General features: G+C 51.6%; 1 protein-coding gene across 1 annotated transcript; it reads left to right on the top strand.

Annotated features, from left to right (window-relative positions):
* The first annotated feature begins 4573 nt into the window (after positions 1-4573).
* Positions 4574-38767, top strand: LOC144603194 (zinc-binding protein A33-like). Its single transcript, XM_078416374.1, has 5 exons — positions 4574-4668; positions 24105-24335; positions 29011-29033; positions 31664-31779; positions 35374-38767. The coding sequence occupies exons 1-5, from the start codon at positions 4612-4614 to the stop codon at positions 35916-35918; spliced, it is 972 nt and encodes a 323-aa protein (XP_078272500.1). The 5' UTR covers positions 4574-4611; the 3' UTR covers positions 35919-38767.
* The last annotated feature ends 22528 nt before the right edge of the window (positions 38768-61295 follow it).

Below are 61295 nucleotides of genomic sequence, written 5' to 3'. Positions count from 1 at the left end.
ATTCATGGAACAGTCCACCACAAAAACGGCCCACAATGTCTCTGCCGAACACGATGTCAAGACCTTCAGGTTCGATCCTGACCACGGGCGCCGTCCCTGCAGAGTTTGTACCCCGTGGCCTGCGTGGTTTTCTCCGGGTGCTCCGGTTTCCTCCCACAGTCCAAAGACGCGCGTGTTTGTAGGCGAATCGGCATCTGTAAGTTGCCCTCAGTGGGCAGGGTAGGACTAGTAGATGGATGATTGCTGCACTCGGTGGCCGAAGGGCCCTGTTTACACGCTGTACCTCTAAACTAAGCTGAACTACACCCAACATTTGTGTGTCCACGGGAACAGCACGTACACCAAAGAGGTCGGACTTTACTGAACTCCATCATGCACTAAACGTTATTCTCTTAACTGAACCATCCTGCCGTAACCAGAGAGCAGTTCTGAACTACTATCTACCTCATTTACCGAAAGAGGAGTTGAGTATAGGAGCAAAGAGGTCCTTCTGCAGTTGTACAGGGCCCTAGTGAGACCGCACCTGGAGTACTGTGTGCAGTTTTGGTCTCCAAATTTGAGGAAGGATATTCTTGCTATTGAGGGCGTGCAGCGTGGGTTCACCAGGTTAATTCCCGGAATGGCGGGACTGTCATATGTTGAAAGACTGGAGCGACTAGGCTTGTATACACTGGAATTTAGAAGGATGAGAGGGGATCTTATCGAAACGTATAAGATTATTAAGGGGTTGGACATGTTAGAGGCAGGAAACATGTTCCCAATGTTGGGGGAGTCCAGAACCAGGTGCCACAGTTTAAGAATAAGGGGTAGGCCATTTAGAACAGAGATCAGGAAAAACTTTTTCAGTCAGAGAGTTGTGAATCTGTGGAATTCTCTGCCTCAGAAGGCAGTGGAGGCCAATTCTCTGAATGCATTCAAGAGAGAGCGAGATAGAGCTCTTAAGGATAGCAGAGTCAGGGGGTATGGGGAGAAGGCAGGAACGGGGTACTGATTGAGAATGATCAGCCATGATCACATTGAATGGCGGTGCTGGCTCGATGGGCCGAATGGCCTCCTCCTGCACCTATTGTCACTGGAGAGCCATGGACGATCTTAGATCGGACTTTACTGGGTTTATCTTGCACTAAACGTTATTTCCGTTATCCTGAAGCTGTGCACTGTGCATGAGTTGATTGCAATCATGTACAGCCTTTCCACTGACCTTTAACCGTACCTCTGTGTACGTGACAATAAACTAAACTAATAATGAATGAAATATTGGAAGGAGCTGGACTCAGCTTGTGTCCTGCATGCCATGGTATATTGGACAGGGCTGTGTCGAGACACAGGCCCGATCTTTCAGCTGCAGTTTGTGCTTATTGTCACGAGTCCCGAGGGGTAACTTTTTCACACAAAGGGTGGTGGGTGTGTGGAACGAGCTGCCGGAGGAGGTAGTTGAGGCTGGGACTATCCCAACATTTAAGAAGCAGTTAGACAGGTGCATGGATAGGACAGGTTTGGAGGGATATGGACCAAACGCGGGCAGGTGGGACTAGTATAGCTGGGACATGTTGGCCGGTGTGGGCAAGTTGGGCCGAAGGGCCTGTTTCCACACTGTATGTCCCACGCTATGACTCTATTTGTGGGTTGTGCAAGAGAATTTCACTGTGCTGTGCGTACGTAACAATACTGAACAATTGATCTATTGAATCCTTGCGGGCGAGCACAGATCAAGTAGCCTCTATCGATTTCATTGTAATCTGCCTGCATGAAAGCATTGGGTTATTGTGAGCTGGATTATTATTACTTTCTTCCGCCGTTGATGAGTGGGCAAAATTAGGGCACATGGTATTGGGGGTAGGGTACTGACATGGATAGAAAATTGGTTGACAGACAGAAAGCAAAGAGTGGGGATAAATGGGTCCCTTTCGGAATGGCAGGCAGTGACCAGTGGGGTACCGCAAGGTTCGGTGCTGGGACCCCAGCTATTTACGATATACATTAATGACTTAGATGAAGGGATTAAAAGTACCATTAGCAAATTTGCAGATGATACTAAGTTGGGGGGTAGTGTGAATTGTGAGGAAGATGCAATAAGGCTGCAGAGTGACTTGGACAGGTTGTGTGAGTGGGCGGATACATGGCAGATGCAGTTTAATGTAGATAAGTGTGAGGTTATTCACTTTGGAAGTAAGAATAGAAAGGCAGATTATTATCTGAATGGTGTCAAGTTAGGAGGAGGGGGAGTTCAACGAGATCTGGGTGTCCTAGTGCATCAGTCAATGAAAGGAAGCATGCAGGTACAGCAGGCAGTGAAGAAAGCCAATGGAATGTTGGCCTTCATAACAAGAGGAGTTGAGTATAGGAGCAAAGAGGTCCTTCTACAGTTGTACCGGGCCCTGGTGAGACCGCACCTGGAGTACTGTGTGCAGTTTTGGTCTCCAAATTTGAGGAAGGATATTCTTGCTATGGAAGGCGTGCAGCGTAGGTTCACTAGGTTAATTCCCGGAATGGCGGGACTGTCGTATGTTGAAAGGCTGGAGCGATTGGGCTTGTATACACTGGAATTTAGATTGATGAGGGGGGATCTTATTGAAACATATAAGATAATTAGGGGATTGGACACATTAGAGGCAGATAACATGTTCCCAATGTTGGGGGAGTCCAGAACAAGGGGCCACAGTTTAAGAATAAGGGGTCGGCCATTTAGAACTGAGATGAGGAAGAACTTTTTCAGTCAGAGGGTGGTGAAGGTGTGGAATTCTCTGCCTCAGAAGGCAGTGGAGGCCAGTTCGTTGGATGCTTTCAAGAGAGAGCTGGATAGAGGGTATGGGGAGAAGGCAGGAACGGGGTACTGATTGAGAGTGATCAGCCATGATCACATTGAATGGCGGTGCTGGCTCGAAGGGCTGAATGGCCTCCTCCTGCACCTGTTGTCTATTGTCTATTGTCTATTGATGGCGCAGCGGTAGAGTTTCTACCTCACAGCGCCAGAGACCCGGGTTCAATCCTGAGTACGGGCGCTGTTCTCCCGTGACCTGCGTGGGTTTTCTCCGGGTGCTCTGGTTTCATCCCACAGTCCAAAGACGTGCGAATTTGTAGGTTAGTTGGCTTGGTAAAATTGTAAATGATCCCTCGTGTGCAGGGTAGAGCCAGTGTCAGGGGATCGCTGGTCGTCGCGGACTTTGTGGGCCGAAGGGCCTGTTGCCGTGCTATATCTCTAAACTAAATCATACATCAATGACTTGGATGAAGAGATTAAAAGTACCATTAGCAAATTTGCCGATGATACAAAGCTGGGTGGCAGTGTGAACTGTGAGGAAGATGCTATGAGGTTGCAGGGTGACTTGGACAGGTTGTGTGAGTGGGCGGATGCATGGCAGATGCAGTTTAATGTAGATAAGTGTGAGGTTATCCACTTTGGTGGTAAGAATAGGAAGGCAGATTATTATCTGAATGGTGTCAAGTTACTGGGGTGGTAGGGGTCCTCCATAATGTTGCTGGCTCTGGATCTGCACCTCCTGATGTATAGGTCCTGCAGGGGGACGAGTGTAGTTCCCATGGTGCGTTCTGCCGAACGCACTACTCTCTGCAGGGCCTTCCTGTCCTGGGCAGAGCTGTTCCCAAACCAGACTGTCATGTTGCCGGACAGGATGCTCTCTACAGCCCCAGAGTAGAAGCAATGAAGGATCCTCAGAGAGACTCTGAATATTCATACCGCTGGGTTGTAAGCTGCCCAAGCGAAATATGAAAGATAAGGTCAATTGTCCTTTGTGTGTGTAGGATAGCGCTGTTGTGCCGTGCTAGTCGGCACGGACGCTGTGGGTCGGTTTCCGCGCTGTATCTCCAAGCTAAACTAAAAGTGGTCCCAATATTTGCATGTGCAAACATTTGACATTTTTGGCGGTGCATTTCAATTGGTTGCATATCTAAAGTTGCACAAAGTGTGAAAACGCACACCTCCAGATTCAGGGACAGTTGCTTCACAGCTGTTATCGGGCAACTGGCGGCACGGTGGCGCAGCGGTAGAGTTGCTGCCTTACAGCGAATGCAGCGCCGGAGACTCAGGTTCGATCCTGACCACGGGCGCCGTCTGTACGGAGTTTGTACGTTCTCCCCGTGACCTGCGTGGGTTTTCTCCGAGATCTTCGGTTTCCTCCCACACTCCAAAGACGTGCAGGTTTGTAGGTTAATTGGCTGGGCAAATGTAAAAATTGTCCCTAGTGGGTGTAGGATAGTTTTAGTGTGCGGGGATCGCTGGGCGGCGCGGACCCGGTGGGCCGAAGGGCCTGTTTCCGCGCTGTATCTCTAAATCTAGAACTGAACTGAAGCATCCTACCACAACCAGAGAGCAGTGCTGAACTACTATCCACCTCTTTGGTGGCCCTCGGACTATCGTTGATCGGACTTTGCTGGCTTTACCTTGCGCTAAACGTTATTCCCTTGGCATGTATCTGTACACTGTGGACGGCTCGATTGTAATCGTGCGTTGTCTTTCCGCTGACTGTTTAGCGCGCAACTAAAAGCTTTTCACTGTACCTCGGTACAGGTGACAATAAACTAAACTAAACTAAACTAAACATCTCGTTTCAGGATAAGCTTGAAAAGTCACTGAGCTTCCTGCAGCAACAGATGGATGAGGTCTTCAGGAGTCAGAGTGAGGAGGAAACAAACATGCTGAAACTCAAGGCAAGTTTTTGTCAACACGCTCCCTTGAGTATTAATAAGGTCACAGAGGCGGCACGGTGGCGCAGCGGTAGAGTTGCTGCTTTACAGCGAATGCAGCGCCGGAGACTCAGGTTCGATCCTGACTACGGGTGCTGCACTGTAAGGAGTTTGTACGTTCTCCCCGTGACCTGCGTGGGTTTTCTCCGAGATCTTCGGTTTCCTCCCACACTCCAAAGACGTACAGGTACGTAGGTTAATTGGCTGGGTAAATGTAAAAATTGGCCCTAGTGGGTGTAGGATAGTGTTAATGTGCGGGGATCGCTGGGCGGCACGGACTTGGAGGGCCGAAAAGGCCTGTTTCCGGCTGTATATATATGATATGATATGATATGATAATAGGATTAGAATTAGGCCATTCGGCCCATCACGTCTACTCCGGCACACAATCACGGCCGATCTATCTCTCCCTCCCAACCCCATTCTCCTGCCTTCTCCCCATAACCCCTGACACCCGTACTAATCAACAATCTATCTATCTCTGCCTTAAATATATCCACTGACTTGTGGCCTCCACAGCCTTCTGTGACAAAGAATCCCACAGATTCACCGCCCTCTGACTAAAGAGAGCCAAATCCAGCGACCGCTGGAAGCAATCGTGGACATTGCTCAATGAACAGAGGATGAACACCTCCGCTCAGTCCGCCTGGACCTACCTGATCTCCCGGTTGCCAAACACTTTAATTCCCCCTCCCACTCCCGCACTGACCTTCCTGTCCTGGGCCTCCTCCACTGTCAGTGTGAGGCCCAGCGCAAATTGGAGGAACAGCACCTCATATTTCGCTCGGGCAGCTCACACCCCAGCGTTACGTACATTGACTTCTCCAACTTCAAGTAACCCTTGCTTTCCCTCTCTCTCCATCCCCTCCCCCTTTCCCAGTTCTCTGACTAGTCTGACTGTCCACGTTCACATTTTATCTCTGTTTGCTTTGTTGTCACCTTCTCCCAGCTAACAATGATCCATTCTACATTTTCCTTGATCTCCATCCCCTTTGTCTCGCGTTCACACCTCACACTTCCTTATCCATGTACCTCCCCCTCCCCTGACTCAGTCTGAAGGAGGGTCTCGACCCGAAACGTCGCCCGTTCCTTCTCTCCAGAGATGTTGCCTGCCCCGCTGAGTTACTCCGGCATTTTGTGTCTGTCTTCGGCTTAAACCGGCAACTGCAGTTCCTTCCTACAAAGATTCATCCGTTCCTCACCTACAGAATTTTCCTTTGATGTGTTGTTTTGCCTTAGCAGGCACTTTAGCATTTTTCCTTCTTCGGTACGGTCTTGTTACAATTATAATTCATGCCCCCCCCCCCCCCTCCAAAAGACACAGCAAAGTAAACACAGCCCAAATCCTCCCCATTGCAGATAAACAAATGTCTTGTTACCCTTTCGACCTTATTTTATTGTTCTACGATTGCCATTTGTCCTTTGACAACAGAGAACAGAATCTGACTAAACTAGATGGCAGTGTCTACTGTAGCAGCACCACAAGCTCAGTTTCAAACTTCTGTAAAGCACAGAGTTATTACGACAGGTGAAGAGGGCTTTGAGCATCTCCTGGCACGCGACCCGTTCCTGCCGCCTGCTGGCTTCGTGAAGCTTTGCCATTTATTTCTGACAACACAGAGCCAACGTTCAATGCAGATTTAATCACCCAGCGACATAGCTTCCGTGTGTCTACACGTGCACACATATGATTCCATGTCTCTGTGGAATGCACACGCACACGTGTGTGGACACGGGGAGAAGCAGCAGTACATGTGTGCGACCGAGCTGCCCCTGTGCGCGTACACATGCAGGTTGCAAGCATGTAGGCTGTCTTGTGTATCTGCACTGTGTGTACCTGCACTGTGTGTACCTGCACTGTGTGTATCTGCACTGTGTGTGTACCTGCACTGTGTGTATTTGCACTTTGTGTGTACCTGCATTGTGTGTACCTGCACTGTGTGTACCTGCACTGTGTGTACCTGCACTGTGTGTATCTGCACTGTGTGTACCTGTACTGTGTATACCTGCACCGTGTGTATCTGCACTGTGTGTACCTGCACTGTGTGTATCTGCACTGTGTGTACCTGTACTGTGTATACCTGCACCGTGTATATCTGCACTGTGTGTACCTGCACTGTGTGTATCTGCAATGTGTGTGTATCTGCACTGTGTGTGTACCTGCACTGTGTGTACCTGCACTATGTGTATCTGCACTGTGTGTATCTTCACTGTGTGTACCTGCACTGTGTGTGTATCTGCACTGTGTGTATTTGCACTTTGTGTGTACCTGCATTGTGTGTATCTGCACTGTGTGTACCTGCACTGTGTATACCTGCACCGTGTGTATCTGCACTGTGTGTACCTGCACTGTGTGTATCTGCAATGTGTGTGTATCTGCACTGTGTGTGTACCTGCACTGTGTGTACCTGCACTATGTGTATCTGCACTGTGTGTATCTTCACTGTGTGTACCTGCACTGTGTGTATTTGCACTGTGTGTATCAGCAATGTGTGTATCTGCACTGTGTGTACCTGCACTGTGTGTATCTGCACTGTGTGTGTATCTGCACTGTGTGTATCTGCACTGTGTGTATCTGCACTGTGTGTACCTGCACTGTGTGTATCTGCACTGTGTGTACCTGCACTGTGTGTATCTGCACTGTGTGTATCTGCACTGTGTGTATCTGCACTGTGTGTATCTGCACTGTGTGTATCTGCACTTTGTGTATCAGCACCGTGTGTACCTGCACTATGTGTACCTGCACTGTGTGTACCTGCACTGTGTGTATTTGCACTGTGTGTATCAGCAATGTGTGTATCTGCACTGTGTGTACCTGCACTGTGTGTATCTGCACTGTGTGTATCTGCACTGTGTGTATCTGCACTGTGTATACCTGCACTGTGTGTATCTGCACTGTGTGTACCTGCACCGTGTGTACCTGCACTATGTGTACCTGCACTATGTGTATCTGCACTTTGTGTATCTGCACTGTGTGTACCTGCACTGTGTGTATCTGCACTGTGTGTACCTGCACTGTGTGTATCTGCACTGTGTGTATCTGCACTGTGTGTACCTGCACTGTGTATACCTGCACTGTGTGTACCTGCACTGTGTGTACCTGCACTGCGTGTATCTGCACTGTGTGTACCTGCACTGTGTGTATCTGCACTGTGTATACCTGCACTGTGTGTATCTGCACTGTGTGTATCTGCGCTGTGTGTATCTGCACTGTGTGTATCTGCACTGTGTGTATCTGCACTGTGTGTATCTGCACTGTGTGTGTATCTACACTGTGTGTATCTGCGCTGTGTGTATCTGCACTGTGTATACCTGCACTGTGTGTATCTGCACTGTGTGTACCTGCACTGTGTGTATTTGCACTGTGTGTATCTGCACTGTGTGTATCTGCACTGTGTATACCTGCACTGTGTGTACCTGCACTGTGTGTATCTGCACTGTGTGTATCTCCACTGTGTGTACCTGCACTGTGTGTATCTGCAGTGTGTGTACCTGCACTGTGTGTACCTGCACTGTGTGTATCTGCAGTGTGTGTACCTGCACTGTGTGTACCTGCACTATGTGTATCTGCAATGTGTGTACCAGCACTGTAAATATCTGCACTGTGTGTATCTGCACTGTGTATACCTGCACTGTGTGTACCTGCACTGTGTGTATCTGCACTGTGTGTATCTGCACTGTGTGTATCTGCACTGTGTGTACCTGCACTGTGTGTATCTGCACTGTGTGTATCTGCACTGTGTGTATCTGCACTGTGTGTACCTGCACTGTGTGTATCTGCACTGTGTGTATCTCCACTGTGTGTACCTGCACTGTGTGTACCTGCACTATGTGTATCTGCAATGTGTGTACCAGCACTGTAAATATCTGCACTGTGTGTATCTGCACTGTGTGTATCTTTATTATGTGCACCTGCACTGTGTGGAATTGCACTGTGTGTATCTGCAGTGTGTGTACCTGCACTGTGTGTACCTGCACTATGTGTATCTGCAGTGTGTGTACCAGCACTGTAAGTATTTGCACTGTGTGTACCTGCACTGTGTGTATCTGCACTGTGTGTATCTTCACTGTGTGTACCTGCACTGTGTGTATCTGCACTGTGTGTATCTGCACTTTGTGTATCTGCACTGTGTGTATCTGCGCTGTGTGTATCTGCACTGTGTGTATCTGCACTGTGTATACCTGCACTGTGTGTATCTGCACTGTGTGTATCTGCGCTGTGTGTATCTGCACTGTGTGTATCTGCACTGTGTGTATCTGCACTGTGTGTATCTGCACTGTGTGTATCTACACTGTGTGTATCTGCGCTGTGTGTATCTGCACTGTGTATACCTGCACTGTGTGTATCTGCACTGTGTGTACCTGCACTGTGTGTATCTGCGCTGTGTGTATCTGCACTGTGTATACCTGCACTTTGTGTATCTGCACTGTGTGTACCTGCACTGTGTGTATTTGCACTGTGTGTATCTGCACTGTGTGTATCTGCACTGTGTGTACCTGCACTGTGTGTACCTGCACTGTGTGTATCTGCGCTGTGTGTACCTGCACCGTGTGTATCTGCACTGTATCAGTGGTGCACGTCTGCCCAAGGACTTTGGCAAATCACTTCAGTGGGAAATATTTACGTAAATGTGTGTGAGGGTGATCTATGTGTGCACATGCAAAATTAGGTTGTGCCAGATGTGTGTATGTTTGTCTGTTTATATGTGTGCGTGTGTGTGTGTGTGTGCCTGTGCATGTAAACGTATGTGTATGTGTGTATTGGTGTGTGTTTGCGTGAATGTGTGTGCGTACAGTGCATTCAGAAAGTATTCAGACCCTTTCACTTTATCCACATTTTGATCGGAGTCCACCAGTGGTAAATTAAATTGATTGGACATGATTTGGAAAGTCGCACACCTGTCTATATAAGGTCCCACAGTTGATAGTGCACGTCAGAGCAAAAACCAAGCCATGAAGACGAAGGAATTGTCCGTAGACCTCCGAGACAGGATTGTGTCGAGACACAGATCTGGGGAAGGGTATAAAACAATTTCTGCAGCATTGCAGGTCCCGAAGAGCACAGTGGCCTCTGTCGTTCTTAAATGGAAGAACTTTGGAACCACCAGGACTCTTCATAGAGCTGGCCACCCGGCCAAACTGAGCAAGCGGGGGAGAAGGGCCTTGGTCAGGGAGGTGACCAAGAACCCGATGGTCACTCTGACAGAGCTCCAAAGTTCCTCCGTGAAGAAGGGAGAACCTTCCAGAAGGACAACTATATCTGCAGCCCTCCACCAGTCAGGCCTTTGTGGTGGAGTTGCCAGACGGAAGCCACTCCTCAGTAAAAGGCACATGACAGCCCGCTTGGAGTTTGCCAAAAGGCACCTAAAGGACTCTCAGACCATGAGAAATAAGATTCTCTGGTCTGATGAAACCAAGATTGAACTCTTTGGCCTGAATGCCAAACGTCATGTTTGGGTGAAACCAGGCACCGCTCATCACCTGGTCAATACCATACCTACGGTGAAGCATGGTCAAGTCAAGTCAAGTCAATTTATTTGTATAGCACATTTAAAAACAACCCACGTTGACCAAAGTGCTGCACATCTGACTAGGAAAAAAAAAAGAAACATACAGTGGCAGGCAGCCAAACACAACGGCGCGGCCATCTTGAACAAAATGTTAATTCAATCACCCACAGTCCAACAATGATCACCCACAGTCCAACAATAAAAGCACTAAACAGGCACCCAAATTACCCAACCCCAAAAACCCCCCAAAACACAGTCCAACAATAGAAGCATTAAATAGGCATTCAAATCACACACCCCAAAACCCCCAAAAACACAGTCCAACAATAAAAGCATCAAACAGGCACTCAAACCACCCAACCCCCAAAACACACAAAAAAGAAACATCCATCAAAGAAACATCCATCACAGTGAGTCTCCTCCAGTCCTCTCCTCACTGTGATGGAAGGCCACAATGTCTTTCCCTTCTCCCGCTGTCCTCGCCCGCAGTCAGGTTGTTGTGGTTGCAGGCCGCACCGGACGGTCCACAGCGGGCCAAGCCCAAGGCGCGTCGCAGCCGCTCCCGCAGCCGCTCCCGTGGTGGCAGCATCATGGTGTGGGGATGTTTTTCAGCGGCAGGAACTGGGAGACTAGTCAGGATGGAGGGAAAGATGAACGGAGCAAAGTACACAGAGATCCTTGATGAAAACCTGCTCCAGAGCGTTCTGGACCTCAGACTGGGGCGGAGGTTCACCTTCCAACAGGACAACGACCCTAAGCACACAGCCAAGACAACGCAGGAGTGGCTTTGTGACAAGTCTGTGAATGCCCTTGAGTGGCCCAGCCAGAACCCGGACTTGAACCCGATCGAACATCTCTGGAGGGACCTGAAAATAGCTGTGCATCGACGCTCCCCATCCGACCTGACAGAGCTCGAGAGGATCTGCAGAGAAGAATGGGAGAAATGACCCAAATACAGGTGTGCCAAGCTTGTAGCGTCATACCCAAGAAGACTTGAGGCTGTAATCGCTGCCAAAGGTGCCTCAACAAAGTACTGAGCAAAGGGGCTGAATACTTATGTAAATGTGATATTTCAGTTATTTCTTTTTAATTACTTTAGTTTTGTGCCTGTTTGTGCATATGAATATGTGTGCGTTTGTATGTGTGTATGTACCTGTCTGTTAGTATATGTGTATATGTGTGTATGTTAACATGTGTGTGTATATATGTGTGTCGTCTATGTGTTTGTATGTATGGTCGAGTGTGTGTGTATATGGTTGTCTGTGTGTATGTGTTTCTGTGTATATATATATATATAAACAGCACAAAAAGTAAGGAAATTTGTGTTTGGTAGATTATTTCTTTGTTGTAACAATGCTTCTTGGCAATAAATCTTATACCGTTGGAAAGCCTGTTTATTTCCCTTTTAAATGGTGCCACATTTGTAAGGAACATGCATTTGTGGGATGAGCAGCAGAGCTGAGTATATGGGTTGCGCCCATGAAAAATTTGCCAAATCATCTCTGCCAATGCCAAACAGCTTATTCTGCTGTTGCTATTGACTCTTGTTTTGAGCTTCTGGTACCCCCAGGTGCTGACAAGAATGGGATACCATCCCACAACAGTGTGTGACCAGGCTGGTGACCGGCATGAGGAGGAGGTGCCAGGCTGTTATGGCTGTGTATGGTTCTTCCACACGCTACTGAGGCTCCTGTTTATTAAATGAATAAATTGTTAAATTGCCAATATGTCTTGTTCCTTCAGACTTCAATCATCCAATCCACCAAACAACACCGAACAAGAGTCAATGGCAGAATAAGCTGTTTGGCATTGGCAGAGAAGATTTGGCACATTTTTCATGGGCGCAACCCACATACTCAGCTCTGCTGCTCATCCCACAAATGCATGTTCCTTGCAAATGTGGCACCATTTAAAAGGGAAATAAACAGGCTTTCCAACGGTATAAGATTTATTGCCAAGAAGCATTGTTACAACAAAGAAATAATCTACCAAACACAAATTTCCTTACTTTTTGTGCTATGTTTTATATACATATATGTGTGTGTGTCTGTGTGTATGTGTTTCGGTGTTTGTGTGTATACATACAGGCACGCATACACACATACATACATACAGTGCATTCAGAAAGTATTCACACCCCTTCACTTTTTCCACATTTTGCTGCGTTTCAGCCTTATTGTAAAATGGATTAAATTCATTTTTTTAATCATCAATCGACATACAATACCCCATAATAAAAAAGCGAAAACAGGTGTTTAGAAATGTTTGCAAAGTAAAGTGTGTGTATATGTGTATGGTTGTCGATGTATGTGGCCGTGTGTCTATGTTTGTGTGTATATTTACACATGTTTGTCTGTGTGTATGTATATATGTATGATTGTGTGTGACGGTGTGTGTGTGTATTCATGTACTTATGGTTGTCTGTGTTTATGTGTGTTTCTGTGTCTCTATGTATGTATGTATTTATGGTTGTGTGCGTTTCTATGTATGTGTGTATATGTATGTATGTTAGTCTGTGTGCGTGTCTGTATATATACATATGATTGTGTGTGCTCTGTTTGTGTGTCTGTGTTTCTGTGTGTGTTTCTCTGTATATGTGTGTGTTTCTGTGTATATATGTGTGATTCTTCTGTGTGTGTGCGTGTTTCTGTGTATATGTGTGTGTTTCATCTGCGTGTGTGTGTGTGTGTTTCTGTGTATATATGTGTGTTTCTTCTGCGTGTGTGTGTGTTTCTGTGTATATGTGTGTGTTTCATCTGCGTATGTGTGTGTTTCTGCATATATGTGTGTGTTTGTGTGGGTTTGTGTGTGAGTGTGTGTGTGGGGTGTGTGTGTGTGTGTGTATGTGTGTGCATGTGAGTGTGTGTGTGGGGTGTGTGTGAGTGTGTGGGGTGTGTGTGTGTGTGTGTGTGCGTGTGAGTGTGTGTGTGGGGTGTGTGTGAGTGTGTGTATGTATGCATGTGAGTGTGTGTGTGGGGTGTGTGTGAGTGTGTGTGGGGTGTGTGTGTGTGTGTGTGTGGGGGTGTGTGTGAGTGTGTGTGTGGGGTGTGTGTGTGAGTGTGTGTGTGTGTGTGTGCGCGTCTGTGAGTCTCTACGTAGTTCATTGAGTCTTCCTCTTGTGCATGTTGCGTGTGGAGTTATTGACCTTGAATACAAGTGAACCTTTGCCCTTCCAGCCTGCGCCCAGTGCCCGGACATCTCCAGTGTAAGTGGACCATGTGGCCAGCAGCGTTGGTCTCCACATAGCCCAGTCCACCTGCTTCATCACATCCCATACGCACTGGCATGTGTCTCCCCGCAGGCACATGTCCGAGCCACACACACGTCCTTGCCATGTGTTCAAGTCCTTTCCCCTGATACCAAGATCCCAGAGGGTGTGAGCTACAGGGAGAGGTTGAGCAGGCTGGGACTCCGTTAAAACTGAGAAGAAACTCTTTCACCCAGAGAGTTGTGAATTTGTGGAATTCTCTGCCACAGAGGGCAATGGAGGCCAATTCACTGGATGAATTTAAAAGAGAGTTAAATAGAGCTCCAGGGGCTAGAGGAATCAAGGGGGTATGGGGAGAAGGCAGGCACGGGGTACTGATTGAGAATGATCAGCCATGATCACATTGAATGGCGGTGCTGGCTCGAAGGGCCGAATGGCCTCCTCATGCACCTATTGTCTATTGTCTATTGATATGGGGAGAAGGCAGGCACGGGTTACTGATTGTGGATGATCAGCCATGATCACAATGAATGGCAGTGCTGGCTCGAAGGGCTAAATGGCCTCTTCCTGCACCTATTTTCTATGCTTCTATGTTTCTATTCCCTGGAGCGCAGGAGGATGAGGGGTGATCTTATAGAGGTGTATAAAATCATGAGAGGAATGGATCGTGTAGATGCACAGAGTCTCTTGCCCAGAGTGGGGGAATCGAGGACCGGAGGACATAGGTTTAAGGTGAAGGGGAAAAGATTTCATAGGACTTTAAGGGGTAATATTTTCACACAAAGGGTGGTGGGTGTGTGGAACAAGCTGCCGGAGGAGGTAGTTGAGGCTGGGACTATCCCAATGCATAAGAAACAGTTTGACAGGTACATGGATAGGACAGGTTTGGAGGGATATGGGCCAAATGCAGGCAGGTGGGACTAGTGCAGCTGGGACATGTTGGCCAGTGTGGGCAAGTTGGGCCTGTTTCAACGCTGTATCACTCTGTGACTCTATGATTTTCAGTTTAGTTTATTGTCACGAGTACCGAGGTACAGCGAAAAGCTTTTGTTGCTTTTGTGCTAACCAGTTAGTGGAAAGACAACACACGATTACAATCGAGCCGTCCACAGTGCTACAGATACATGATAAGGGAATAACATGAATAATGTTTAGCGCTGGATAAAGTCAGTAAGGTCCGATCAAAGATATGTGTAGGAAGGAACTGCAGATGCTGGTTTAAACCGAAGATAGACACAAAAAGCTGGAGTAACTCAGCGGGACGGGCAGCATCTCCGGAGAGAAGGAATGGGGGACGTTTCGGGTCGAGAAGAAAAAGGATCTGAGGAAGGGACCTGAAACGTCACCCATTCCTTCTCTCCAGAGATGCTGCCTGACCCGCTGAGTTACTCCAGCTATTTGTGTCTATCTTCCGATCAAAGATAGTCCGAGGGTCTCCAGTGAGGTGGATAGTAGTTCAGCACTGCTCTCTGGTTGTGGTGGGATGGTTCAGTTGCCCGATAACAGCCGGGAAGAAACTGCCCCTGAATCTGGAGGTGTGCGTTTTCACACTTCTGTACCTCTTGCCCGATGGTAGAGGGGAGAAGGGATGAATGGTTTCCTTCAAGATTAGCTTGAGTTGGAGGGCTACCAACTAAAGCAATTCGGGGTGAATGGGTGATCATTGGGAGAGGGCAGGGTTTGGATGTGTATTTGGGAGGTTTAGTTTAGTTTAGTTTAAGAGATAATAGACAATAGGCAATAGACAATAGGCAATAGGTGCAGGAGTAGGCCATTCGGCCCTTCGAGCCTGTACGCACCGCCATTCAATGTGATCATGGCTGATCATTCACAATCAGTACCCCGTTCCTGCCTTCTCCCCATATCCCCTGACTCCGCTATCTTTAAGAGCTCCATCTAGCTCTCTCTTGAAAGCTCCTTTGTGAAACATCAGCAGCATCCCTAACGAAGGAGATTCTGTTTGTGACAAATGCTTGAAAGCTTTTGATTTCATTGTTGATGTACTTAAGCACCTTTGCGCTATCGGTCCAGAAAACTGATTTGACCAGTTGAAGCTGTAATTCTTTCTGCAGCATTGTGTCAACTCTGGATTTTCCCATTATGAAGTCGCGGTTGTATTGCTTGGCCAGAAGCTCCTCTTGGCTTCCAATGGATATTCGATTGACAGCAGCAGCAGCAGGGCAGTCATTTCCATCCTTGCTGTCATGGTCTCTTCTCAGTTCACCATCCAGGGTAGTTTCATTTGTAACAGCGATTTCTGGATGGTCATCTTCAACTTCGCTGGTGATGGATTCATTTGGTTTTCAACCATCGACAACCAAGATACGGCGCTGAAACAGGCCATTCGGCCCACCGAGTCCGCGCCGACCAGCGATCACCCCGCACACTAACAGTATCCTACACACACTAGGGACAACTTACAATTTTACCGAGACAAATTAACCTGCAAACCTGCACGCCTTTGGAGTGCGGGAGGAAACTGGGAGAAGGTGCAAACTCCGTGCAGACAGCACCCGTGGTCAGGATGGAACCCGGGTCTCCGGCGCGGCGAGGCGGCAACTCTACCGCTGCGCCCGTGTGCAGGAAGGAAATGCAGACAGACACAAAAATGCTGGAGTAACTCAGCGGGACGGGCAGCATCTCTGGAGGGAAGGAACGGGTGACGTTTCGGGTCGAGACCCTTCTTCAGACTGAGAGTCGGGGGGAGAGGGAAGATAGAGATATGGAAGGGTGGGGTGAATCACAGAGGGGGTGCAGTGACGGAGGGTGTTGCAGAACTCTCGGAGAGAAGGCGAGAACCTTCTCACACATTTTGTCTGCTCCACTGCCAAACCTCCTCACGGTATGCCGACTTTGACGAAATTCTCTCTCCCAGTCCGAAGAAGGGTCTCGATCCGAAACGTCGCCCATTCCGTCTCCCCAGAGATGCTGCCGGTCCCGCTGACTCACTCCAGCACTTTGTGTCCATCTTTAGGGGCGGCACGGTGGCGCAGCGGTAGAGTTGCTGCCTCACAGCGCCAGAGACCCGGGTTCGATCCTGCCTAGGGGCGCTGTTTGTACGGAGTTTGCACGTTCTCCCCGTGACCTGCGTGGGTTTTCTCCGGGTGCTCTGGTTTCCCCCGACACTCCGAAGACGTACAGGTTTGTAGGTTAATTGGCCTGGTTTAATTGTAAATTATCCCTATTGTGTAGGGTGGTGTTAACGTGCTGGGATCGCAGGCCTGGTGGGCCGAAGGGCCTGTTTCAGCGCTGTATCTCCAAACTAAACCTTCACGGCTCAACGAGTGTTTGTTAAGACTAGTTCTGCTGGACAGGATTCGGGTGATAGTCAATCTCCTGGAGTACTGTGTGCAGTTTTGGTCTCCAAATTTGAGGAAGGATATACTTGCTATGGAGGGCGTGCAGCGTAGGTTCACTAGGTTAATTCCCGGAATGTCGGGATTGTCGTATGTTGAAAGGCTGGAGCGATTGGGCTTGTATACACTGGAATTTAGAAGGATGAGGGGGGATCTTATTGAAACATATAAGATAATTAGGGGATTGGACACATTAGAGGCAGATAACATGTTCCCAATGTTGGGGGAGTCCAGAACAAGGGGCCACAGTTTAAGAATAAGGGGTAGGCCATTTAGAACGGAGATGAGGAAGAACTTTTTCAGTCAGAGAGTGGTGAAGGTGTGGAATTCTCTGCCTCAGAAGGCAGTGGAGGCCAGTTCGTTGGATGCTTTCAAGAGAGAACTGGATAGAGCTCTTAAGGATAGCGGAGTGAGGGGGTACGGGGAGAAGGCAGGAACGGGGTACTGATTGAGAGTGATCAGCCATGATCGCATTGAATGGCGGTGCTGGCTCGAAGGGCTGAATGGCCTACTCCTGCACCTATTGTCCATTGTCTATTGTCTATCTCCAAATGGCTTCAAACATCGATGAGCTTTCCGTAGCGAAGTCAGATTCCATACCAATGGGCCCACCTCTACACATCTCTTGGTATCAGTCCAAAACCAAACATGTGTCAGGTCTTTCACAAGGTACTGGTGGATAATGGTTTAAACAGAGAAGAATTAGGAACAATGGCTTTCTATTCTCCTCGTACTGCAGCGCTGAGTTTAACCATGTTCTCGGTCTAAACAGCAATTCAGCGCTCACTAAAAGCCGATGGCAGCCCTGTTAAAGTGTACAAGTGTGCACCACTGGGGAAGGGGAAGGTTTGAAATGGGCACAGTGGTTTTAATTGCAATTTTGAGATTCATTCATATCAAAATATCCCCGGATATTGAGGGGGAGTCAATGGTTTAAGGGTTGTTAGTGTTTGTGGGGCCGTTGACACTGTGCACTCTGACAAGGGGGCTGTTCATTGCTGTCACAATGTATGGCCGATCCACTGACCTCATACCACCATGCAGGCCAGACCACCAGGATGACACGGACTAGGATAGGCTGCCTTCTCTTTCACTAGGCCTGTGCCTCTCCTGGCTCGTAATCCCGGTTCCAATCGTCTCCCCTCTCTCGCCTTCCCTCATCCCCCTTTCCCCGTTCCATTTCGAGAGGTTTCCGCATTGGTAGGCTGCTCTGGAAGGTTAGATCGCATGGGATCCAAGGAGAGTTAGCTGAATGGATGGCAACTTGGCTCCATGGAAGGAAGCAGAGGGTGATGGCGGAAGGTTGCTTCTGGGACTGGTGGCCTGGGACAATAGACAATAGACAATAGACAATAGACAATAGACAATAGACAATAGACAATAGACAATAGGTGCAGGAGGAGGCCATTCGGCCCTTCGAGCCAGCACCGCCATTCAATGTGATCATGGCTGATCATTCACAATCAGTACCCCGTTCCTGCCTTCTCCCCATACCCCCTGACTCCGCTATCCTTAAGAGCTCTGTCTAGCTCTCTCTTGAATGCATTCAGTGAATTGGCCTCCACTGCCTTCTGAGGCAGAGAATTCCACAGGTTCACAACTCTTTGACTGAAAAAGTTTTTCCTCATCTCAGTTCTAAATGGCATACCCCTTATTCTTAAACTGTGTGGCCCCTTGTTCTGGACTCCCCCAACATTGGGAACATGTTTCCTGCCTCTAACGTGTCCAACCCCTTAATAATCTTATACGTTTCGATAAGATCCCCTCTCATCCTTCTAGTGGTGTGACTAGTGGTGTGCCACAGGGTTCAGTGTTGGGCCCGTTACTGTTTGTCATCCACATCAATGATTTGGATGAGAACAGACAGGACAAGATTAGCAAGTTGGCAGATGATACAAAAGTGGGCGGTTTTGCAGATAGTGAAGATGGCTGTTATAAAATTGCAGCAGGGTCTTGATCGATTGGCCATGTGGGCTGAGGAATGGTTGATGGAATTTAACACAGAGAAGTGTGAGGTGGTGCATTTTGGGAAGTCTAACTTGGCCAGGACCTACACAGTGAATGGTAGGCCTCTGGGGAGTGTTGTAGAGCAGAGGGATCTAGGAGTGCAGGTGCATGGTTCCTTGAAGGTGGAGTCGCAGGTAGATCGGGTGGTCAAAAAGGCTTTTGGCACATTGGCCTTCATTAGTCAGAGTATTGAGTATAGAAGTTGGGAGGTCATGTTGCAGTTGTATAAGACGCTGGTGAGGCCGCATTTAGAATATTGTGTTCAGTTCTGGGCACCATGTTACAGGAAAGATGTCAAGCTTGATAGGGTGCAGAAGATTTACGAGGATGTTGCCAGGACTAGAGGGTGTGAGCTATAGGGAGAGGTTGAGTAGGCTGGGTCTCTATTCCATGGGGTGCAGGAGGATGAGGGGTGATCTTATAGAGGTGTACAAAATCATGAGAGGAACAGATCGGGTAGACGCACAGAGTCTCTTGCCCAGAGTAGGGGAATTGAGGACCAGAGGACATAGGTTTAAGGAGAGGGGGAAAAGATTTAATAGGAATCTGAGGGGTAACTTTTTCACACAAAGGGTGGTGGGTGTGTGGAACGAGCTGCCAGAGGAGGTAGTTGAGGCTGGGACTATCGCAATGTTTAAGAACCATTTAGACATGGTTCGGACAGGTTTAGAGTGATAGGGGCCAAACGCAGGCAGGTGGGACAAGTATAGATGGGACATGTAGGCTATTTGAGCTGAAGGGCCTGTTTCCACACTGTAAGACTGTGACTGTGGTAGAGTGGATGTGGAGAGGAAGTCTCCACTAGTGGAAGAGTCTACGAACAGAGGCCACAGCAGAATAAAAGAACGTTCCTTTAGAAAGGAGATGAGGTGGAATTTCTTGAGTCTGAGGGGGGCGAATCTGCGGGATTCTTTGCCACAGAAGGCCGTGGAGGCCAAGTCAGAGGATATTTTTAAAGCGGAGGTTGATAGATCCTTGATTAGTGCGGGTGTCAGGGGTTACGGGGAGAAGGCAGGAGAATGGGGTTGAGAGGGGGAGATAGATCAGCCATGGTTGAATGGCGGGGTAGACTCGATGGGCCGAATGGCCTAATTCTGCTCCTATGAGCTATGAAACATGTGGCATGCTTGCTTTCATAGGTTGTGGCATTGAGTGGAAGAGTCAGGCAGTCATGTTGCAGCTTTACAGGACGGCACAATTGTTAGTGAGTTCAGTTCAGTTTCGTTTATTGTCCCGTGTACCGAGGTACAGTGAAAAGCTTTAGTTGCGTGCTAACCAGCTAGCGGAAAGACAACACACGATTACAATCGAGCCGTCCACAGTGTACAGATACATGGATCACATTGAATGGCGGTGCTGGCTCGAAGGGCCGAATGGCCTCCTCCTGCACCTATTGTCTGTTGTCTATTGTCACCCCTGACTCTCAGTCTGGCGAAGGGTCTCGACCCGAAACGTCGCCCATTCCTTCCCTCCAGAGATGCTGCCTGACCCGCTGAGTTACTCCAGCATTTTGCGTCTACCTTCGGTGTAAACCAGCATCTGCAGTTGCTTCCTACACACAATACCTCTGTCCCCTCTCTGTTGCCCCCTCTGCTCAATCCCAGCTCCTCCCTCCCCCTCCACCTCTCCCCCACATTCTACCCCAGCCTCCCTTCCCTTCCCTTCCCCCTCCCTTCCTGTCTCCCTCCGGCGAAATAGAAGGCAGCCCGCTCCATGCGTCTGGTGTCCGTCCTTTATTATATATGAGTGGCTCCGTCAAAACGGAACTGGACGGTCAACCCATTGTCCATGTTCCCGATCCCATCTGGCCTAAACCCAGGCTTCCTGGGGGACCATTTTGCCACGCAAATATAATATGTGGAGATATGGTAGATAGTTCTTCATCCTGCAAGATGCATCTCTCTCCAGCACAGGACCCCCCAGCTCCACCCAGAGGCGATGAAGGATCTGAGAATTGGTAATGGGTGCTACTCTTCCAATGGGGCTGTTTCTGCCGTAGTGTTACCCCCCCTCCCCTCCTCACGCCAAGACTACCCTCCACTGAGGTAGGGCGGCACGGTAGCGCAGCGGTAGAGTTGCTGCTTTACAGCGAATGCAGCGCCGGAGACTCAGGTTCGATCCTGACTACAGGTGCTGCACTGTAAGGAGTTTGTACATTCTCCCCGTGACCTGCGTGGGTTTTCTCCGAGATCTTCGGTTTCCTCCCACACTCCAAAGACGTACAGGTATGTAGGTTAATTGGCTGGGTAAATGTAAAAAATTGTCCCTAGTGGGTGTAGGATAGTGTTAATGTACGGGGATCGCTGGGCGGCACGGACTTGGTGGGCCGAAAAGGCCTGTTTCCGGCTGTATATATATGATATATGATGATGATGCCGTTTACTTTAGTCTCATCTAATTTAGTATAGTTTAGTTTCATTTACTTTAGTTTAGTTTCATTTAGTTCAGTTTAGTTTAGTTTAATTTGTTTAGTTTAAGTTAGTTTAGTTTAATTTCAGTTAGTTTAGCTTAGTTTAATTTCAGTTAGTTTAGCTTAGTTTAATTTAGTTTAATTCAGTTTATTTTAATTTAGTTTAGTTTAGTTTTTTCAGTTTAATTTAGTTTATAATTTAGTTTAGTTTAGTTTAATAATAATAATAATAATAATACATTACATTTATATAGCGCTTTTCATATACTCAAAGACGCTTTACAGGGATTTAGAGAACATTTAGTTTCATTTGTTTAATTTAGTTTAGTTTAAGTTAGTTTAGTTTAATTTAAGTTAGTTTAGCTTAGTTTAATTTAGTTTAATTTAGAGTAATTTAGCTTAGTTTATTTTAATTTAGTTTAGTTTAGTTTTTTCAGTTTAATTTAATTTTCACTGGCTGTGGCTGAAAAGAAAAGATGCTGTCTGGGCTGCCACGTGACCATCTAGAGTCTAACCGTAAGACACACACCCAGGGCTGATCACCCTGCGGTGGGCCTGCCTCGACTGAGGGTGTCTTGTGATAAAAGGCCGAAACACCCAGTGACATTGAGGTACACAACTGAAGATGTGTCTGAATGGTAGCAACATCACCTAGTGGTCACCCCCAAGGACAACACCAGTCAATTGTAGTGCAAACCTTAGGGATTGTAACATCTAGTCCTACTAATCAACATGAGTTTATAATTTAGTTTAGTTTAGTTTAGTTTCATTTGTTTAATTTAATTTAGTTTAAGTTAGTTTAGTTTAATTTAAGTTAGTTTAGCTTAGTTTAATTTAGTTTAATTTAGTTTAATTCAGTTTAGTTTAGTTTAATTTCAGTTAGTTTAGCTTAGTTTAACTTAGTTTAATTTAGTTTAATTCAGTTTAGTTTATTTTAATTTAGTTTAGTTTAGTTTAGTTTAGTTTAATTTAATTTAGTTTAAGTTAGTTTAGTTTAATTTAAGTTAGTTTAGCTTAGTTTAATTTAGTTTAGTTTTATATAGTTTAGTTTAGTTTGGTTTAGTTTAGTTTGGTTTTATTTAGTTTAGTTTAATTTAGTTTAGTTTAATTTAGTTTAGTTTTGTTTGGTTTGGTTTAGTTTAGTTTATTTTATTTTCGTTTATTTTAATTTAGTTTAATTTAGTTTAATTTAGTTTAGTTTAGTTTAGTTTTATATAGTTTAGTTTATTTTAATTTAGTTTAGTTTAGTTTCATTTGTTTAATTTAATTTAGTTTAAGTTAGTTTAGTTTAATTTCAGTTAGTTTAGCTTAGTTTAATTTAGTTTAATTTAGTTTAATTCAGTTTAGTTTATTTTAATTTAGTTTAGTTTAGTTTAGTTTAATTTAAGTTAGTTTAGTTTAGTTTAGCTTAGTTTAACTTAGTTTAATTTAGTTTAGTTTAGTTTAGTTTAGTTTAGTTTAGTTTAGTTTGGTTTGATTTAGTTTAGTTTAGTTTAGTTTAGTTTAGTTTGGTTTTATTTAGTTTAGTTTAGTTTAATTTAGTTTAGTTTAGTTTGGTTTTATTTAGTTTAGTTTAGTTTAGTTTAGTTTAATTTAATTTAATTTAGTTTAGTTTAGTTTAGTTTAGTTTAGTTTAGTTTAGTTTAGTTTAGTTTAGTTTAATTTAATTTAATTTAGTTTTGTTTTGTTTTGTTTTGTTTTGTTTGGTTTGGTTTGGTTTGGTTTGGTTTGGTTTGGTTTGGTTTGGTTTGGTTTAGTTTAGTTTTATATAGTTTAGCTTATTTTAGTTTAGTTTATTTTAATTTAGTTTAATTTAGTTTAATTTAGTTTAGTTTAGTTTAGTTTAGTTTAGTTTAGTTTTATATAGTTTAGTTTATTTTAATTTAGTTTAGTTTAGTTTAATTTGTTTAATTTAATTTAGTTTAAGTTAGTTTAGTTTAATTTAAGTTAGTTTAGCTTAGTTTAACTTAGTTTAATTTCATTTAATTTAGTTTAGTTTAATTTAATTTAATTTAGTTTAGTTTAGTTTAGTTTAATTTAGTTCAGTTTAGTTTATTTTAATTTAGTTTAGTTTAGTTTAATTTTGTTTAGTTTATTTTAATTTAGTTCAGTTTAGTTTAGTTTAGTTTAATTTAGTTCAGTTTAGTTTAGTTTTATTGAATTTAGTTTAGTTTAGGTTAGGTTAGGTTAAGTTAGGTTAGGTTAGTTTAGTTTTATTTAGTTTAGTTTAGTGTAGTTTAGTTTAGTTTAGTTTAGTTTAGTTTAGTTTAGTTTAGTTTAGTTTAGTGATACAGGATGAGGGGGACCTCGTTGAAACGTACAGAACAGTGAGCGGCCTGGATAGAGTGGATGTGGAGAGGATGTTTTCACTAGTGGGAGAGTCTAGGACCAGAGGGCACAGCCTCAGCATTAAAGGATGTTCCTTCATGAAGGAGTTGAGGAGGAATTTCTTTAGTCAGAGGGTGGTGAATCTGTGGGATTCTTTGCCACAGACGGCTGTGGAGGCCACAGGTCAGTGGATATTTTTAAGGCAGAGATGGATAGATTCTTGATCAGTGAGGGTGTCAGGGGTTATGGGGTGAAGGCAGGAGAATGGGGCTGAGAGGGAGAGATAGATCAGCCACGATTGAATGGCAGAGTGGACTTGATGGGCCGAATGGCCTGATTCTGCTCCTATCACGTGTGACCTGATGGAAGCGCAGGCCCTCTTTGGTGCTCTTCCCATGACAGTACGGCAGAGAACAGCGAGGGGTGGGGAGGGGTGGCGGCAGTGGGACGCCAGAGGTCCTCGTCTCTCTGGAGACGAGCGGGCTGTGCGGGTGCTTCATGCCTCAGGGAGCTGAGACAGTGCCAGGCCCGTGGCAGGGGGCCTCCCACCCACCACTAACCCGCTCTCTGGGCCCGCACAGAAAATGGCGGAGAGCCTGGTGCAGAACATCGCGGCCGAGTTCAGCTCCATGCACCAGTTCCTCAACGAGGAGGAGCAGCAGATGAAGGGCAAGCTGAGGGATGACGTGGAGCGCATCTCCCACCAGCTGAGGGACAACCTGCAGAAGGTCACCGAGAAGCGCGCCTCCATCGAGCACACCATCCTCGAGATCCAGCAGCGGCTCGACGTGCAGGAGACGGCCTTCCTGGCGGTAAGGTGGCACCGTGAACATTGCGGGCATCGTGGGCAGTGTGGTCAGTGTGGTCAGCCTGGTCACTGTGGTCAGTGTGCTCACTGTGGTCAGTGTGGACACTCTGGGCACTGTGGTCAGTGTGGGCAGCCTGGTCACTGTGGGCACTGTGGACACTGGGCACTGTGGGCACTGTGGTCAGTGTGGACACTCTGGGCACTGTGGTCAGTGTGGGCAGCCTGGTCACTGTGGGCACTGTGGACACTCTGGGCACTGTGAACAGTGTGGATAGTGTGGACACTCTGGGCACTGTGGTCAGTGTGGGCAGCCTGGTCACTGTGGGCACTGTGGACACTCTGGGCACTGTGGGCACTGTGGTCAGTGTGGACACTCTGGGCACTGTGGGCACTGTGGTCAGCATGGGCACTGTGGGCATCGTGGGCACTGTGGTCAGTGTGCTCACTGTGGTCAGTGTAGACACTCTGGGCACTGTGGTCAGTGTGCTCACTGTGGTCAGTGTGGACACTCTGGGCACTGTGGTCAGAGTGGTCACTGTGGTCAGTGTGGACACTCTGGGCACTGTGGACAGTGTGGGCAGCCTGGTCACTGTGGGCACTGTGGACACTCTGGGCACTGTGAACAGTGTGGACAGTGTGGACACTCTGGGCACTGTGGTCAGTGTGCTCACTGTGGTCAGTGTGGACACTCTGGGCACTGTGGTCAGTGTGCTCACTGTGGTCAGTGTGGACACTCTGGGCACTGTGGTCAGAGTGGTCACTGTGGTCAGTGTGGACACTCTGGGCACTGTGGACAGTGTGGGCAGCCTGGTCACTGTGGGCACTGTGGACCCTCTGGGCACTGTGAACAGTGTGGACAGTGTGGACACTCTGGGCACTGTGGTCAGTGTGCTCACTGTGGTCAGTGTGGACACTCTGGGCACTGTGGTCAGTGTGGGCACTGTGGTCAGTGTGGACGCTCTGGGCACTGTGGTCAGTGTGGACACTCTGGGCACTGTAGTCAGTGTGGGCACTGTGGGCACTGTGGTCAGTGTGGGCACCATAGTCACTGTAGGCACTGTGGGCACTGTGTCACCATAGTCACTGTGGGCACTGTGTCACCATAGTCACTGTGGGCACTGTGTCACCATAGTCACTGTGGGCACTGTGTCACCATAGTCACTGTGGGCACTGTGTCACCATAGTCACTGTGGGCACTGTCACCATTGTCACTGTGGGCACTGGTCACTGTGGGCACCATAGTCACTGTAGGCACTGTGTCACCATAGTCACTGTGGGCACTGGTCACCATAGTCACTGTGGGCACTGGTCACTGTGGGCACTGTCACCATAGTCACTGTGGGCACTGTGGGCACTGTGTCACCATAGTCACTGCGGGCACTGTAGTCACTGTGGGCACTGGTCACTGTGGGCACCATATTCGCTGTGGTCACTGTGGGCACCATAGTCACTGTGGGCACTGTCACCATTGTCACTGTGGGCACTGGTCACTGTGGGCACCATAGTCACTGTAGGCACTGTGGGCACTGTGTCACCATAGTCACTGTGGGCACTGTGGACACTGGTCACTGTGGGCACTGTGGGCACTGTAGTCACCATAGTCACTGTGGGCACTGGTCACTGTGGGCACTGTGGGCACTGTGGGCACTGGTCACTGTGGGCACTGTGGGCACTGTAGTCACCATAGTCACTGTGGGCACCATAGTCACTGTGGGCACCATAGTCATTGCGGGCACTGTAGTCACTGTGGGCACTGTGGGCACTGTGGTCACTGTGGGCACTGTGGGCACTGTGGGCACTGTGGGCACTGTAGTCACTGTGGGCACTGTGGGCACCATAGTCACTGTGGGCACTGTGGGAACTGTGTCACCATAGTCACTGCGGGCACTGTAGTCACTCTGGGCACCATAGTCACTGTGGGCACTGTGGGAACTGTGTCACCATAGTCACTGTGGGCACTGTGGGCACTGTCACCATAGTCACTGTGGGCACTGTGGGAACTGTGGCACCATAGTCACTGTGGGCACTGTGGGCACTGTCACCATAGTCACTGTGGGCACTGTGGGAACTGTGTCACCATAGTCACTGTGGGCACTGTAGTCACTGTGGGCACTGTGGGCATCATAGTCATTGTGGGCACTGTGGGCACCATAGTCACTGTGGGCACTGTGGGCACTGTCACCATAGTCACTGTGGGCACTGTGGGCACTGTCACCATAGTCACTGTGGGCACTGTGGGCACTGTGGGCATCATAGTCATTGTGGGCACTGTGGGCACCATAGTCACTGTGTCACGATAGTCACTGTGGGCACTGTCACCATAGTCACTGTGGGCACTGGTGACTGTGGGCACCATAGTCACTGTAGGCACTGAGGGCACTGTGGACACTGCCAGGACCCGGTGGGGAAGGGACCTGCTGCCCGACCCACCCTGCCAACCCACGGGATCTGGTGCCAGGGGACGCTGAGCCAATCACTGGGGGATCAATCACTGGGTGATTTGGAGGACCAATCACTGGTGGATCTGTGGGACCAATCCCGGTGGACCAATCGCTGTAGACCAATCACTGGGGGGCCAATGGCTGATGTCACAATGGGACCAATCACTGGGAACCAATCACTGGAGGGGCAACCGCTGATGTCACAATGGGACCAATCACTGGGGGGCCAACCGCTGATGTCACAATGGGACCAATCACTGTAGACCAATCACTGGGGCGTCAACTGCTGATGTCACAATGGGACCAATTACTGGGGACCAATCACTGGGGGGGCAACCGCTGATGTCACAATGGGACCAATCACTGGGGACCAATCACGGAGGTCTCTGTGGGATCCACCCCCAGAGCAGCTTGGGATCTACTCCCTGGTGTTGCTGGAGGATCCACTCCCAGAGGGAAGTGTGGACCTGGTACCACAGTGGGATCCACTCCCAGAGAAACATGGGGCGTACCTGCGTGTGGGATCCACTCCCAGAGCGAATGACAGGATCCACTCCCGGAGAGAGATGTGGGACCAATCCCTGACGTCACGGCGGGATCCACACCCAGAGAAATATGGGATCTACTCCCTGGGGTTAATATGGGATCAACTCCCTGGGGCCAGTGTGAGATCGACTCTCTGCGGTTAACATGGGATCTAGCTACGGTTGAAGTGAGATCTACACTCGGTAACATGGGATCTTTATGGGCGGCACGGTAGCGCAGCGGTAGAGTTGCTGCTTTACAGCGAATGCAGCGCCGGAGACTCAGGTTCGATCCTGACTACGGGTGCTGCACTGTAAGGAGTTTGTACGTTCTCCCCGTGACCTGCGTGGGTTTTCTCCGAGATCTTCGGTTTCCTCCCACACTCCAAAGACGTACAGGTATGTAGGTTAATTGGCTGAGTAAATGTAAAAATTGTCCCTAGTGGGTGTAGGATAGTGTTAATGTATGGGGATCGCTGGGCGGCACGGACTTGGTGGGCCGAAAAGGCCTGTTTCCGGCTGTATATATATGATATGATATGATACTCTCTGGGGTTAGTAGGGGATCGAAATGTGATCAACATGGGATCTAATCTCTGGGGTTAACAAGGAGTCACCCTGGGTCAATGTTGGATCTCCCTGGGTCAATGTGGGATCTCCCTGGGTCAATGCGGGATTGCCCTGGGTCAAGGTGGCATCTCCCTGGGTCAATGTGGGGTCACCCTGGGTCAATGTGGCATCTCCCTGGGTCAATGTGGCATCTCCCTGGGTCAATGTGGCATCTACCTGGGTCAATGTGGCATCTCCCTGGGTCAATGTGAGATCTCTCTGGGTCAAGGTGGCATCTCCCTGGGTCAATGTGGCATCTCCCTGGGTCAATGTGGCATCTCCCTGGGTCAATGTGGCATCTCCCTGGGTCAATGTGGGTTCTCCCTGGGTCAATGTTGGATCGCCCTGGGTCAAGGTGGCATCTCCCTGGGTCAATGTGGGGTCACCCTGGGTCAATGTGGCATCTCCCTGGGTCAATGTGGGATCGCCCTGGGTCAAGGTGGCATCTCCCTGGGTCAATGTGGGGTCACCCTGGGTCAATGTGGCATCTCCCTGGGTCAAGGTGGCATCTCCCTTGGTCAATGTGGGTTCACCCTGGGTCAATGTAGCATCTCCCTGGGTCAATGTGGGGTCACCCTGGGTCATTGTGGCATCTCCCTGGGTCCAGGTTGCATCTCCCTGGGTCAATGTGGGGTCACCCTGGGTCAAGGTTGCATCTCCCTGGGTCAATGTGGCATCTCCCTGGGTCAAGGTGGCATCTCCCTGGGTCAAGGTGGCATCTCCCTGGGTCAAGGTGGGGTCTCCCTGGGTCAAGGTTGCATCTCCCTGGGTCAATGTGGCATCTCCCTGGGTCAATGTGGGATCAACTATCTGAAGTTATTGTGGGGTCTCCTCTCTGGGGATAATGTGAGATCTTTGGCAGCACGTATTACTTTTAATTAAGTCGCGTTGTGAAAGCTAAATACATTGGCAGTTCTATTTATTCCTGTCCCAACATGCTACGCTGGCCATTTATTGCCACCGTGCTTCCCCAGTGTGTGAGCCCCAGGGTTAGACACCTCTCCCGTTCACCTGCACCCTGAGCCCCCTGTGCTTGCAATTCTCCGCCGCTGACACGCTAACGTCCTTTCTATCTTCCTTTCTATTTAATGCTGTACGCTAGCAGGATGTCAAATCACTCATTGAAAGGTGAGTAAGCGTTTGTCTTTCAAAGTCCAGCTTTGTGACGTCGTTAATTTGGAGTTGCTGCCTCGCGGCCTCAGAGACCCGGGTTCCAGCCTGACCTCTGGGTGGAGTGTGCACGTTCCTCCCCCCCCCCCCCCCCCCCCCCCCCGTGACCCGCGTGGGTTTCCCTCCGGGTGCTCCGGTTCCCTGTCACGTTCCAAAGACGAGCGGGGTTGCAGGTTTAATTGGCCGCTGTGAATTGCCCCAGTGTGTGTGTAGGATAGTGTTAGCGTACCATAGTCACTGTGGGCATTGTGGGCACTGTGGGCACTGTAGTCACTGCGGGCACTGTGGGCACTGTGGGCACTGTAGTCACTGTGGGCACTGTGGGCACTGTGGGCACTGTGTCACCATAGTCACTGTGGGCACTGTGGGCACTGTGTCACCATAGTCACTGTGGGCACTGTAGTCACTGGGCACTGTGTCACCATAGTCACTGTGGGCACTGTAGTCACTGTGGGCACTGTGGGCACTGTAGTCACTGTGGGCACTGGTCACTGTGGGCACTGTAGTCACTGTGGGCACTGTAGTCACTGTGGGCACTGGTCACTGTGGGCACTGTAGTCACTGTGGGCACTGGTCACTGTGGGCACTGTAGTCACTGTGGGCACCATAGTCACTGTGGGCACTGTGTCACCATAGTCACTGTGGGCACTGAGGTCACTGGTCACTGTGGGCACTGTGTCACCTCAAGTCACTGTGGGCACTGTGTCACCATAGTCACTGTGGGCACCATTGTCACTGTGTCACCATTGTCACTGTGGGCACTGAGGTCACTGGTCACTGTGGGCACTGTGTCACCATAGTCACTGTGGGCACTGTGTCACCATAGTCACTGTGGGCACTGTGGGCACTGTGGGCACTGTAGTCACTGTGGGCACTGTGGGCACTGTGGGCACTGTGGGCACTGTGGGCACTGTGGGCACTGTGGGCACTGGTCACTGTGGGCACTGTGTCACCATAGTCACTGTGGGCACTGTGGGCACTGTGGGCACTGTAGTCACTGTGGGCACTGTGGGCACTGTGGGCACTGTGGGCAATGTGGGCACTGGTCACTGTGGGCAATGTGGTCACTGTGGGCACTGTGGGCACTGTAGTCACTGTGCCACCATAGTCACTGTGGGCACCATAGTCACTGTGGGCACTGTGTCACCATAGTCACTGTGGGCACCATAGTCACTGTGGGCACTGTGTCACCATAGTCACTGTGGGCACCATAGTCACTGTGGGCACTGTGTCACCATAGTCACTGTGGGCACTGTGTCACCATAGTCACTGTGGGCACTGAGGTCACTGGGCACTGTGGGCACTGTGTCACCTCAAGTCACTGTGGGCACTGTGTCACCATAGTCACTGTGGGCACTGTGTCACCATAGTCACTGTGCCACCATAGTCACTGTGGGCACTGAGGTCACTGGGCACTGTGGGCACTGTGTCACCTCAAGTCACTGTGGGCACTGTGTCACCATAGTCACTGTGGGCACTGTGTCACCATAGTCACTGTGGGCATCGTGGGCACTGCCAGGACCCGGTGGGGAAGGAATGGCCCCCTGCTGGTCGGCGTGGACTCGGTGGGCCGAGGAGGCCTGTTCTCCACGCTGTGTCTCCAAACTAAACTAAATTGATGGCCACAGCGTGGAAACAGGCCCCTCGGCCGACGTAGTCCGTGCTGACCGCCGGTCGCCCGTTCACACACTAGTTCTATGTTGTCCCACTTTCTCATCCACTCCCGACACACCAGGGGGCAATGCACACGGAAAGTTGACCTAAAAACCCGCCCGCCTTTTGGGGCGTGGGAGGAAACCGGAGCACCCGGAGGAAACCCACGCAGTTACGGGGAGATCGGAGAAACTCCGTGCAGACAGCACCCGTAGTCAGGATTGAACCCGGGGCTCTGGCGCTGTGAGGCAGCAACTCTACCGCTGCGCCACCGTGCCGCCCGCACTGTCCACTGTGTCACTGAGTGTTTGGTGCCAGGGAGTGAGGCCTGGGGCCTGGGTTTGGGGCCTGGGAGTGAAGCCTGAGGCCTAGGGCCTGGGTTTGGGGCCCGGGGTTTGGGGCCTGGGAGTGAAGCCTGAGGCCTAGGACCTGGGTTTGGGGCCCGGGGTTTGAGGCCTGGGTTTGGGGCCTGGGAGTGAAGCCTGAGGCCTAGGGCCTGGGTTTGGGGCCTGTGTTTGGTGCCAGGGTTTGCTCCAGACGTCAGCTGACCGTTCTGATCCAAGTCAATCAGAGTTTAGTTCAGGGATGCAGCGCGGAAACTGGCCCTTCGGCCCACCGCTGTGACCAGGGCTCACAACAACACCATCCTACGCTCACGCGAGGGGCAATTTGCAATTGTACCGAAGCCAATTCACCGACAAACCTGCACGTCTTCGGAGTGTGGGAGGAAACCGGAGCGCCCGGAGAAAATCGGTGCGGCCACGGGGAGAACGTACAAACTCCGTACAGACAGCGCCCGTGGTCAGGATGGAACCCGGGTCTCTGGCGCCGTGAGGCAGCAACTCAACCGATCCCATGCCGTCTGGGAGAGAGATACCGAGGGGAAGGGGGCGCACTGTTTAACTCTCACCCCCGGCCCTGTGTTCCTTCCTTAGGTCCTACGTGAAGTTTAAGAAGCCGGCGGAGGTTCCCCTCAATCTGCTGCTGGGAGAGTTCGGCGGCCCGCTCCAGCTCATCATCTGGAAACGCATGCTGAGCATCATCAGCCCAGGTGACAGGTCCCACACACCCCCAACACATGGAGGCACCGAGCCTCAGAGACATGGAGTCATTGAGCCAGAGAGCCATCTACATACTAAAACTCTCGTTTGTTCGTCCGTTTGTTCCTGAACTACAGCCAAAACGGTACACGATAGCGCGGCAATGTTAGGCCCACCTTACTCACCGTCGTCCCTTTGGTGCCAATGGGAGAAGTTTCATTGAAATCGGTGTTATATTTTTAACGTTATTCACATTTTAAAGTTTAAATCTATCTCCTAGTGAGGGAGGGAGGATGGAGGGAGGGGGGAGGAGGGAGAATAAGGGGGGTTGAGGGGGGTGGAGGGGAAGGGGGTGGAGGGGGGAGGGAGGGGGAGGAGGGGGGAGGGGAACGGGGGAGGGAGGGGGAAGAGGGAGGGGGGAGAGGGGGAGGGGAGGGGGAGGGAGGGGGAGGGGAGGGGGAGGGGGAGAGAAGGGGAGGGGAGGGGAGGGGGAGGGGGGAGGGACGGTGGGAGGAGAGGGTGCTGCACCAATGCAGGAGAGGTTTAAGCCTAACAGGTCCACTTGGCCTAGTAGAACCATAGAGTCATCGTCACACAGTGTGGAAACAGGCCCTTCAGAGCAACTTGCCCACGCCGGCCAACATGTTCCAGCTACACTAGTCCCACCTGCCCACATTTGGCCCGTATCCCTCCAAACCTGTCCTATCCATGTACCCGTCTAACTGTATCCGACCGGGTCAGCAAAACGGTTCCGACCAACTCTTGCTATTGAGGGCGTGCAGCATAGGTTTACTAGGTTAATTCCCGGAATGGCGGGACTGTCATATGTTGAAAGACTAGAGCGACTAGGTTTGTATACACTGGAATTTAGAAGGATGAGAGGGGATCTTATTGAAACGTATAAGATTATTAAGGGGTTGGACATGTTAGAGGCAGGAAACATGTTCCCAATGTTGGGGGAGTCCAGAACCAGGGGCCACAGTTTAAGAATAAGGGGTTGGCCATTTAGAACAGAGATGAGGAAAAACTTTTTTAGTCAGAAAGTTGTGAATCTGTGGAATTCTCTGCCTCAGAAGGCAGTGGAGGCCAATTCTCTGAATACATTCAAGAGAGAGCTAGATAGAGCTCTTAAGGATAGCGGAGTCAGGGGGTATGGGGAGAAAGCAGGAACGGGGTACTGATTGAGAATGATCAGCTATGATCACATTGAATGGCGGTGCGTACAGGCTCGAAGGGCCGAATGGCCTACTCCTGCACCTATTGTCTATTGTCTACTCTATCCATGTCTTTCATCATTTTATCCACCTATCAGGTTTTCCGTCAACCACTGGCGTTCCAGAGAAAACGCCCCAAGCCTGTCCAACCACTCACACAGTCATAGAGTCTTTCAGCATGGAAACAGGCCCTTCGGCCCAACTTTCCCACACCGGCTAACTTGCCAACACTGGTCCCATCAACACTAGTCCCACCCGTATCCCTCCAAACCTGTCCTAACCATGTGCCTGTCTAAATATTGCTTAAACATTGCCTCAACTACCTCCTCTAGCAGCTTGTTCCATACACCCACCGCTCTTTGTGTGAAAAAGTTCACCCTCGGGTTCCTATTAACCCTTTCGCCCCTCACCTGAAACCTATGTCCTCTGAATCTCGATCTCCTACTCTGGGCAGGAGACTCTGTGCGTCGACCCGATCTATTCCTCTCATGATTTTGTACACCTCTATAAGATCTCCCCTCATCCTCCTGCGCTCCAAGGAATAGAGACCCAGCCCGCTCAACCTCTCCCTGTAGCTCACACCCTCTAGTCCTGGCACCATCCTCGTAAATCCTCTCTGCACCCTTTCAAGCTTGACAATATCTTTCCTATAACACGGTGCCCAGAACCGAACACACTACTCTAAATGCGGTCTCACCCACCAGCGTCTTATACAACTGCAACATGACCTCCCAACTTCTACACTCAATGCTCTGACTGATGAAGGCCAATGTGCCAAAAGCCTTTTTGACCACCCGATCTACCTGCGACTCCACCTTCAAGGAACCATGCACCTGCACTCCTAGATCCCTCTGCTCCACAACACTCCCCAGAGGCCTTCCATTCACTGTGTGGGCCCTGCCCATGTTAGACCTCCCAAAATATAACACCTCACATTTCTCTGTGTTAAATTCTATCAACCGTTCCTCAGCCCACCTGCCCAATCGATCAAGGCCCTGCTGCAATCGTTCACAACCATCTTCTCTGTCTGCAAAACGGCCCACTTTTATTACAACCCAGCGCTATGAATATCGTCACGTAACGCTTGCTTTCCCCTTCTCTCCATCCCTCACCCACCCTAGTTCTCCGACCTGGGTGGTCTCTGTATCTCCCTGACTCTCCCTGACTCTCAGTCTGAAGAAGGGCCTCGACCCGAAACGTCACCCATTCCTTCTCTCCACAGATGTTGTCTGTCCTGCTGAGTTACTCCAGCATTTTGTGTCTAACTTCGGCGTAAACCTGTGTCTGCAGATTTGTGGTGGTGAGGCCTCGGCCAGGGGTCAGGGGTAGGGTCTAGGACTGTGCTAACCTCTCTCTCCCCCTCGTCCCTGAACCAGGAGCTCAGCACGGCCCACCCTGAGCTGTTGCTGAGGCCTGGGGGCTGGATTTGGGGCCTTGGGGTGAAGCCTGACCATGGACCATGGAGCCCAGCACGGCCCACACTGAGCTGCTGCTGCTGAGGCCTGGGGCCTGGGTCCTGGGGCTGGGTTTGGCGCCTGGGGGTAAAACCTGGGGCCTGGTGTTGAGGTCTGAGGCCTGGGGCCTGGGTTTGCGGCCTGGGTTTGAGGCCTGTGCGTGAAGCCAGAGGCCTGGGGGTGAAGCCAGAGGCCTGGGGGTGAAGCCTGAGTCCTGAGGGTGAAGCCTACTGGCTGGGCCATGGGTTTGTGGCCTGGGTTTTGGGCCTGTACTAACCTCTCCCCCCTCCCCCCCCCCCTCTCCCCCCTAGTGCCTGCGGCCCTGATCCCTGGAACCCAGCAAGGCCCACCCTGAGCTGCTGCTGCTGGGGCCTGGGGCCTGGGTTTGGGGTCTGGGAGTGAGGCCTGAGTTTGGGGCCTGGGTTTGAGGCCTGGGTTTGAGGCCTGGGGTTGAAGTCGGAGGCATGGGAGTAAAGCCTGCCTGGGGCCTGGGTTTGGGGTCTTGGAGTGAATCATGAGGCCTGGGTTTGAGACCTGGGATTGAAGCATGAGGCCTGGGTTTGGGGCCTGGGAGTGAGGCCTGGGGCCTGGGAGTGAGATCTGGGGCCTGGGTTAGGGATGTGGGAGTGAGGCATGAGCCCAGTGTTTGAGGCCTGGGTTTGGGGCCTGGGAGTGAAGCCTGTGGCCTGGGGCCTAGGTTTGGGGCCTGGGAGTGAGACCTGAGGCCTGGGTTTGGGGCCTGTGTTTGAGGCCTGGGGTTGAGGCCTGGGGCCTGGGTTTAGGGCCTGGGGGTGAAGCCTGGGGCCTGGTTTTGGGGCCTGGGGGTAAAGCCTGAGGCCTGGGGGCTGGTTTTGGGGCCTGGGGGTGAAGCCTGGGGCCTGGGTTTGAGGCCTGTGTTTGGGGCCTGTACTAACCTGTCTCCCCCTCTCTCCCCCAGTGCCTGCGGCCCTGACCCTGGAGCCCATCACGGCCCACCCCGAGCTGCTTCTGTCGGCCGACCTGTGCGGCGTGTGTCTGGGCGACACGTGGCGGGAGGTGCCGGACAACCCGGAGCGCTTCGACGACTGCGTGAGCGTGCTGTCGGCGCAGGGCTTCTCGTCGGGCCGCCATTACTGGCAGGTGGAGGTGGGCGGCAAGACCATGTGGGACGTGGGGCTGTGCCGCGAGTCGGTCAGCCGCAAGGGCAGCATCATCCTCTCGCCCGACGACGGCTTCTGGACCATCTGGCTGCGTAACGGCAGCGAGTACGAGGCCCTGTCCACCCCCTCGGCCCTGCTGTCCCTGCCCGCCCGGCCCGCCGCCATCGGGGTCTTCCTGGACTACGAGGGGGGCCACGTCTCCTTCTACAACGCCGACGACATGTCCCTCATCTACACCTTCTCTGACACCTTCAGCGAGAGACTCTTCCCCTACTTCAGCCCCGGAGAGAGTGACGGGGGAAAGAACGCCCAGCCCCTGCGCCTCTGCGGCCTACGCCTCTAGGCCTCGGGGATTTTTCACAGCAGAGATGAACTGACACCCCCCAACCCCCCCTCACTGGCGCCGATATGTTCATGCAGTACTGTGTAAAGGACTTCCTTTTCTCCCCGCCCACCCTTCCCATTCCCATTCCCCGCCCCCTTCCCATTCCCATTCCCATTCCCATTCCCATTCCCATTCCCATTCCCATTCCCATTCCCCTTCCCCTTCCCCTTCCCCTTTCCACTTTCCCTACAACCAAGAGGATGCAGGGATCGTGATTTATCTCTGGGACAGACTGGTGTGGGACTGGGGTGTGGGCCTGTATCGGCTTGTGTAGGCCTGGGACTGGGGCATGGGTTCTGGGGTCTGGGGCCTGTATGTGCCTGTGTAGGCCTGGGACTGGGGCCTGTATGGGCCTGTGTAGGCCTGGGACTGGGGCCTGTGTGGGCCTGGGACTGGGGTATGTTGCCTGTATGGGCCTGTGTGGGCCTGGGACTGGGGTATGTGGCCTGTATGGGCCTGGGACTGGGGTCCGGGGCCTGTGAGGGCTGGGATAGGGTTGTGGGCCTGGGATTGGTGTGAGGGCCTGGGACTGGGCTGTGAGGCGAGATTGAGCCTGTATAGGCCTGTATAGGCCTGGGTCTGGGGTGTGGGGCCTATATGGGTCTGTGTAGGCCTGGGACTGGGGTCTGGGGCTTGTATGGGCCTGTATGGGCCTATGTAGGCCTGAAAAGGCCTGTGTGGGCCTGGGACTCGGGTGTGGACCTGGGACTGGGGGCCTATCAGAGGGGCCTATCAGAGTTGTGACTACTTCAGTGGAAATACAGTGGTTCCTCTCCCTTGACTCTCACACCATTCATAGGAATAAAGGCGTGGACTATTTTCCAAATGGGGAGAGAATTCAGAAATCGGAGGTGCAAGGGGACTTGGAAGTTAGGGTTGCCAACTGTCCCGTATTAGCCGGGACATCCCGTATTTTGGGCTAAATTGGTTTGTCCCCTACGGGACCGCCTTTGTCCTGTATTAGGCCCGTGGGCCGCTGTAGGCCCGGACGCCGTAGGCCCGGACACTATAGGTCGGACAGTGTAGCTCCGGACAGTATAGGCCCGGAGGCCCGGGCGCCACCTAACTGAGGTTGCATAGCAACCCGCCTCCCGGCCCGGGCGGCCGCCATTGGTGGAGCAGGAGCATGTGGCCGCTGGCTGGGTGAGGTCACGTGGGGCGTGGGCGGGGCGGTGACGTCACCTTGTCCCTTATTTGGGTGCAAGATAGTTGGCAACCCTACTGAGGAAGGACGTGCTGGTGCAGGATTCCCAAAAACGTTAATTGGCAAGTCGAATCAGTAGTAAAGAAGGCAAACGCGGTGCTAACATTTATTTAAAGAGGGCTTGAATACAAAAAACAGCGCTGTAATGCTGAGGCTGTATAAGGCGCTGGTCGGGCCGCATTTGGAGCATTGTGAGCTATTCTGGGCCCCGTATCTGAGGAAGGACGTGCTGGCTCTAGAGAGGGTCCAGAGGAGGTTTACGAGAACGATCCCAGCAATGAATGGGTTAACCTACGATGAGCGTTTGTCGGCACTGGGCCTGTACTCGCTGGAGTTTAGAAGGATGAGGGGGGACCTCATTGAAACGTACAGAACAGTGAGCGGCCTGGATAGAGTGGATGTGGAGAGGATGTTTCCACTAGTGGGAGAGTCTAGGACCAGAGGGCACAGCCTCAGAATTAAAGGACATTCCTTCAGGAAGGAGATGAGGAGGAATTTCTTTAGTCAGAGGGCGGTGAATCTGTGGGATTCATTGCCACAGACGGCTGTGGAGGCCACAAGTCAGTGGGCATTTTGAAAGCAGAGATTGATCGATTCTTGATTAGTGCGGGTGTCAGGGGTTATGGGGAGAAGGCAGGAGAGTGGGGTTGAGAGGGAGAGATAGATGATGACAATGGCATGATAGATATGATGGGCCGAAGGGCCTGTTTCTCTGAGATGCCGAGAGAGAGAAAGGAAGTCGGCTTCCGGCAGCTGGTTTGGGCCCCGTATCTGAGGAAGGACGTGGTGGCTCTGGAGAGGGTCCAGGGGAGGTTCACGAGAATGAGTGGGTTAACCTACGATGAGCGTTTGACGGCACTGGGCCTGTACTCGCTGGAGTTTAGAAGGATGAGGGTTGGGGGGGGCTCATTGAAAATGGACAGTCCTCTCATGAGCTATAAACCGAGAGGGGGATAGTTTAATGGAGATTTGTGGGGTCAATCTTTCACACAGAGAGTGATGGGGGCCGAATGGCCTAATTCTGCTACTGTAACTTAACACCTGATGTGGAGGGAAGGGGAGGGGGTGCAAGTATTTAACTCTTGCAGGCTGTTCTCCCGCTCCCCACCTACCCAGCCTTGTTCCACTGTCCTCCTGATCAATTTTACCGCTTATAAGCCTCGTTGTCACCTACGGTTGCCAACTGTCCCGTATTAGCCGGGCTAACTTGGTTTGTCCCGTACGGGACCGCCCTTGTCCCATATTAGGCCCGGGGGGTGCTGTAGGCCCGGACGTTGTAGGCCCGAACACTGTAGGCCCGGACACTGTAGGCCCGAACACTGTAGGCCCGGACGCTGTAGGCCCGGACACTGTAGGCCCGGACACTGTAGGCCCCGACGCTGTAGGCCTGAACACTGTAGGCCTGGACACTGTAGGCCTGAACACTGTAGGCCTGGACACTGTAGGCCCAGACAGTGTAGGCCCAGACACTGTAGGCATGTGTGTGTGTGTGCGCGCATGTGAGTGTGTGCGCGTGTGTGCGCGCATGTGTGTGTGTGTGCGTGTGTGCGCGTATGTGTGTGTGTGTGTGCGTGTGTGTGTGTGGGCGCGCGCGCGAGTGCGTGTGGAGATTGCACCTTCTCCCCGTGACCGCGTGGGTTCCCTCCGGGTGCTCTGGTTTCCCTCCCACATCCCAAAGACGTGCGGGTTCAGTGGGTCGATCGCCCCGCTGTAAATTGCCCCCTGGTGCTTCAAGGAGTGGATGAGAGAGTGGGACAACGTGGAACTAGTGCCAATGGGCGATCGCTGGCCGGCGCGGACTCGGTGGGCCGAAGGGCCTGTTTCCGCGCTGCGTTTCTCAATCTCAATCGTGTGTGAGGTGTTACAGGTTAAACCAGGCCACGACCCGCACAGTGAGAGAGTTTTGGTGGACAGAGAGGGACTTGAGGATGTGAGAGTGTAGTTCCCCCGAGGCTCGTTGGCCCTGGTGTGTGGGTGAGGGGGGTAGCGGGGGGTGGGTGGGCAGGGGTTGATGGCTGTGTTTAGTCCGGCCTCACAGTGCTGCCTGCTTGTAACTGGGGTTCAATACTGGAGCACTACAATCCAGGAGAAGGCTCTGGAGTCGAATCCCGTATCATTCCAGTAAAGAGCGGATAGATTTTGCCGCCTCACAGCGCCAGAGACCCGTGTTCCATCCCGACTACGGGCGCCGTCTGTACGGAGTTTGCACGTTCTCCCCGTGACCTGCGTGGGTTTTCTCCGAGATCTACAGTTTCCTCCCACGCTCCAAAGACGTGCAGGTTTGTAGGTTAATTGGCTTCTGTAAAATTGCCCCCGGTGTGTGTAGGGTAGTGTTCGTGTGCGGGGATCGCTGGTCGGCGCGGACCCGGTGGGCCGAAGGGCCTGTTTCCGCGCTGTATCTCTGAACTAAACGAAGCCTAAACTAAAGACGGGGGCAGGTGTGTCAGGCCTCAGGTAACGGAGGGAGAGTTTGGGGCGGAAGATAGACACAAAAAGCCGGAGTAACTCAGCGGGACAGGCAGCATCTCTGGAGAGAAGGAATGGGTGACGTTTGGGGTCGAGACCCTTCTTCAGACTGAGAGTCAGGGGAGATATAGACGGTACTTAGGACAAATGAACGAAAGATCATTCAAAAAGCAGCCATGATCAAGGAAAGGTGGAGCTCACAATGGTCCATTGTTGGCTGAGGGATAGGTGGTAACGACAGTGGAACCCAACAGGCCGACAGCGAAACTAGTCCGACGACTAGGGTGGGGGAGGGGATGGAGAGAGAGGGAATGCCGGGGCTACTTGAAGTTGGAGACGTCAATGTTCATACCGCTGGGGTGTAAGCCGCCCAAGCGAAATATGAGGTGCTGTTCCTCCAATTTGCGCTGGGCCTCACTCTGACAGTGGAGGAGGCCCAGGACAGAAAGGTCAGTGCGGGAGTGGGAGGGGGGAAGGGGGATTTAAAGTGTTTGGCAACTAGGAGATTGGTAGGGGGGGTGGGGGGGGGGGCTGGAATAGGCTCGAGGGGCCGAACTGCCACGTAAGTAAGGGGCCGGCGAATCCTTCCATCAGAGGCACTCGGAGGGAGTGGGGTCCCCATTTAATCCCAGTTGAGGGTCGCGGCCTCACATGCACCACCCGGTGAGATGGTGCAGATTGTCCCATAAGGTATGCAAAGGGTCACCACGTGAAGGGCACGGACAAAGTCACACAGAATCCCCCACCTCTCTTCCCAGGCGGTCGATGCCTGGTCCAACTGCATTCTTTTTTCCTCGCTAAACGAGAACACAGACAAAAATGTGTGGGACGGTCTTAATATGTGCATGAAACTGTGTTTCCTGGGAGTTTAATACAACTAACTGGTCGGTGTAGTGTACGGAATCAAAACTGTATATCTCAGGATTTGTCAGAGAATAAAAAATGTTATTTTGAAGCATAATGAAAGAATGAATGAATGGTTTATTGTCACATCGAGTGATACAGCGTGGAAACAGGCCCCTCAGCCCAACTTGCCCACACTGGCCAACATGTCCCATCTACACTAGTCCCACCTGCCCATATCATATCATATCATATCATCATATCATATATATACAGCCGGAAACAGGCCTTTTCGGCCCACCAAGTCCGCGCCGCCCAGCGATCCCCGCACATTAACACTATCCTACACACACTAGGGACAATTTTTACATTTACCCAGCCAATTAACCTACATACCTGTACGTCTTTGGAGAGTGGGAGGAAACCGAAGATCTCGGAGAAAACCCACGCAGGTCACGGGGAGAACGTACAAACTCCTTACAGTGCAGCACCCGTAGTCAGGATCGAACCTGAGTCTCCAAACCTGTCCGATCTATCCATGTACCTGTCTAACTGTTTCTTAAACGTTGGGTTAGTCCCAGCGTCAACTACCTCCCCTGGCAGCTCGTTCCACACACCCACCTGCCTCTGTGTGGAAAAGTTACCCGTCAGATCCCTATTAACCTTTTCCCCTTCACCTTGAACCTGTGTCCTCTAGTCCTTGATTCCCCCACTCTGGGCAAGAGACTCTGTGCGTCTACCCGATCTATTCCTCTCATGATTTTACATACCTCTCTAAGATCACTATTGAGGGCGTGCAGCGTAGGTTCACCAGGTTAATTCCCGGAATGGCGGGACTGTCATATGTTGAAAGACTGGAGCGACTAGGTTTGTATACACTGGAATTTAGAAGGATGAGAGGGGATCTTATCGAAACGTATAAAATTATTAAGGGGTTGGACACGTTAGAGGCAGGAAACATGTTCCCAATGTTGGGGGAGTCCAGAACTAGGGGCACAGTTTAAGAATAAGGGGTAGGCCATTTAGAACAGAGATGAGGAAAAACATTTTTAGTCAGAGAGTTGTGAATCTGTGGAATTCTCTGCCTCAGAAGGCAGTGGAGGCCAATTCTCTGAATGCATTCAAGAGAGAGCTAGATAGAGCTCTTAAGGATAGCGGAGTCAGGGGGTATGGGGAGAGGGCAGGAACGGGGTACTGATTGAGAATGATCAGCCATGATCACATTGAATGCAGGTGCTGGCTCGAAGGGCCGAATGGCCTTCTCCTGCACCTATTTTCTATTGTCTATTGTCTATTATCACCCTTCATCCTCCTGCGCTCGAGGTACTGCCAAGTGTGGACTAGTCAATGGAAGGGATTGTTTTCGTTTGGCTTATTATTGTCACATGTACCGAGGAACAGTGAAAAGCTCGTTCCGTGTGCTAGCCAGCCTTCCTACGATAATGAGTAAAATCGTACGCGAGGAAAAGAGGAAATCAGTAGCAACAAACTCCCATCATCGGTTAACCCAGGAATGAGTGGGTTAACATGATGAGCGTTTGTTGGCACTGGGCCTGTACTCGTTGGGGTTTGGAAGGATGAGGGGGGGACCTGATTGAAACGTACAGAACAGTGAGCGGCCTGGATAGAGTGGATGTGGAGAGGGTGTTTCCACTAGTGGGAGAGTCTAGGACCAGAGGGCACGGCCTCAGAATTAAAGGACATTCGTTTAGGAAGGAGATGAGGAGGAATTTCTTTAGTCAGAGGGCGGTGAATCTGTGGGATTCATTGCCACAGACGGCTGTGGAGGCCACAAGTCAGTGGGCATTTTGAAAGCAGAGATGGATAGATTCTTGATTAGTGCGGGTGTCAGGGGTTATGGGGAGAAGGCAGGAGAGTGGGGTTGAGAGGGAGAGAGAGATGATGACAATGGCATGATAGATATGATGGGCCGAAGGGCCTGTTTCTCTGTGATGCCGAGAGAGAAAGGAAGTTGGCTTCCGGCAGCTGGTTTGGGCCCCGTATCTGAGGAAGGATGTGCTGGCTCTGGAGAGGGTCGAGGGAGGTTCACGAGAATGAGTGGGTTAACCTATGATGAGCGTTTGACGGCACTGGGGGTTGGGGGGGCTCATTGAAAATGGACAGTCCTCTCATGAGCTATAAGCCGAGAGGGGGATAGTTTAATGGAGATTTGTGGGGTCAATCTTTCACACAGAGAGTGATGGGGGCCGAATGGCCTAATTCTGCTCCTGTAACTTAACACCTGATGTGGAGGGAAGGGGAGGGGGTGCAAGTATTTAACTCTTGCAGGCTGTTCTCCCGCTCCCCACCTACCCAGCCTTGTTCCACTGTCCTCCTGATCAATTTTACCGCTTATACGCCTCGTTGTCACCTACGGTTGCCAACTGTCCCGTATTAGCCGGGCTAACTTGGTTTGTCCCGTACGGGACCGCCCTTGTCCCATATTAGGCCCGGGGGGGTGCTGTAGGCCCGGACGCTGTAGGCCTGAACACTGTAGGCCCGGACACTGCAGGCCCGGACGCTGTAGGCCCGGACGTTGTAGGCCCGAACACTGTAGGCCCGGACACTGTAGGCCCGAACACTGTAGGCCCGGACGCTGTAGGCCCGGACACTGTAGGCCCGGACGCTGTAGGCCCGGACACTGTAGGCCCCGACGCTGTAGGCCTGAACACTGTAGGCCCGGACACTGTAGGCCCGGACGCTGTAGACCCGGACACTGTAGGCCCCGACGCTGTAGGCCTGAACACTGTAGGCCTGGACACTGTAGGCCCAGACAGTGTAGGCCCAGACACTGTAGGCATGTGTGTGTGTGTGCGCGCATGTGAGTGTGTGCGCGTGTGTGCGCGTGTGTGCGCGCATGTGTGTGTGTGTGCGTGTGTGCGCGCATGTGTGTGTGTATGCGTGTGTGTGTGTGGGCGCGCGCGCGAGTGCGTGTGGAGATTGCACCTTCTCCCCGTGACCGCGTGGGTTTCCTCCGGGTGCTCTGGTTTCCCTCCCACATCCCAAAGACGTGCGGGTTCAGTGGGTCGATCGCCCCGCTGTAAATTGCCCCCTGGTGCTTCAAGGAGTGGATGAGAGAGTGGGACAACGTGGAACTAGTGCCAATGGGCGATCGCTGGCCGGCGCGGACTCGGTGGGCCGAAGGGCCTGTTTCCGCGCTGCGTTTCTCAATCTCAATCATGTGTGAGGTGTTACAGGTTAAACCAGGCCACGACCCGCACAGTGAGAGAGTTTTGGTGGACAGAGAGGGACTTGAGGATGTGAGAGTGTAGTTCCCCCGAGGCTCGTTGGCCCTGGTTTGTGGGTGAGGGGGGTAGCGGGGGGTGGGTGGGCAGGGGTTGATGGCTGTGTTTAGTCCGGCCTCACAGTGCTGCCTGCTTGTAACTGGGGTTCAATACTGGAGCACTACAATCCAGGAGATGGCTCTGGAGTCGAATCCCGTATCATTCCAGTAAAGAGCGGATAGATTTTGCCGCCTCACAGCGCCAGAGACCCGTGTTCCATCCCGACTACGGGCGCCGTCTGTACAGAGTTTGCACGTTCTCCCCGTGACCTGCGTGGGTTTTCTCCGAGATCTTCGGTTTCCTCCCACGCTCCAAAGACGTGCAGGTTTTTAGGTTAATTGGCTTCTGTAAAATTGCCCCCGGTGTGTGTCGGGTAGTGTTCGTGTGCGGGGATCGCTGGTCGGCGCGGACCCGGTGGGCCGAAGGGCCTGTTTCCGCGCTGTATCTCTGAACTAAACGAAGCCTAAACTAAAGACGGGGGCAGGTGTGTCAGGCCTCAGGTAACGGAGGGAGAGTTTGGGGCGGAAGATAGACACAAAAAGCCGGAGTAACTCAGCGGGACAGGCAGCATCTCTGGAGAGAAGGAATGGGTGACGTTTGGGGTCGAGACCCTTCTTCAGACTGAGAGTCAGGGGAGATATAGACGGTACTTAGGACAAATGAACGAAAGATAATTCAAAAAGCAGCCATGATCAAGGAAAGGTGGAGCTCACAATGGTCCATTGTTGGCTGAGGGATAGGTGGTAACGACAGTGGAACCCAACAGGCTGACAGCGAAACTAGTCCGACGACTAGGGTGGGGGAGGGGATGGAGAGAGAGGGAATGCCGGGGCTACTTGAAGTTGGAGAAGTCAATGTTCATACCGCTGGGGTGTAAGCCGCCCAAGCGAAATATGAGGTGCTGTTCCTCCAATTTGCGCTGGGCCTCACTCTGACAGTGGAGGAGGCCCAGGACAGAAAGGTCAGTGCGGGAGTGGGAGGGGGGGAAGGGGGATTTAAAGTGTTTGGCAACTAGGAGATTGGGAGGGGGGGGGGGCTGGAATAGGCTCGAGGGGCCGAACTGCCACGTAAGTAAGGGGCCGGCGAATCCTTCCGTCAGAGGCACTCGGAGGGAGTGAAGCCCCCATTTAATCCCAGTTGAGGGTCGCGGCCTCACATGCACCACCCGGTGAGATGGTGCAGATTGTCCCATAAGGTATGCAAAGGGTCACCACGCGAAGGGCACACAGAATCCCCCACTTCTCTTCCCAGGCGGTCGATGCCCGGTCCAACTGCATTCTTTTTTCTTCGCTAAACGAGAACACAGACAAAAATGTGTGGGACGGTCTTAATATGTGCATGAAACTGTGTTTCCTGGGAGTTTAATACAACTAACTGGTCGGTGTAGTGTACGGAATCAAAACTGTATATCTCAGGATTTGTCAGAGAATAAAAAATGTTATTTTGAAGCATAATGAAAGAATGAATGAATGGTTTATTGTCACATCGAGTGATACAGCGTGGAAACAGGCCCCTCGGCCCAACTTGCCCACACTGGCCAACATGTCCCATCTACACTAGTCCCACCTGCCCATATCATATCATATCATATCATCATATCATATATATACAGCCGGAAAAAGGCCTTTTCGGCCCACCAAGTCCGCGCCGCCCAGCGATCCCCGCACATTAACACTATCCTACACACACTAGGGACAATTTTTACATTTACCCAGCCAATTAACCTACATACCTGTACGTCTTTGGAGAGTGGGAGGAAACCGAAGATCTCGGAGAAAACCCACGCAGGTCACGGGGAGAACGTACAAACTCCTTACAGTGCAGCACCCGTAGTCAGGATCGAACCTGAGTCTCCAAACCTGTCCGATCTATCCATGTACCTGTCTAACTGTTTCTTAAACGTTGGGTTAGTCCCAGCGTCAACTACCTCCCCTGGCAGCTCGTTCCACACACCCACCTGCCTCTGTGTGGAAAAGTTACCCGTCAGATCCCTATTAACCTTTTCCCCTTCACCTTGAACCTGTGTCCTCTAGTCCTTGATTCCCCCACTCTGGGCAAGAGACTCTGTGCGTCTACCCGATCTATTCCTCTCATGATTTTACATACCTCTCTAAGATCACTATTGAGGGCGTGCAGCGTAGGTTCACCAGGTTAATTCCCGGAATGGCGGGACTGTCATATGTTGAAAGACTGGAGCGACTAGGTTTGTATACACTGGAATTTAGAAGGATGAGAGGGGATCTTATCGAAACGTATAAAATTATTAAGGGGTTGGACACGTTAGAGGCAGGAAACATGTTCCCAATGTTGGGGGAGTCCGGAACTAGGGGCACAGTTTAAGAATAAGGGGTCGGCCATTTAGAACAGAGATGAGGAAAAACTTTTTTAGTCAGAGAGTTGTGAATCTGTGGAATTCTCTGCCTCAGAAGGCAGTGGAGGCCAATTCTCTGAATGCATTCAAGAGAGAGCTAGATAGAGCTCTTAAGGATAGCGGAGTCAGGGGGTATGGGGAGAGGGCAGGAACGGGGTACTGATTGAGAATGATCAGCCATGATCACATTGAATGCAGGTGCTGGCTCGAAGGGCCGAATGGCCTTCTCCTGCACCTATTTTCTATTGTCTATTGTCTATTATCACCCTTCATCCTCCTGCGCTCGAGGTACTGCCAAGTGTGGACTAGTCAATGGAAGGGATTGTTTTCGTTTGGCTTATTATTGTCACATGTACCGAGGAACAGTGAAAAGCTCGTTCCGTGTGCTAGCCAGCCTTCCTACGATAATGAGTAAAATCGTACGCGAGGAAAAGAGGAAATCAGTAGCAACAAACTCCCATCATCGGTTAACCCAGGAATGAGTGGGTTAACATGATGAGCGTTTGTTGGCACTGGGCCTGTAGTCGTTGGGGTTTGGAAGGATGAGGGGGGGACCTGATTGAAACGTACAGAACAGTGAGCGGCCTGGATAGAGTGGATGTGGAGAGGGTGTTTCCACTAGTGGGAGAGTCTAGGACCAGAGGGCACGGCCTCAGAATTAAAGGACATTCGTTTAGGAAGGAGATGAGGAGGAATTTCTTTAGTCAGAGGGCGGTGAATCTGTGGGATTCATTGCCACAGACGGCTGTGGAGGCCACAAGTCAGTGGGCATTTTGAAAGCAGAGATGGATAGATTCTTGATTAGTGCGGGTGTCAGGGGTTATGGGGAGAAGGCAGGAGAGTGGGGTTGAGAGGGAGAGAGAGATGATGACAATGGCATGATAGATATGATGGGCCGAAGGGCCTGTTTCTCTGTGATGCCGAGAGAGAAAGGAAGTTGGCTTCCGGCAGCTGGTTTGGGCCCCGTATCTGAGGAAGGATGTGCTGGCTCTGGAGAGGGTCGAGGGAGGTTCACGAGAATGAGTGGGTTAACCTATGATGAGCGTTTGACGGCACTGGGGGTTGGGGGGGCTCATTGAAAATGGACAGTCCTCTCATGAGCTATAAGCCGAGAGGGGGATAGTTGAATGGAGATTTGTGGGGTAAATCTTTCACACAGAGAGTGATGGGGGCCGAATGGCCTAATTCTGCTCCTGTAAATTAACACCTGATGTGGAGGGAAGGGGAGGGGGTGGAAGTATTTAACTCTTGCAGGCTGTTCTCCCGCTCCCCACCTACCCAGCCTTGTTCCACTGTCCTCCTGATCAATTTTACCGCTTATACGCCTCATTGTCACCTACGGTTGCCAACTGTCCCGTATTAGCCGGGCTAACTTGGTTTGTCCCGTACGGGACCGCCCTTGTCCCATATTAGGCCCGGGGGGTGCTGAAGGCCCGGACGCTGTAGGCCTGAACACTGTAGGCCCGGACACTGTAGGCCCGGACGCTGTAGGCCCGGACGTTGTAGGCCCGAACACTGTAGGCCCGGACACTGTAGGCCCGAACACTGTAGGCCCGGACGCTGCAGGCCCGGACACTGTAGGCCCGGACGCTGTAGGCCCGGACACTGTAGGCCCCGACGCTGTAGGCCTGAACACTGTAGGCCCGGACACTGTAGGCCCGGACGCTGTAGACCCGGACACTGTAGGCCCCGACACTGTAGGCCTGAACACTGTAGGCCTGGACACTGTAGGCCCAGACAGTGTAGCCCCAGACACTGTAGGCATGTGTGTGTGTGTGCGCGCGTGTGAGTGTGTGCGCGTGTGTGCGCGCATGTGTGTGTGTGTGCGTGTGTGCGCGTATGTGTGTGTGTGTGCGTGTGTGCGTGCGCGCGAGTGCGTGTGGAGATTGCACCTTCTCCCCGTGACCGCGTGGGATTCCTCCGGGTGCTCTGGTTTCCCTCCCACATCCCAAAGACGTGCGGGTTCAGTGGGTCGATCGCCCCGCTGTAAATTGCCCCCTGGTGCTTCAAGGAGTGGATGAGAGAGTGGGACAACGTGGAACTAGTGCCAATGGGCGATCGCTGGCCGGCGCGGACTCGGTGGGCCGAAGGGCCTGTTTCCGCGCTGCGTTTCTCAATCTCAATCGTGTGTGAGGTGTTACAGGTTAAACCAGGCCACGACCCGCACACTGAGAGAGTTTTGGTGGACAGAGAGGGACTTGAGGATGTGAGAGTGTAGTTCCCCCGAGGCTCGTTGGCCCTGGTGTGTGGGTGAGGGGGGACCTGGGGGGGGGGCAGGGGTTGATGGCTGTGTTTAGTCCGGCCTCACAGTGCTGCCTGCTTGTAACTGGGGTTCAATACTGGAGCACTACAATCCAGGAGAAGGCTCTGGAGTCGAATCCCGTATCATTCCAGTAAAGAGCGGATAGATTTTGCCGCCTCACAGCGCCAGAGACCCGTGTTCCATCCCGACTACGGGCGCCGTCTGTACGGAGTTTGCACGTTCTCCCCGTGACCTGCGTGGGTTTTCTCCGAGATCTTCGGTTTCCTCCCACGCTCCAAAGACGTGCAGGTTTGTAGGTTAATTGGCTTCTGTAAAATTGCCCCCGGTGTGTGTAGGGTAGTGTTCGTGTGCGGGGATCGCTGGTCGGCGCGGACCCGGTGGGCCGAAGGGCCTGTTTCCGCGCTGTATCTCTGAACTAAACGAAGCCTAAACTAAAGACGGGGGCAGGTGTGTCAGGCCTCAGGTAACGGAGGGAGAGTTTGGGGCGGAAGATAGACACAAAAAGCCGGAGTAACTCAGCGGGACAGGCAGCATCTCTGGAGAGAAGGAATGGGTGACGTTTGGGGTCGAGACCCTTCTTCAGACTGAGAGTCAGGGGAGATATAGACGGTACTTAGGACAAATGAACGAAAGATCATTCAAAAAGCAGCCATGATCAAGGAAAGGTGGAGCTCACAATGGTCCATTGTTGGCTGAGGGATAGGTGGTAACGACAGTGGAACCCAACAGGCCGACAGCGAAACTAGTCCGACGACTAGGGTGGGGGAGGGGATGGAGAGAGAGGGAATGCCGGGGCTACTTGAAGTTGGAGACGTCAATGTTCATACCGCTGGGGTGTAAGCCGCCCAAGCGAAATATGAGGTGCTGTTCCTCCAATTTGCGCTGGGCCTCACTCTGACAGTGGAGGAGGCCCAGGACAGAAAGGTGAGTGCGGGAGTGGGAGGGGGGGAAGGGGGATTTAAAGTGTTTGGCAACTAGGAGATTGGGAGGGGGGGGGGGGCTGGAATAGGCTCGAGGGGCCGAACTGCCACGTAAGTAAGGGGCCGGCGAATCCTTCCGTCAGAGGCACTCGGAGGGAATGGAGTCCCCATTTAATCCCAGTTGAGGGTCGCGGCCTCACATGCACCACCCGGTGAGATGGTGCAGATTGTCCCATAAGGTATGCAAAGGGTCACCACGTGAAGGGCACGGACAAAGTCACACAGAATCCCCCACCTCTCTTCCCAGGCGGTCGATGCCTGGTCCAACTGCATTCTTTTTTCCTCGCTAAACGAGAACACAGACAAAAATGTGTGGGACGGTCTTAATATGTGCATGAAACTGTGTTTCCTGGGAGTTTAATACAACTAACTGGTCGGTGTAGTGTACGGAATCAAAACTGTATATCTCAGGATTTCGGAGAAAACCCACGCAGGTCACGGGGAGAACGTACAAACTCCTTACAGTGCAGCACCCGTAGTCAGGATCGAACCTGAGTCTCCAAACCTGTCCGATCTATCCATGTACCTGTCTAACTGTTTCTTAAACGTTGGGTTAGTCCCAGCGTCAACTACCTCCCCTGGCAGCTCGTTCCACACACCCACCTGCCTCTGTGTGGAAAAGTTACCCGTCAGATCCCTATTAACCTTTTCCCCTTCACCTTGAACCTGTGTCCTCTAGTCCTTGATTCCCCCACTCTGGGCAAGAGACTCTGTGCGTCTACCCGATCTATTCCTCTCATGATTTTACATACCTCTCTAAGATCACTATTGAGGGCGTGCAGCGTAGGTTCACCAGGTTAATTCCCGGAATGGCGGGACTGTCATATGTTGAAAGACTGGAGCGACTAGGTTTGTATACACTGGAATTTAGAAGGATGAGAGGGGATCTTATCGAAACGTATAAAATTATTAAGGGGTTGGACACGTTAGAGGCAGGAAACATGTTCCCAATGTTGGGGGAGTCCAGAACTAGGGGCACAGTTTAAGAATAAGGGGTAGGCCATTTAGAACAGAGATGAGGAAAAACTTTTTTAGTCAGAGAGTTGTGAATCTGTGGAATTCTCTGCCTCAGAAGGCAGTGGAGGCCAATTCTCTGAATGCATTCAAGAGAGAGCTAGATAGAGCTCTTAAGGATAGCGGAGTCAGGGGGTATGGGGAGAGGGCAGGAACAGGGTACTGATTGAGAATGATCAGCCATGATCACATTGAATGCAGGTGCTGGCTCGAAGGGCCGAATGGCCTTCTCCTGCACCTATTTTCTATTGTCTATTGTCTATTATCACCCTTCATCCTCCTGCGCTCGAGGTACTGCCAAGTGTGGACTAGTCAATGGAAGGGATTGTTTTCGTTTGGTTTATTATTGTCACATGTACCGAGGAACAGTGAAAAGCTCGTTCCGTGTGCTAGCCAGCCTTCCTACGATAATGAGTAAAATCGTACGCGAGGAAAAGAGGAAATCAGTAGCAACAAACTCCCATCATCGGTTAACCCAGGAATGAGTGGGTTAACATGATGAGCGTTTGTTGGCACTGGGCCTGTACTCGTTGGGGTTTGGAAGGATGAGGCGGGGACCTGATTGAAACGTACAGAACAGTGAGCGGCCTGGATAGAGTGGATGTGGAGAGGGTGTTTCCACTAGTGGGAGAGTCTAGGACCAGAGGGCACGGCCTCAGAATTAAAGGACATTCCTTCAGGAAGGAGATGAGGAGGAATTTCTTTAGTCAGAGGGCGGTGAATCTGTGGGATTCATTGCCACAGACGGCTGTGGAGGCCACAAGTCAGTGGGCATTTTGAAAGCAGAGATGGATAGATTCTTGATTAGTGCGGGTGTCAGGGGTTATGGGGAGAAGGCAGGAGAGTGGGGTTGAGAGGGAGAGATAGATGATGACAATGGCATGATAGATATGATGGGCCGAAGGGCCTGTTTCTCTGAGATGCTGAGAGAGAAAGGAAGTCGGCTTCCGGCAGCTGGTTTGGGCCCCGTATCTGAGGAAGGACGTGCTGGCTCTGGAGAGGGTCCAGGGGAGGTTCACGAGAACGATCCCAGGAATGAGTGGGTTAACCCATGATGAGCGTTTGTCGGCACTGGGCCTGTACTCGCTGAAAATGGACAGTCCTCTCATGAGCTATAAGCTGAGAGGGGGATAGTTTAATGGAGATTTGTGGGGTAAATCTTTCACACAGAGAGTGATGGGGGCCGAATGGCCTAATTCTGCTCCTGTAAATTAACACCTGATGTGGAGGGAAGGGGAGGGGGTGGAAGTATTTAACTCTTGCAGGCTGTTCTCCCGCTCCCCACCTACCCAGCCTTGTTCCACTGTCCTCCTGATCAATTTTACCGCTTATACGCCTCATTGTCACCTACGGTTGCCAACTGTCCCGTATTAGCCGGGCTAACTTGGTTTGTCCCGTACGGGACCGCCCTTGTCCCATATTAGGCCCGGGGGGTGCTGAAGGCCCGGACGCTGTAGGCCTGAACACTGTAGGCCCGGACACTGTAGGCCCGGACGCTGTAGGCCCGGACGTTGTAGGCCCGAACACTGTAGGCCCGGACACTGTAGGCCCGAACACTGTAGGCCCGGACGCTGCAGGCCCGGACACTGTAGGCCCGGACGCTGTAGGCCCGGACACTGTAGGCCCCGACGCTGTAGGCCTGAACACTGTAGGCCCGGACACTGTAGGCCCGGACGCTGTAGACCCGGACACTGTAGGCCCCGACACTGTAGGCCTGAACACTGTAGGCCTGGACACTGTAGGCCCAGACAGTGTAGCCCCAGACACTGTAGGCATGTGTGTGTGTGTGCGCGCGTGTGAGTGTGTGCGCGTGTGTGCGCGCATGTGTGTGTGTGTGCGTGTGTGCGCGTATGTGTGTGTGTGTGCGTGTGTGCGTGCGCGCGAGTGCGTGTGGAGATTGCACCTTCTCCCCGTGACCGCGTGGGATTCCTCCGGGTGCTCTGGTTTCCCTCCCACATCCCAAAGACGTGTGGGTTCAGTGGGTCGATCGCCCCGCTGTAAATTGCCCCCTGGTGCTTCAAGGAGTGGATGAGAGAGTGGGACAACGTAGAACTAGTGCCAATGGGCGATCGCTGGCCGGCGCGGACTCGGTGGGCCGAAGGGCCTGTTTCCGCGCTGCGTTTCTCAATCTCAATCGTGTGTGAGGTGTTACAGGTTAAACCAGGCCACGACCCGCACACTGAGAGAGTTTTGGTGGACAAAGAGGGACTTGAGGATGTGAGAGTGTAGTTCCCACGAGGCTCGTTGGCCCTGGTGTGTGGGTGAGGGGGGACCTGGGGGGGGGGGGGGCAGGGGTTGATGGCTGTGTTTAGTCCGGCCTCACAGTGCTGCCTGCTTGTAACTGGGGTTCAATACTGGAGCACTACAATCCAGGAGAAGGCTCTGGAGTCGAATCCCGTATCATTCCAGTAAAGAGCGGATAGATTTTGCCGCCTCACAGCGCCAGAGACCCGTGTTCCATCCCGACTACGGGCGCCGTCTGTACGGAGTTTGCACGTTCTCCCCGTGACCTGCGTGGGTTTTCTCCGAGATCTTCGGTTTCCTCCCACGCTCCAAAGACGTGCAGGTTTGTAGGTTAATTGGCTTCTGTAAAATTGCCCCCGGTGTGTGTAGGGTAGTGTTCGTGTGCGGGGATCGCTGGTCGGCGCGGACCCGGTGGGCCGAAGGGCCTGTTTCCGCGCTGTATCTCTGAACTAAACGAAGCCTAAACTAAAGACGGGGGCAGGTGTGTCAGGCCTCAGGTAACGGAGGGAGAGTTTGGGGCGGAAGATAGACACAAAAAGCCGGAGTAACTCAGCGGGACAGGCAGCATCTCTGGAGAGAAGGAATGGGTGACGTTTGGGGTCGAGACCCTTCTTCAGACTGAGAGTCAGGGGAGATATAGACGGTACTTAGGACAAATGAACGAAAGATCATTCAAAAAGCAGCCATGATCAAGGAAAGGTGGAGCTCACAATGGTCCATTGTTGGCTGAGGGATAGGTGGTAACGACAGTGGAACCCAACAGGCCGACAGCGAAACTAGTCCGACGACTAGGGTGGGGGAGGGGATGGAGAGAGAGGGAATGCCGGGGCTACTTGAAGTTGGAGACGTCAATGTTCATACCGCTGGGGTGTAAGCCGCCCAAGCGAAATATGAGGTGCTGTTCCTCCAATTTGCGCTGGGCCTCACTCTGACAGTGGAGGAGGCCCAGGACAGAAAGGTGAGTGCGGGAGTGGGAGGGGGGGAAGGGGGATTTAAAGTGTTTGGCAACTAGGAGATTGGGAGGGGGGGGGGGGGCTGGAATAGGCTCGAGGGGCCGAACTGCCACGTAAGTAAGGGGCCGGCGAATCCTTCCGTCAGAGGCACTCGGAGGGAATGGAGTCCCCATTTAATCCCAGTTGAGGGTCGCGGCCTCACATGCACCACCCGGTGAGATGGTGCAGATTGTCCCATAAGGTATGCAAAGGGTCACCACGTGAAGGGCACGGACAAAGTCACACAGAATCCCCCACCTCTCTTCCCAGGCGGTCGATGCCTGGTCCAACTGCATTCTTTTTTCCTCGCTAAACGAGAACACAGACAAAAATGTGTGGGACGGTCTTAATATGTGCATGAAACTGTGTTTCCTGGGAGTTTAATACAACTAACTGGTCGGTGTAGTGTACGGAATCAAAACTGTATATCTCAGGATTTGTCAGAGAATAAAAAATGTTATTTTGAAGCATAATGAAAGAATGAATGAATGGTTTATTGTCACATCGAGTGATACAGCGTGGAAACAGGCCCCTCGGCCCAACTTGCCCACACTGGCCAACATGTCCCATCTACACTAGTCCCACCTGCCCATATCATATCATATCATATCATCATATCATATATATACAGCCGGAAACAGGCCTTTTCGGCCCACCAAGTCCGCGCCGCCCAGCGATCCCCGCACATTAACACTATCCTACACACACTAGGGACAATTTTTACATTTACCCAGCCAATTAACCTACATACCTGTACGTCTTTGGAGAGTGGGAGGAAACCGAAGATCTCGGAGAAAACCCACGCAGGTCACGGGGAGAACGTACAAACTCCTTACAGTGCAGCGCCCGTAGTCAGGATCGAACCTGAGTCTCCAAACCTGTCCGATCTATCCATGTACCTGTCTAACTGTTTCTTAAACGTTGGGTTAGTCCCAGCGTCAACTACCTCCCCTGGCAGCTCGTTCCACACACCCACCTGCCACTGTGTGGAAAAGTTACCCGTCAGATCCCTATTAACCTTTTCCCCTTCACCTTGAACCTGTGTCCTCTAGTCCTTGATTCCCCCACTCTGGGCAAGAGACTCTGTGCGTCTACCCGATCTATTCCTCTCATGATTTTACATACCTCTCTAAGATCACTATTGAGGGCGTGCAGCGTAGGTTCACTAGGTTAATTCCCGGAATGGCGGGACTGTCATATGTTGAAAGACTGGAGCGACTAGGTTTGTATACACTGGAATTTAGAAGGATGAGAGGGGATCTTATCGAAACGTATAAAATTATTAAGGGGTTGGACACGTTAGAGGCAGGAAACATGTTCCCAATGTTGGGGGAGTCCAGAACTAGGGGCACAGTTTAAGAATAAGGGGTAGGCCATTTAGAACAGAGATGAGGAAAAACTTTTTTAGTCAGAGAGTTGTGAATCTGTGGAATTCTCTGCCTCAGAAGGCAGTGGAGGCCAATTCTCTGAATGCATTCAAGAGAGAGCTAGATAGAGCTCTTAAGGATAGCGGAGTCAGGGGGTATGGGGAGAGGGCAGGAACGGGGTACTGATTGAGAATGATCAGCCATGATCACATTGAATGCAGGTGCTGGCTCGAAGGGCCGAATGGCCTTCTCCTGCACCTATTTTCTATTGTCTATTGTCTATTATCACCCTTCATCCTCCTGCGCTCGAGGTACTGCCAAGTGTGGACTAGTCAATGGAAGGGATTGTTTTCGTTTGGCTTATTATTGTCACATGTACCGAGGAACAGTGAAAAGCTCGTTCCGTGTGCTAGCCAGCCTTCCTACGATAATGAGTAAAATCGTACGCGAGGAAAAGAGGAAATCAGTAGCAACAAACTCCCATCATCGGTTAACCCAGGAATGAGTGGGTTAACATGATGAGCGTTTGTTGGCACTGGGCCTGTACTCGTTGGGGTTTGGAAGGATGAGGGGGGACCTGATTGAAACGTACAGAACAGTGAGCGGCCTGGATAGAGTGGATGTGGAGAGGATGTTTCCACTAGTGGGAGAGTCTAGGACCAGAGGGCACGGCCTCAGAATTAAAGGACATTCCTTCAGGAAGGAGATGAGGAGGAATTTCTTTAGTCAGAGGGCGGTGAATCTGTGGGATTCATTGCCACAGACGGCTGTGGAGGCCACAAGTCAGTGGGCATTTTGAAAGCAGAGATGGATAGAGTCTTGATCAGTGCGGGTGTCAGGGGTTATGGGGAGAAGGCAGGAGGGTGGGGTTGAGAGGGAGAGATAGATGATGACAATGGCATGATAGATATGATGGGCCGAAGGGCCTGTTTCTCTGAGATGCCGAGAGAGAGAAAGGAAGTTGGCTTCCGGCAGCTGGTTTGGGCCCCGTATCTGAGGAAGGACGTGGTGGCTCTGGAGAGGGTCCAGGGGAGGTTCACGAGAATGAGTGGGTTAACCTATGATGAGCGTTTGACGGCACTGGGCCTGTACTCGCTGGAGTTTAGAAGGATGAGGGTGGGGGGGGGGCTCATTGAAAATGGACAGTCCTCTCATGAGCTATAAGCCGAGAGGGGGATAGTTGAATGGAGATTTGTGGGGTCAATCTTTCACACAGAGAGTGATGGGGGCCGAATGGCCTAATTCTTCTCCTGTAACTTAACACCTGATGTGGAGGGAAGGGAAGGGAGGGGGTGCAAGTATTTAACTCTTGCAGGCTGTTCTCCCGCTCCCCACCTACCCAGCCTTGTTCCACTGTCCTCCTGATCAATTTGACCGCTTATACGCCTCGTTGTCACCTACGGTTGCCAACTGTCCCGTATTAGCCGGGATAACTTGGTTTGTCCCGTACGGGACCGCCCTTGTCCCATATTAGGCCCGGGGGGTGCTGTAGGCCCGGACGCTGTAGGCCTGAACACTGTAGGCCCGGACACTGTAGGCCCGGACGCTGTAGGCCTGGACGTTGTAGGCCCGAACACTGTAGGCCCGGACACTGTAGGCCCGAACACTGTAGGCCCGGACGCTGTAGGCCCGGACACTGTAGGCCCGGACGCTGTAGGCCCGGACACTGTAGGCCCCGACGCTGTAGGCCTGAACACTGTAGGCCCGGACACTGTAGGCCCGGACGCTGTAGACCCGGACACTGTAGGCCCCGACGCTGTAGGCCTGAACACTGTAGGCCTGGACACTGTAGGCCCAGACAGTGTAGGCCCAGACACTGTAGGCATGTGTGCGTGTGTGCGCGCATGTGAGTGTGTGCGCGTGTGTGCGCGCATGTGTGTGTGTGTGCGTGTGTGCGCGTATGTGTGTGTGTGTGTGCGTGTGTGTGTGGGCGCGCGCGCGAGTGCGTGTGGAGATTGCACCTTCTCCCCGTGACCGCGTGGGTTTCCTCCGGGTGCTCTGGTTTCCCTCCCACATCCCAAAGACTTGCGGGTTCAGTGGGTCGATCGCCCCGCTGTAAATTGCCCCCTGGTGCTTCAAGGAGTGGATGAGAGAGTGGGACAACGTGGAACTAGTGCCAATGGGCGATCGCTGGCCGGCGCGGACTCGGTGGGCCGAAGGGCCTGTTTCCGCGCTGCGTTTCTCAATCTCAATCGTGTGTGAGGTGTTACAGGTTAAACCAGGCCGCGACCCGCACAGTGAGAGAGTTTTGGTGGACAGAGAGGGACTTGAGGATGTGAGAGTGTAGTTCCCCCGAGGCTCGTTGGCCCTGGTTTGTGGGTGAGGGGGGTAGCGGGGGGTGGGTGGGCAGGGGTTGATGGCTGTGTTTAGTCCGGCCTCACAGTGCTGCCTGCTTGTAACTGGGGTTCAATACTGGAGCACTACAATCCAGGAGAAGGCTCTGGAGTCGAATCCCGTATCATTCCAGTAAAGAGCGGATAGATTTTGCCGCCTCACAGCGCCAGAGACCCGTGTTCCATCCCGACTACGGGCGCCGTCTGTACGGAGTTTGCACGTTCTCCCCGTGACCTGCGTGGGTTTTCTCCGAGATCTTCGGTTTCCTCCCACGCTCCAAAGACGTGCAGGTTTTTAGGTTAATTGGCTTCTGTAAAATTGCCCCTGGTGTGTGTAGGGTAGTGTTCGTGTGCGGGGATCGCTGGTCGGCGTGGACCAGGTGGGCCGAAGGGCCTGTTTCCGCGCTGTATCTCTGAACTAAACGAAGCCTAAACTAAAGACGGGGGCAGGTGTGTCAGGCCTCAGGTAACGGAGGGAGAGTTTGGGGCGGAAGATAGACACAAAAAGCCGGAGTAACTCAGCGGGACAGGCAGCATCTCTGGAGAGAAGGAATGGGTGACGTTTGGGGTCGAGACCCTTCTTCAGACTGAGAGTCAGGGGAGATATAGACGGTACTTAGGACAAATGAACGAAAGATAATTCAAAAAGCAGCCATGATCAAGGAAAGGTGGAGCTCACAATGGTCCATTGTTGGCTGAGGGATAGGTGGTAACGACAGTGGAACCCAACAGGCTGACAGCGAAACTAGTCCGACGACTAGGGTGGGGGAGGGGATGGAGAGAGAGGGAATGCCGGGGCTACTTGAAGTTGGAGAAGTCAATGTTCATACCGCTGGGGTGTAAGCCGCCCAAGCGAAATATGAGGTGCTGTTCCTCCAATTTGCGCTGGGCCTCACTCTGACAGTGGAGGAGGCCCAGGACAGAAAGGTCAGTGCGGGAGTGGGAGGGGGGAAGGGGGATTTAAAGTGTTTGGCAACTAGGAGATTGGGAGGGGGGGGGGGGCTGGAATAGGCTCGAGGGGCCGAACTGCCACGTAAGTAAGGGGCCGGCGAATCCTTCCGTCAGAGGCACTCGGAGGGAATGGAGTCCCCATTTAATCCCAGTTGAGGGTCGCGGCCTCACATGCACCACCCGGTGAGATGGTGCAGATTGTCCCATAAGGTATGCAAAGGGTCACCACATGAAGGGCACACAGAATCCCCCACTTCTCTTCCCAGGCGGTCGATGCCTGGTCCAACTGCATTCTTTTTTCCTCGCTAAACGAGAACACAGACAAAAATGTGTGGGACGGTCTTAATATGTGCATGAAACTGTGTTTCCTGGGAGTTTAATACAACTAACTGGTCGGTGTAGTGTACGGAATCAAAACTGTATCTCTCAGGATTTGTCAGAGAATAAAAAATGTTATTTTGAAGCATAATGAAAGGACGAATGGATGGTTTATTGTCACATCGAGTGATACAGCGTGGAAACAGGCCCCTCGGCCCAACTTGCCCACACTGGCCAACATGTCCCATCTACACTAGTCCCACCTGCCCATATCATATCATATCATATCATCATATCATATATATACAGCCGGAAACAGGCCTTTTCGGCCCACCAAGTCCGCGCCGCCCAGCGATCCCCGTACATTAACACTATCCTACACACACTAGGGACAATTTTTACATTTACCCAGCCAATTAACCTACATACCTGTACGTCTTTGGAGTGTGGGAGGAAACCGAAGATCTCGGAGAAAACCCACGCAGGTCACGGGGAGAACGTACAAACTCCTTACAGTGCAGCACCCGTAGTCAGGATCGAACCTGAGTCTCCAAACCTGTCCGATCTATCCATGTACCTGTCTAACTGTTTCTTAAACGTTGGGTTAGTCCCAGCGTCAACTACCTCCCCTGGCAGCTCGTTCCACACACCCACCTGCCTCTGTGTGGAAAAGTTACCCGTCAGATCCCTATTAACCTTTTCCCCTTCACCTTGAACCTGTGTCCTCTAGTCCTTGATTCCCCCACTCTGGGCAAGAGACTCTGTGCGTCTACCCGATCTATTCCTCTCATGATTTTACATACCTCTCTAAGATCACTATTGAGGGCGTGCAGCGTAGGTTCACCAGGTTAATTCCCGGAATGGCGGGACTGTCATATGTTGAAAGACTGGAGCGACTAGGTTTGCATACACTGGAATTTAGAAGGATGAGAGGGGATCTTATCGAAACGTATAAAATTATTAAGGGGTTGGACACGTTAGAGGCAGGAAACATGTTCCCAATGTTGGGGGAGTCCAGAACTAGGGGCACAGTTTAAGAATAAGGGGTAGGCCATTTAGAACAGAGATGAGGAAAAACTTTTTTAGTCAGAGAGTTGTGAATCTGTGGAATTCTCTGCCTCAGAAGGCAGTGGAGGCCAATTCTCTGAATGCATTCAAGAGAGAGCTAGATAGAGCTCTTAAGGATAGCGGAGTCAGGGGGTATGGGGAGAGGGCAGGAACGGGGTACTGATTGAGAATGATCAGCCATGATCACATTGAATGCAGGTGCTGGCTCGAAGGGCCGAATGGCCTTCTCCTGCACCTATTTTCTATTGTCTATTGTCTATTATCACCCTTCATCCTCCTGCGCTCGAGGTACTGCCAAGTGTGGACTAGTCAATGGAAGGGATTGTTTTCGTTTGGTTTATTATTGTCACATGTACCGAGGAACAGTGAAAAGCTCGTTCTGTGTGCTAGCCAGCCTTCCTACGATAATGAGTAAAATCGTACGCGAGGAAAAGAGGAAATCAGTAGCAACAAACTCCCATCATCGGTTAACCCAGGAATGAGTGGGTTAACATGGTGAGCGTTTGTTGGCACTGGGCCTGTACTCGTTGGGGTTTGGAAGGATGAGGGGGGGACCTGATTGAAACGTACAGAACAGTGAGCGGCCTGGATAGAGTGGATGTGGAGAGGATGTTTCCACTAGTGGGAGAGTCTAGGACCAGAGGGCACGGCCTCAGAATTAAAGGACATTCGTTTAGGAAGGAGATGAGGAGGAATTTCTTTAGTCAGAGGGCGGTGAATCTGTGGGATTCATTGCCACAGACGGCTGTGGAGGCCACAAGTCAGTGGGCATTTTGAAAGCAGAGATGGATAGATTCTTGATTAGTGCGGGTGTCAGGGGTTATGGGGAGAAGGCAGGAGAGTGGGGTTGAGAGGGAGAGAGAGATGATGACAATGGCATGATAGATATGATGGGCCGAAGGGCCTGTTTCTCTGTGATGCCGAGAGAGAAAGGAAGTTGGCTTCCGGCAGCTGGTTTGGGCCCCGTATCTGAGGAAGGATGTGCTGGCTCTGGAGAGGGTCCAGGGAGGTTCACGAGAATGAGTGGGTTAACCTATGATGAGCGTTTGACGGCACTGGGGGTTGGGGGGGCTCATTGAAAATGGACAGTCCTCTCATGAGCTATAAGCCGAGAGGGGGATAGTTTAATGGAGATTTGTGGGGTCAATCTTTCACACAGAGAGTGATGGGGGCCGAATGGCCTAATTCTGCTCCTGTAACTTAACACCTGATGTGGAGGGAAGGGAAGGGAGGGGGTGCAAGTATTTAACTCTTGCAGGCTGTTCTCCCGCTCCCCACCTACCCAGCCTTGTTCCACTGTCCTCCTGATCAATTTTACCGCTTATACGCCTCGTTGTCACCTATGGTTGCCAACTGTCCCGTATTAGCCGGGCTAACTTGGTTTGTCCCGTACGGGACCGCCCTTGTCCCATATTAGGCCCGGGGGGTGCTGTAGGCCCGGACGCTGTAGGCCTGAACACTGTAGGCCCGGACACTGTAGGCCCGGACGCTGTAGGCCTGGACGTTGTAGGCCCGAACACTGTAGGCCCGGACGCTGTAGGCCCGGACGCTGTAGGCCTGAACACTGTAGGCCCGGACACTGTAGGCCCGGACACTGTAGGCCCGGACGCTGTAGGCCCGGACACTGTAGGCCCGGA

Source organism: Rhinoraja longicauda, chromosome 19 (genome assembly GCF_053455715.1).
Source record: "Rhinoraja longicauda isolate Sanriku21f chromosome 19, sRhiLon1.1, whole genome shotgun sequence".
Taxonomy (NCBI): domain Eukaryota; kingdom Metazoa; phylum Chordata; class Chondrichthyes; order Rajiformes; family Arhynchobatidae; genus Rhinoraja; species Rhinoraja longicauda.
The sequence above is the reverse complement of the archived record's forward strand: the minus strand, read 5'-3'. Positions and strand labels throughout refer to the sequence as shown.

What these genes read in the sequence shown, in the direction of transcription:
- LOC144603194 (XM_078416374.1), top strand. Translation starts at nt 4,612, where the DNA reads ATGGATGAGGTCTTCAGGAGTCAGAGTGAGGAGGAAACAAACATGCTG. An exon ending in CAAACATGCTGAAACTCAAG is followed by an intron (nt 4,669 to 24,104) that starts GCAAGTTTTTGT and finishes GGGCCCGCACAG; the next exon opens with AAAATGGCGGAGAGCCTGGT. An exon ending in GTCAAATCACTCATTGAAAG is followed by an intron (nt 29,034 to 31,663) that starts GTGAGTAAGCGT and finishes TTCCTTCCTTAG; the next exon opens with GTCCTACGTGAAGTTTAAGA.